The following is a 72,089-nucleotide window of genomic DNA, read 5'->3' as shown; positions in this document are numbered from 1 at the left end:
GACCGAGTGGAGCTTCCTCCACCTCGGTAGAACTCCAATTCCCTCAAAGATGTCGACTCACTATCCGACCATTCATCAACCTTTATCTTCTTCTTTTTAACCCCACGAACCCGTTCAATTTTTCGCTTACCACCACCTCTTTCTCCAACACGCTTCACCATTACCCGAGAACTAGAAACCGCTCGCTCCTTTTTCACACTTGTACTCACCGAACGGGAATCGTCAAGACTAGGGCCCATGCCCAATATAACTGATTCTATCGAGTAAACTGGGTGACATGGATCAATGAGACCGTCTTGACCACTCGGATGTCTCATGGACTTAGCCAAATAAGTGGCACTATCATCACCGGCTCTAAGAGTGATCTTGCCTTCAAACACATCAATAATTTCCCTAGCAGTACGTAAAAACGGACGACCCAAAATGATAGGAACTCTCTCGTCGGCCTCCATATCTAAAACAACAAAATCTGCGGGAAAAACCAAATTATCTACCTTAACGAGTAAATTCTCCACGACACCCCTCGGATACTTAACGGAACGATCGGCTAAAGACAACGTCATACGAGTAGAGGTGAGCTCTCCTAGGCCCAACTTTTCATATAAAGAATATGGCATGAGGTTTATACTAGCTCCAAGATCGGCCAAGGCTTCACATGTCATCTCACTTCTGAAAAAAGCATGGAATAGTAAAAACACCGGGGTCGGGTAATTTTTCGGTACTTTATTAAGAACTACCGCAGAACACTCTCCATTAAGCGGTACAGTCGAAAGCCCCTCCAACTTATCCTTTGTTTTAAGAAGATCTTTTAAAAACTTGGCGTACTTAGGCATATGCTAGAGGACTGTGACGAACGGGAGGTTGACATTTAATTGGCTAAAAATATTAAGAAAATGCCCGTGATCCTTCGTATACTGTTGATGCTTTTGACGAGCGGGATACGGGACATAAGCAGGGTTAATGATGTGCAAAGGTGGCCTGACTCCAACCGGCTTCTTTTCAACTAGTGGCTCAATAATTGGTGTTGTAACTTGTGATTTACCCGGAGCCTCTACCTCTATCTCCTCATCTACCAATTCATCTCCCCCATCTTTCCCAATTTCACTACTAACTACCTCCGGACCAAAAACCCTACCACTACGAGTGGAGATGGCCTTCAATTGAGCAGCCGGATTAGTTTGAGGAATACTCGAAAATTGACCTGTGGGCCTTTCTTCTAGACGACGAGCAATATCACCAACAGTTCTTTGAATATAGAGAATAGAAGATTGTTGATTCCTAAAAAGTTGGTCGTGCTCGGAAAACTTCTTCTGTGTAGCTTGGTCACTCTCCAGGATTTGCTTCATCATCTCTTCCAAACGTCCAATTCCACCGTTCGAATCCTGCACATTATTTTGAACATTAGTATTATTGGTATTATTATCATTAAAATACAGACCTTGTCCTGAAGCATAAGAATTTTGAAATCCGGGTGGTGCGCCGGACGAACGCCAGTTAGAATTATTCTGATTCAGGTTCTTGTAGGTGTTTCAATTCTGATTATTGTTGTTGTAATTGGTGGGAAACCTATTCTTACTAACAACAAAATCGACCTGTTGATTCATCACCGGGCAATCCAATGTACCATGTCCACCTCTACAAAACTCACACCTGTCCACCTTGGCCTTCAGCTCCTTAACCTCTCGAGTTAGTGATTCCAAATCAGCTGCCACACTAGTATCCAGATTAACCTGGTATACACTTCGAGCGGATGAGGATGTACTGCTAACGGGAGTGGAATTCCCGCGATGTGGCACTTTGGCAAGGTCCGATTAAGCGAAGCTCTCAAACATCTCGTTACATTCGGCGACATTCTTCCTAGCCAGTAGACTTCCTCCTGCGGTCGTGTCGAACCAAACTTGGGTTTCGTAGTTCAACCCATTGTAAAATTTCTCCACGAGAGCCCATGGTGTGAGACCATTTTGTGAACAACGGGCAAGTAGGTTCTGAAAACTCTCCCAAGCATGACAATATTGCTTCCCCCGGCTCCATGTGAAACGAGTGAATCTGAACGCGAAGAATAGCCGCTTTAGCCAGTGGGAAGTATCTCTTGATAAATGCAGAAAGTAGTGCTTCCCAAGTGGTGAGCATGCCAGGTGGCTGCGTGTCAAGTCAAGTAGCTGCTTTACCTGCAAGTGAAAACGGAAATAAATGTAAGAAAATAGCATCTTCGGTAGCACCTTGTAAATTAAAAGTTTTAAGAACGCGGTAAAGTCGGTTAATGTGAGCCGGTGTGTCTTCGTCATCACGCCCATTAAACTGATTGATTTGAACGATGTTGTCCATGACGTATGACGGAATTTGCCACGAGTTGGGGTTGTTGATCTCGGGAACGACGATGCATGACTGGTTTCCGGTTAAGCCATCGAAGGCTTGAGCAGCAATCGTCCTATTGTCGGCCATTTGATCTTGACGTCTAGGACTTTCGGGTGGTGAACTGGGTGGTGACGAATTTGGTGTAGATGTGGGTTCTGACGGTTGTTCTTCTGATGATGAGCTAGCCTCGGTCTTCAACGGAGAAAACTCCAGATTCTCCAGCGATGGTCCTTGCGAACGAAGATGGGGCATAAACCTGAAAATTCAAAAGACCAAATGAGTAGACTCGAATACTTAAAAATAAACTAAAATAAACTAAAACTTATATTAGACTCCTACGACTCAAACAAAATTAAAACAAATAGCACGGATATGACAGATAAGTCCAAGTAAAGCTAATAACGCAATCGCCAAGAGTCCCCGGCAACGGCGCCAAAAACTTGATGCGCTAAAAACAGTCAGTTATATATCAACTAAATTAAACAAGTAATAAAAACTAGACCTAAGACTCAACTACACAAAACACCGGCAAGTGAACCGATCGATTGTATTAAAGTTAAGTAAGTCCGGAATATCGAACCCACGGGACTCTATAAATTACGTTAATTAACTAATTAGACTCGACTTACGACACGACTATTTATTATTAATGTTTTAAGGGGGATTTTAAACTAAAATTAAACTAAGAAAATAATAAACAAGTAAACGAGAAACAAGCAACCAAACAAGATCGAAACCAATAAGAGAAGGAATCTACCTAGGTAAGAATCCCATGCATCAACAATCATCAAGTAATGGACAAATAACATGATTATGGAAACTGATTTCTAAACATATTCATCTAACAAACCCCAAGGACCCTTGACTGAATCAAATGAAATCCCAAAGAACAATTATTAGATTATTAAGCAATCAGTATTATTGATTTCCGCAAAGTCATCAATTAGGGTTAATTAATAGTAACTAAAGCAAGCAATAGTACGAAACACTAAACTCTAGATACCTTGATAAGCTAACATGACATCTTGAACATGGATCAACACAATAAGCAAGAATATTGTCACTAACTATCCTAGCATGCAATTGACCAAGACACATGAATAACTCCTCACCTTACAGCTATTGGAATTTAGCAAAACATTCAAAATCCTAATCAACGATTAACAAGCTTCTATGATCTAATGGGCCCATTAAATCACAAAAATCAAAACACCAAGTAATGATTAAACATAAACCCTAAATCTAAATAACACAATCAAAAGATAAAACATCTATGTGAAGCAATAGTTAATAATCAACCAAGATAATAAATACTTATACGCATCATGAAAACAAAACCAAGTCTTTTACTATTAAATTAACGAAACCATAATCAAACAATTGTCCAAAGCAAGAATCAAGTCTTAAACATGTTCATCAAACCTAGGTAGACATGAAGTCTAGCCTAGAATCATTATTGAAAACAATCCTAAACAAGTATTAAAAACAAAGAGAAACATCATGAAAGATAATGAACAAGAACAAAGATAAAGAACGAGATAACCCGTCTTAATCGACCTTTGAACACTTGTACGAAAGCTTGATGATCCTCCTTCTTCCTAGCCTCCAAAACACCTTCAATCTTAGCTTAAACCCTTGGAAAATTGGCTGGAAAAAACATAGAATCGGCTAGGGTGTAAAGATACATATATATATATATATATAGAACGCTTAATGGGCTTGGACTTGCAAAATATGTTGACCAAAAGGCTCTAGGCGCCGCGCGGAGGCATACTGCCTTTTGCCTTAGCGCGCGGCGGCGCCCCATTGGGGAATTTTCAGATTTTTGTTGTTTTTTCTTGATTATTCTTTATTAAATCTTGATTAATCTCTTCTTAAACTCCAAGTAACATTGAGAATCTTCTAGAACTTATTTCCCTTGCTTCTCCACGCCATCATATGTAAGAAAACATAACAAAACATTAGTGAACCAATCACGTAATCATCGACAAGCAAAACGAACAAAACACGAAATTAACCTTTACATGATATGATAGAAAGAATTAAAGCTTAACACTCAAGACACCAAAAGATATAAAACATAATAAATGGATAAAACTTGACTTAAAACCTTAAATAAAAGAAAGATAAACGAAACTCGAACTAAAACGAACTTAAAACATTAAATAGACATAACTTTACAAGGGAATTGAGATGTATAAATAGATGTATATCATATACTTTCCATATAATATATATATATATACACAAACTATTATAATAATAATAAAACAAACATTACAGGCTACAAAAACTAGTCGTCCACCCCTTATCGCCTCTCTTGTTGCCCCAGAGGGCGGTGTTCATGCCCCTTGGCGCCCTCGTCGCCCTTTTTAATCTCCCTAGTACAGGTAGCCTTAGCGTTCAGATATGGAGCTTTTCTCCTAACTTAATAGCTTAATGTCACGGAGTTACCTCTCAGGCTCAATGTGGCACCCGAAGGTCAGCCAATCGTTGCGCTCATGATCAGGGTCTGCTGGTTTCGTCCTGCCTTGGACTCATCAGGCGAGCAGCAACTACTCGCAACTAACGATGCCTTCGTCGTGCAAGAACGAATAGGCATGTACACGTTCCTTCCCGCTGAGGCCTTGCCCAATGAAGTCTAGGGCGAGTCAACAAATCCAAACGTTTAAATGCAAATCAAGCATATTGATCTTCAAATATTTGGCATATGACACTCTCCCACCACCATAACCATACACGTCCTCGTGCATGCACATGTCGTCCCATACCGACGTGCTAGACTTAGACATTGGTATTCCCCTATGCCATGCATGTCTGAAAGGAAAGCTCGTCGTCCTATGCCAGCTCACGTGCCGAAGCCATGCGTTTTGAGAATGATTCACTTTGGTAAATGAGACACCCAATTGTTCATCCAAAATGTGAGTTAGTCGTGTCGGTTAATTATGTCGTCGGAATATGTGACGCCGACGTTCGCCAACCTAGCAGACTTCGAACGGGTTATGGCTCTGCTGCACCATAAAACTTTTAACACGAGCACGGTGGCCTTCACTTCACTAGACTAGGGCGACGCTCACAATCCCATACTCGTGGCGTACAAAGACCTCCCACCACTATTGCATAACTCATTCTCGACATTTTTAAGCTCTTTTGGGTTAAGTGTGCACGTTCCAATGTATCCGAGGTTCAACCTGGCTCTAATACCACTTGTCATGGAATTACCTCTCAGACTCTGTGTGGCGCCCGAAGTCCATCCAATCGTTCCGCTCATGATCAGGGCCTGCTGGTTTTGTCCTGCCTTGGACTCATCAGGCGAGCGGCTACAACTCACAACCAACGATGTGTTCATCGTGCAAGCACGACTAGGCATGTACGCCTTCCTTCCCGTTGAGGCCGTGCCTAATGAAGTCGGGGATGAGCCAACAAACCCAAGCGTTTCAACACAAATCAAGCTTCTCGATCTTCAAATATTTGATCTGTGACATTAAGCTCCTTCAAATAAACAAAAAATTTTATTAAATATGAGTTTTTTTTTTCTTAAATACTTGAAACTAGAAGCTCTTAAAAGCTTCATACCAAACATATCCTGTAACTATGGTACAAAGTGTTGAGTGAGATTATGAGTTCTCTTCAAGTTTTTATTTGCGAGTTCACGGGTGTTTAATTTTACTTATACTATGAAAAGAGTATATCGCCGTATAGTTTTTTTTGTTTTATTATTATTATTATTAAACCTATGTTTTGGTTTCTCATTTTCCTAAATAAGTTTTCACATAAGAATTATTCTAAGAATCAATAAGCAAATGACTTACTTTTATCCTTCGATTTTCACTGCTGTATATGAAATAATTAATTCCTTTTTACAAAATGAATTTTTTCTTTGTTTTGTGAAAATAGAGTGCTCATCCACTTATCCATAATATATATCAAAAACAGAAAAAACAAAAACTACATCATTGAATCCGGTCTAGATATTTTAGAATAGATCGATCCTTTATCCAAAAATCCATACAACTCGCCCATAAAAAAGAGAACAAACCAAAAGATCTCAAAGAACAACATCTATAAATTATTGAAACTACGCAAACTGTGAATGTCAAGATAATCCATTTTGGCTCTACGCTTTATCCATAAAAATCAATTTTTTTCTCCTCAATAATCCTTGTTAGGAAAGGTTTCTTGTTGTTGAAAATAGACATGAGATTTTTTTCCTGAATATTTATATCCGCATCCGTTCTATACCCGTACCTATCTATTGGGTACAAGTACGGGTATTACGTATCAATTTGTATCCGTATCCATTCTGTACCCAAATTTACTTATTTTAGGTACGGGTACTTCTGGGTATAGGTATGGGTATTACGGGTACTGGTAATAGTACCTGTTTAGAATATGTATGGACTTTTATTAGGTTTCCAACACTCATGACTTAACTTTCAAACGGGGTTTTTAAACCCTAATATATTTCAGTTGAATCAGTTCCTTATCGATCTATATGTGTATAATCATATATATTTATTTCATGTATGTATAATTGTGTATATTATTAAATAGCATGTATTAACTTTCTCTCTTGTTTTTCTTTGTACATTGAGAAAGCAATAAACAAAGAAAAGGAAAAGGGAAAATGGAAAAAAAAGACTAAATGACTAAACGAATGTTAACTTTCTTTGTATAAGGTAATTTTGTTTTAAACATTTTGGGAGACTTTGTATGTTTCGGAATTTATTACTTAATTATGAATGGATTTTATATTACGGTTGATTCGTTTCATTTTTAGTTTTAGTATTATGTTTTGGTTGTGTTATAACGGTTTGATTGTGGTATTATAGAAAATTGATTCTCGGTATTTACGGTACCGACCAAGTCTAGTGGATATTATAATTAAAAAAAAGAACAAAGTGGTACTAAAGCGAGCACCGTACCCGAAAATACATGTACATGTACCATAAAATTGGGTACAGGTATAGGTACTCAGATTTACTGATTTTAGGTATGAGTACAAGTTTTGGTATGGTACGGGTACGGGTATGGACGGGCTGGCATATTGTGTATACCCGTACACGATAAGACACGAACACGAAATATGTATAGATGCACGACACGAACACTTATCATGTACATGTATTCCAAACACGAACTTGTTACTAGGGGTGTTCAAAACTGTATATCCGAACTTCGGATATCCGGACCTTTCGGATAGTGGATTTCACTATCTGAATCCGAATCTAAAATTTCGGATATCCAAACTTCGATATCCGAAATTTTAGATATCCGATCGGATAGTGATTCGGATATCCGAAAAATATCTGAAAAAAAACACACAGACACACATACATAATTTATATTAATCCAGCAACCAAGAATTCCATTCCAAAATCCTAAACAAGAATATAACATCGAGGTTTTCCAATCCTAGCAAATAACATCAACATTTGGCTCAAAATACAAACAAACAATGAAATTTCGAACAATCCATTGGAGCCATGGTGGACTAGTGTCCGGTGGTGAAGCCGTGGTGGATTTGGTGCAGATGGAACCATTAAGGCGGCGAACGGAGTTGGTGACTGGTGACGGAAGAGTGCTGGAGGACGGAGATGGCGACGAGAGCCGTGGAGGTAGTTGAGATATGCAGATTGATGGGAAAGAGAGACCAAAGATGGATGGAGATGAGAGAGGATTGGAAGGGAATGATTGTGATTGTGAAAGAATAAAGGGGTGTTTTGAAGTTAGGGTTACCTAATTATATACTCCCTCCGTCCCATTATAAGTGTCATGTTTTGACTTTCCAAGTCTTTCTTTTGCAACTTTGACCGTAAATATTTTTTTTCGTGTCATATAATACTTAATGAAAATTATATCAATGTAAAATACATTTAAAACCCAATCCATTCATATATTTTACATCAAGTATTATATAACACAAACAAAAATATTGGCGGTCAAAGTTAAACAAGAAAGACTTGAAAAATCAAATTAGGACACTTATAATGGGACGGAGGGAGTAATAAAAAAAGAAAATAAAAGTTATATTTCGGATGGTTCGGATATCCGAATGATCCAAAAAATCCCAAAAATGTTATCCGAATCCGAATTTGAATTTTCGGATATCCGAAATTTCGGATAGTTCGGATTGGGATAATCGGATAATTCGGATACGGATATTTTTGAATACCCCTACCTGGTTACTACATGGTATACACGATAATACATGATAAACTATAATGATTTAAAAACTAGATTAATAATAGGTAAGTAGTAAATTGGATTCCAAGTTGAGAGATTACTATACTAAGTAGGGTTAACGATGAAGCAACAAGTTGTGATGAACGAAAGAAGCACCGACGGCTGCGGGGCCAGAGTTCAGAGGCAACGCTGATGGCTGGAGTTCATAAGAGGAGATGACGACCGGAGTGGGAATGACGTAAGTGGTGACGGCTGAGAAACAGAGAGTGAGAATGTTTTAGGAATTTAGGATTTTTGATAACTTTTAATTATATATATATATAATCTCTACTACATTTATAATTGGAAGGGAAAAACATAACTTACCTTCTGTATTTTTTTCTCATCATTCTTTCTTAATTTTTTTTCCTTCTTCTCTTTTAATATTGTATTCTCAATTGAAACGGTGTTTCCATTTCTTAAACTGACACAACTTTTTTTCTTTTTCATTTTTACAAATATTATATTTTAAACATGTAAGTTATGATGGATATTACAATTACAAGGCACCATCTATTATTTTAAACGATTTAATTTACCGTCGTGTCCTTTCTCCGATAACCACTTTATAACCGTAATAACCAGTAACCGTCAACATCCCAAACCTATATATACATCTTCATGTCCATCATTTCTCCTCACGCCCAACTTCCGATGGTATAACTGTTATAGAGATGACACTCTATACAACAAGTATAATGGCCTGGGCATGGAATAGTCAGAGCGTCGGCGACAATCGTGTCAGTTGACGACCATGGGACCGAACGCTACAATGCCCGACCCAACGTTACAAGCCATTATTATTGTTATTAGTATTCATGTTTTCTAATTCTATGGTTAGAATCCAGTTAACCGAAACATTCTTCGCTTTTGAAAATAATATGATAGAAGTTTGTTAGTGAATAAGAACGTATTAGACATAACCTTTATCAACGCCTCCTCTAACATCTGAACCATTCCGTCGCTTCACCGGAAAACCACCGATGTAAATAGGTAAATATCGTTACCAGCCGGTATGATATACAAGTGTAGCGTCTAATAGTTGAAACGTTATGTCGTGTTATCGAGAAACCGCCGCTAACCATTCCCGCAGGGTATAAAATTTGACCCAGAAAGTCGGCATGAGAACGATAACGTAGTGGTTCTAACGATTCCGGTAGTCAGCGGCGGTCCTTCCAGCAAACAACGGCGTGACGGTGGTTCTCACGATTCCGGGAAGGGAAAAACTGGTCGTAGAGTACAGGCGGTGATAGGTTTCCAATCCATGAGAAGAATGTATCTTTGTTGATATTATTTTAAATATTTTAACATGTTTCAAAAGTACTCCAAATAATTTACATATATAAACATAGAATAATTTGTTTTTTAAGAGATAATCTACGAAATATAGTTTATTAAATTTTCTATCATTACTATTATTTTACACATGTAGAATTTACATTTTTGAAAACTTGATTTGTAAGATAGTCCTATCACATATAATGTTATCATCAACTAATTAATTTTGATTGTGGATTATTTTCTTTAACGCTTTGATGTGATTTTTTTCTTGAGATCTTACTTAATATTATTGTAATTGTTGTAAAAAGATGATCAGATATATGTGATATATTTATTTTGTTTTGAGAGTTAACTGATATATCCTTTTATTTTATTTTCTTATCACATATGTTCAATCTTATTTTAATCATTCTCAAAGATCTATCATATTATTATCAAAAGCTGCGGATGATATACTGCACCGCCGCAACGCGCGTGTAACAATGCTAGTATATATATAATTATAAAAATCTAACTATGTACTTAACATGTAAACATGTATTTTACCTTTTTAGACACGAAAATTAATAGGTAAATTCGTGTCTACCTGTTTGTTACACGAAACCTGTTAAGGCCCTACCTGAGTACCTGTTACATGCTAAAGTCGTGTAGGTACGTATCGTGTATTCATGTATAAATTGTCATCCCTAGGTATGGTATCGATCACATCCCTAGTTGAAAACCACCTCGCTACGGATCTTCCACATACACCAACATTCAGCAATAGCAACAGCAAGAATCGCCTCATTTTTAGTAAAAAACCAAATTGAATATAGTGATGAAGAAGAAATATCCTTAACAGAAAAGGCAAAGATATATAGAAGCAATTATACCTTACTGGCTTATGATTTGCCAATTGCCAAACCGAAGCCGCCATTTCACAGAAAACCAAAATATATTCAACCGATTTTTGAAACTTGTTACAAAAAGGGCAAAGGTCCAAATTGAACTTCACATTTCTTTTGGCAAGAGCAACATAGGTCGAAACACGGTTCCTTTCAACTCTCCAAACAAAAATGTTAAATTTGTTTGGAACCCATCTACTTCACTTAAAAAAAATACTCCATGCTTATAGTCTCATATTGTAAAGTTTTTTTTTATGAAGTATTATATAATTTTAATGTTAATCATGAAGATATACGCCACTTATCTTTGAAATTAAACTTCCTTTTAATGAAAACTTATATTACATTTATATCTAAGATAGAGATAGATATACAAGATTCAAATCAACATTAACATGCACTACAAGTTTTGACAATTTCGTCAAGAAATAATCAAAGTTTCATCTAGAAAAAATTATTAAAAAAACGAAAAAATTGAATAACAAAATAACAAGTGACAAATATCATATGTTACATGCTTTTAATTCTTTATTGCTACAAGTATATACAACTTAATTCAATAAATTGGAAAAAAACAAAACAAAAAAAAAGAAAAAAAAAACAAAAAACCATTGACGTTGATTTTGATGTGGACCCGACAAATGTGGCGAAGTGGATCACGACTTTCCAAGTATATTAACCATATTTATATTTTCCACTTGTACACAAACAAACATTGCAAGTAGGAACTCCAACTAAGATTCCGCTACCTAGTAGCCAGCCTCTTTGGAATCACCACCACCAACACCTGCCGGAATAATAATATTATTATTATTTATTATAACGGAGGAGTTACCGGTGATGATGACAATGGATCTAGACCTTGATGGTTCTTGGACTTTCGATCATATATTCTTTTCAGACCCTTCAACCACCTCGTTTTTTATACCGGCAACCGAGCAAACTTATTCTCCTCTCTGGGCTTTTCCAGATAATAATATTAATAATAGTAATAATGATTGCATCGAAGGTGACGGTCAACGGGATGGAGATGTCATGTTGACAACTTGTGAAGGTGGTCAACGGCTTCTTTCAGGTTAGTTTGTGTGTTTAAGGTTAAGATTTGATTCAGTTTAACATTTGTGGAAGATTTAGCGATTAGTACTAAGTTGTTTGTTACTTTAAGATAATAAGATTGAAGAAACATGGATATGTAATCACTGAAAAAAAAAGTTATATCAAGATCTTAGTGAAATATGGATATGTAATAAGATTTGAGTTTATTAGTGAAATATGTGATGATATGATGATGTGGATCTCATAATCTGAATATGATAATTGCTAAGGGATTCTGGCCATTGAATCCACATCCGGCTGGATAGAGAATAAATAATGAAGAAAAAAAAAGCCTTTTGATAAATATATATATTTGAAAATGAATAATAGCTGTCTCATCTACTATTATAATAAACAAAAATAATGGTTCAAATTACATATCCTTTAATTGGTCTAATATTTTGTCAAGTAGCACCCCTATCTTTTTATCTTTAACTCTTAATTATTTTATTAAAATAAATCATTTAAAACCTTCTATAACTTAATAACTTATCCATGTAACACATTAAAGCACTAGAATTCTAACATGTTTTTTTCCTATAATATTTAATTTTAATAAAAAAATGTTTTTTAATGATGTCCTTCTACAATATTTGTTTTAAAAGTCTAATAACAATCCATTGTTTTTTTTTACAATTTAATGACTTATACAAAATATTAGTCTTAATAATTTCTTATTAAAAAGTGAATGTTTTAGATTTTATACGTAATCTTTCTTTTAATTTAAACTATAAACTATTTAACACTTTAATTATTGAAAAGCTTACTTGATTTTTAAAATCTTTCACTTTTAAACTATAATTATAAATTCTATTATATTCCAAAAAAAAAATATAATAATAACATATTCTTAGAAGCTAATTTTATATAATTTTACTATCCTATGTTTTTTTTATTAAAATTGGTTTATTTCACATAAAAAAAACATATGTTTAAATGTTATAAGTTTTGGACAACCATCCAACAACTGTATATTTTCATTGTCGGACATGCGGTGTTACATGGTCATGTGCATCAAATCTTGATAAATATCTTTCAGGAAAAATACATGTGAATATGACCAAAATATCTAACGATCGCTGCTATCCAAACCCTATAATGGTTTCATGTTGTTTGAGATATTTTGTTGCTTTGAAAAAGTGAAGCTGCTTTTTATATTTAAGATAATTTTTTTATGTTTTAAAGTATTTTTCAGTTTATGTGGATTAACATTGTTTTTAAACTCTTGGTATCCGGTGTTTTGCTTATATATATATTTTTGAATGTTAAACACAATTATTAATTTATATTGCTTTATAATATAATATATTATTTTAAACTTTGTGTATTGTTTATTTAAGTATTTGTATGAGTTGTATTAATATTTTTTAAACACTATTTTTCTTAAAAGTATAAATCTCTATATCAAATTAATATTATTATTAAATGATTTATTAGTAACAATCGTGTGCTATTAATAGGAAATTTTACTTAAATAAATTTTAAATATTATATATAAAGAAAGTTTTTAGAGATTTATGTTACACTTTCTAAATTAAAACTAGAGATGGAGTCGATCTTCTAATATTTAATGAGAAGAGCAACTACAAATGTTGTATATGAAGAAATTTTTAGAGATTAATGAAATTTACCATCTAATTTCTTTTTCTTTTTTATTTTACAACAAGTTTATTTTATTCAACTCTATAATATATATTTATATTCATTCATCTAATACCAAATTAGTATAAATATTTCAAACGATTTTGTTCTTTTGTTAATATAATTTACCCAACCCGTGTATACACGGGTATTTAACCTAGTCTAATTATAAGGATACCCACATCATGCACATCAGTTGTGCTCCTTTTTAAGGTGATGTTACCAAATTTGACATGCTAACCATTACATTTACAAAAATGAACATTGACTAAAGTTTATTCATCACAATATTTGATTTTTTCCATTCCAATATTCTTTGATAAATTATTACAAACCAAAATCTCAAAAAATTTTAATGGGTTAACCTTTGACAAATTTCAATCTAGGAAATGTTTATTTGGTACGTTATTTCAAGATGAGTGTCAAAATAACTGAAAAATAAAATGATGAAACATTTTTATTCTTAACTAGATACAGATACCAGAAAACCATCAAACAATGATACGAAAAGGCGGCTGCCAATGCCAAATTTGGAGGTGAATCCACCGCAATATCAAGATGCAACATGTATAATCAAGGAAAGAATGACAATGGCGCTTCGTTACTTTATAGAGTTGGGTGAAAAACATATTCTAGCTCAGGTCTGGGCACCGGTTAAGCACAAGGGCCGTACTGTGCTCACAGCATCCGGTCAACCTTTCGTTCTTGACCCAAACTGCACCGGGCTTCATCAATTCAGAATGGCTTCTTTGATGTACACGTTCTCCCTTGACGACGAAACTAATGGAGTTCTTGGGCTCCCGGGTCGGGTTTTCAAACATAAGCTTCCAGAGTGGACTCCAAATGTGCAATTTTATTCAGATAAAGAATACCAACGGCTTAATTATGCTTTGAGTTATAACGTTCGTGGGACCTTAGCTTTGCCTGTGTTTGAACCCTCCGGCAAATCGTGTGTTGGTGTGATTGAGTTGATATTGACTTCACAGAAGATAAATTATGCTTCTGAGGTTGATAAAGTCTGCAAAGCACTCGAGGTTGGTTGTCACACTTTCTTCTTTATAGAAATAAAAAATTATGAGTATTTTCATAGAACTTAAAAATTAAGAAGTGATTTTATATATTCTGATATAGCCGAGATGATAATTAATACCGAGAACTTTATTATAGGAATAAAGAAAAAGGTAAACCAGAATAAGTATCATATCTAAATCTACAAGTTAGCTAAGGATAATATTATTCAGCAGTTGAGAACAATAAGGGACTATGTGTTAAAGATATGTCATAGCCTAAAGTCAAAGTCAACTTTAGACAAGTGGATTAATTAGTTGAGTTGGTTTGTTTTCAGTTATATCTTTTCTGTTTGAAAAATATGTAATAAAGTTTCAGTTTCGCAGGCGGTAAATTTGAAAAGTTCGAATATATTGGATTCTCCGAATACACAGGCAAGCAGTAAGATAATATAGTGTTTAATTCTTTTGTCCATCATTTCCTGCCTCTACATTTTTCTCAATATGCATTTGGTGTTATCTATAATCCAGATATGTAATGAAGGTCGACAACACGCACAAGCTGAAATCCTGGAAGTAATATCATTGATATGCGAGACTTATAACTTGCCGCTAGCTCAAACGTGGGTCCCGTGCAGACACCAAAGTGTACTAGCCAATGGTGGTGGGTTCAAGAGAAGCTGCAGTAGTTTTGATGGAAGTTGTATGGGCCAAGTAAGCATGTCAACAACCGATGTTGCGTTTTATGTTGTTGATCCTCACATGTGGGGGTTTCGTGAGGCGTGTGCTGAACATCACCTACAAAAGGGTCAAGGGGTAGCTGGACGGGCCTTTGCGACTCGTGGTTCGTGTTTTTGTGACAATGTAACGCGTTTTGGGAAAACAGAATACCCGTTGGTACATTATGCCCGATTGTTCGGGTTAGTTGGGTCGTTCGCTATTTGTTTGAGAAGCAGTCACACGGGTGATGACGATTATGTACTAGAGTTCTTTCTTCCTCCTAATATGGTAGAATATAAAGATCAACAAATAATGGTGACTTCATTGTTGACTTTAATGAAGCAACATTTTCGTAGTCTTAGGGTCGCGTCGGGTGAAGAAATAGAGGAAGATGGTAGATTTGTTGAAATTATTAAAGCGTCTGAGAATGGTTATGTTGTTGATTCAGGCGTTTCAGAATCTGGAATATCAAATGGAGGACCGTTAACTGTGGGCCCGGATGCGATAAATGGAAATTGTGGTAAACCGGGCACCATCGAAACAAACAAGAAACTAGAGAAAAAACGAGGGAAAGCTGAGAAATCGATTAGTTTTGAAGTTCTTCAACAATATTTTGCTGGAAGTCTTAAGGATGCTGCAAAGAGTCTTGGTGGTATGCTTAAGAGTGTATTTTTCTCTTCATTATTATTAGTAAGTTAGAAAACAAAAGTGTATTTATTATTAATGATTTTTCATTTATTAATATTTGCAGTTTGTCCAACTACAATGAAACGAATATGCCGGCAACATGGGATCTCAAGATGGCCTTCTCGTAAGATTAACAAGGTTAACCGCTCGCTTACAAAGCTAAAACGAGTGATTGAGTCAGTTCAAGGTGGAGAAGGAACATTCGCTATTCCTTCTTTGGCAATGCCTCCAAATGGTTCACCAACTAACCAACACGGTTCACCTGGTTCCAAACCATTTGACCCTCCATGTCCAAACAACAATCAAGGTCCAACTGCTCAAACATCAGGCAGCCGAGAAACCAGCACGGGCAGCCCAAATTCTCAAAAGTCTTGCCAAGGCAACCATTTCTATAAAACCGAATATTTGTTAAATAATAATATAATTGTTTCTCATAACCAGAAATATGTTGGAACAACAGAAGAAATTGAAAAACCTTTAATGTTAACCGCGGATGCTGGAAGCTCGCATGATTTAACAAGCTTGTGTCCGGTCACCGAGTCTCTTGAAAAGGCACAACCTTTCACAGCCGGGTCAGAATTGAAAACAATAATGATAAAGGCGAGTTACAAAGAAGATATTATTAGGTTCCGTGTGGCTGCAAACTCCGGTATAGTCACATTGAAAGAAGAAGTTGCAAAGAGGTTTAAGTTGGATGTGGGTGCATTTGATGTAAAGTATCTTGATGATGATCATGAATGGGTTCTAATAGCTTGTGATGCGGATTTACAAGAATGCGTTGAGTTATCCGCGTGTAACATCATTCGGCTCTCTGTTCATGATTTGTCGACTAATTTCGGGAGCTCGTGTGAGAGTTCAGATTCATAGTTAGTGTTGGGATTTTGTGAGCTCATTATTAAGTTGTAGATTTGTGGGTTCATAGGGAGAAAATTTTTCCTTTTTTTGTTGTATAAGATATAATGGAATAGTTAAAACTGTTAATTGTATATTGGATTTTTCTTTGTTTTCTGAATTATGTTTTTCTTAAATTCTTGTGTTTCCAACTTCTATTTCTTCTGGTGATTAAAATTGTATAGAAATAAAGAATACACTGACCACTAGAACCGGATATTGTTTTTGTGGCTGAACTACAATTTCGTATGATTTTTTAGAAGTACATAATAAGTTAAAAGTATATATATTGTTTATTTTAAAACGACATCATCCTCTGTAGATGATTTCCAGAAAATGGCATACGTCCAAAGTTCATGGGCGTTGTCAATCAGTCGCTTAAGGAGGTTCTGCAAATCATCTTGATTAACATCAGTGTTTCCTAACTGATCCGCGTCCATCTGCAACAAATCTGCAGATGAAGAAATGTTATTAGATTTTAAAATGGGCAATATATAAGAACAAGTTTAGATAAAAGATGTAGCTTAATCATTTAGGGTACAAACCATTATCAACTATAATTTAACACACATATGTTTGTATAAATGCTAAAATAAACTGAGGAAACTTTAAGAATGAAATGCAAATTATGCAATCAGTATTTGAAGAAATAAAATATTCAAAGAATCAACATGTTAATTAAACTATAAAAATATATTTATGAACTACTCCATAATCTTATCTTTCAAAATTGGCTTAAAAATCCCAAAAATCTGTTTTCTAGTATTCTTACCTATTTAATATTTTAATAATAATAATAGCCACACAAAGGATTAAACAATAACAAGCAGATGTGAAAAACAGGACAAATACGTTTTGTTATCAACGAAAGTGACAAATCAGAAATTGTGTATCTCAAAAAATTGATTAAACAAATGAATATATATGATTATTAATTTTAGAATGTAACAAGAAAATTTTTTTTAAATAAACATATCAATTTTCTTTATTTAGATGTGTCAAAAATTGGGTTCCAATACGTAGAAACATAGATATTACATCAATATAGCAGGTATGCGGGCAACAAGCTGCGCCGCCACCCCTTTCTGAATTGCAAACCCTAACCTGCTAAAGACATACCTCTGCCCCTTTGGAGTCGACACATTGCTATGCACAACCTGTAGGACCCTGGTTAGAAAACGGATAGCTTCCGGTGCCAAGGAGCCAAATGTATCAAAAGCCAGAGGGACAAAAACATGTTGGTTCTCTTCGCAGGCTTTAGCATGTTTCTCCACCTTCTTCGTTTCAGCCCTTTTCATTGCTTGCCCAGCTACAAACCCATTATCCCTCAAACCAGCTAAGGGAGATACCCCTGTGAGGTCAACACAAGCGTGTTTTCCCCCGGCCCAACCAAAGACGAGCAAATCTGCCGGTCGTAGAGTGGATCTCCCTTCCGTGGGGTCTGTAAGGAAGTCTACGGGGGGCTTCCTTTTTAGCTGATATCCCAGCTCGCCTTAAGATGTCCCAAAGAACGTCCCGCACCCAATCATGTCGGTATTTGAACCCAGGCATCTCCTTGCAATGAACCGCATGCTCCCCGAATTTATCCAGGCAGGCCTTACGGCAGATCGGACATGTTTCGTCTTCTGGGTACATTGGGACCATCAAACGGTACTTAAGAATGACCCTATACTCGACATACAACTACTATTTAATAGCAAAACTAAAACGTGAAACAACAGCGGAATAAAAAACACTCTAAACTAATTAAAGGGTTCAAGTTAGCTGAATGAGTGTATATGCACTTTAGTATGTTTGTTCTTGGCTAGTATCTTACTAGTCGAGTTCTTATATTTTGGTTATTTTGGTTTCTAATAACAATTGGGCATTAAAAAAAATTTAGACTATAAAGATATATTTATGAAATTACTCCATAATCTTATCTTTCAAAACAGAGTTGAAAATCCCAAAAAAAATCTGTTTTCTAGTATTCCTACATATTTAATATTATTATAATAATAGCCACAAAAAAAGGTTTAAAAATAACAAGCAATGTGAAAAACAAGACAAATATATTTTGTTATCAACGAAAGTGACGAATCATATTTTTATACCGTTACTCTTTCAAAAGTCTGATTAAACTACTGAATATGTATGACTAATTCTAAAATGTAACAAGAAAACGACATACAACAACTATTTAATAGCAAAACTGAAACGTGAAATAATAACGGAATAAAAAAACACTCTAAACTAATTAAAGTGTTCAAGTTAGCTTACTGAGTCAAACCCCTATATTATCAAGTAGAAATAGATACGACTAAAACATTAAGCAATGGAAAATACAAAATATCAAGTGACAATGAAACCAAAATGCTAAAAGAAATTATTAACAACTAAACGAGGATTTCGAAGTTGTGTCGGAGAAACTTATATTTTGTAGTAGTCCAAAGTTAGTTGATATATGATAAAAAAAAAAAGAAAAAAAAAGTATTATCGGGTTTCTTTCTTATTTTCAATAGATTTGGATTATATTTGAATTTTCAATGGGCTGCTACAAGTTTATAACAAAAATCTGCAATATTTTCATATGGTGGGCGTGTTCTTATGTTCACATCTTATAGGTCAGCACTCAAAATATATGGGGTCGGTCGAAAATGCTAGTATATACTACATTAAATTAATAAGAAAACTACATAATCGGTTGAATTCATACTCTATGTCCGTCCATATAGAAGAAGGTTGATCAACTTATCAACATGGCAAATGCGAGTCTTTTGAATGGGAGTTGAAGACTGATAAAATTTTGGAACATGACTAAGGGGGTGTTTGGGATTGCTTCTTAAAAGTGCTTATGGCTTTTTGGAGAGGCAAAATATCCAAAATGCTCCAAATCAAATATGCACCTAACAGCTCTAAGAGTTGAAGAATGATAAAATCTAGGATCGAGCCACCATAAAAGGATTCGAACTCGAGTGAGGAGACCTCGCTGAATTTGCAGTAAGCAGGTGAGCCATTGCTTTGGCGCCGCTAAACAATAAAACTAAAATCAAATATGTCTTTTATCCTTTTAGGGCTAATTGGGGCCTCCAAATAATTCCTTTTTAGGGTTTTATCTTGTGTTTAATTGGGCTTCTTAGTATATCTTTTGGGCTTTAGCCTTGTTAGACTTAATACGGGTTAGAAAATGGGTTGTTTGGGTAACAAATTAACAATCACCACGTTAAATTTTATGAGCGCTTTTAACCCGAGTACTATAACTTATTAGCGTGTAACCCAGTATTAAGACACTTGCGTTGTTGGGGGGTGGTAAAACCATGAAAAAAGTAATGTTGAAACGTTTTATCGAACCATGTGTTGAAGGGGGGGGGGGGGGGGGGTTGTGGCGAAACTATTAAATTGAATGAATAACATAAAAATTTTCCACCGTGCATGTCCGTTGCAACATGTTAACACACAAAAAAACCAGCGTAGGGAACACATAAACCCAAATCAACACCTTCAAGTGGAAGTCATAATCTTTTCTTGCACAAAACATTCGAAGTCATTTTATGAAAATTATAAAAACAGATAAAAAGCGTTATTCTAATAATAAGACATGTGAAATAATGTTTAGCACACCAATTAGTTTTAATAATGTTCTCTCTTTAAGCCAGTGGCGAAGCTTGGACAAGTTCCGCGGGGGGCTCATATTTCCATTGTCCAACCCGTCCATTTTTGTCCTCTCTAATAAAACCATACACCTCTATTTTCCTTCTTTCAGCTCGTATGATTCAGCTTTCTAAGATTATTTGATCTTGACCTCTAAACGTCTTTTAGCATTTAAGGATCATGTCTATTATGTTATCCATAACTAGATATTTCCTTTGAATCATTAATCTTACTTTAGTACTACTAAAACCGATTATGCAGCAGTCCTAGTTCAGTTTGGGCAAGGTGCACTGTACATAGTCATTTAGAAATATACGTAATATATAAAAGACTCTTCAACAAGTCCAACAATATCCAGATTGTGAGGTCTCTTAAATAATACTTTGAAATGTTTTATCTTATAAAGAATGCATTTTAAAGTCTTTTACTCTATTCTGATAAGGATATGTAGAAATATGAGACTTAAATATTTATACTTTTGAGTAACATTTCTAACCATGGTACTTGCAACATTGCTTCAAAACAACTAACATAATTACAATAATGCAAAAAAGGACCTATAATTGAGGTTCTAGAATGCTCAAGAATGATTAGCGCCATTTCGACAGTTCAACATTATCATTTTACGGGCCCCGTTTACATAACTGTGTTAGGCGAAAGAAAGATGTGACTGAGGGTATGATTTACATACATAACCAGAACTAAAGATGTAGCACACAAAATGAGAAATTAAAAGGTTTGGATAATTGACAAACCCACTTTGGAAAAGAGTTGAGCTATTAACTTTATTTATGTCACTAAGTTTTTTTGTCTTTACTTCACTACATCAGTAGTAGAGTTCAATTCAAACGTTTATAGATCACCTTTAAGATAGTAAAAACTGATTGATCATTCCATTCAGTAAACGTTACAATATATAGAGATAAATCAGACCCAAAGCTTGATATCAAAACTCTACTATATTCCAAAACTTACAAATTATGTTTTATTGGACCTCACGAAAAGACTTTGCTACTTTGTGTTTTCCATTTTTTAAAGTCATTTTTGTATGCACATGAGTGTTGATCAGTTTCTATAATCGATGATATAATGTAAACAAGGAAATATGTAATACCTGATAATCCAGTGATGTTTGAGATTGACATCTTCTTAATCTGATCGAGTTCCCCTTTAGGGTGTATGGTTAGGATGGAGATTAGGTGTTCTTGATGAACACGATTTGAGAGAGAGAGGTAGGGGATGATTCTTATGGTGTTATTATTCATCATTAGTTATTAACCTCTCTAATAAGCTCTCTATATATACACCCAAGGGGAAACCCTATTAATGTTAGTAAGGGTAATTCCGTCCATCAAGGATTTACCAGTTATAAACATAAGGTTATTTAGGTCAATGATCAATAATAAGATAAATAATTATAAGGGCCATATATAAATATATATAAAATATATTTATTCTAACATTCTCCCACTTGGCCTAGTAATTATTTATTATGAGCATTAGATTAGTCTGATCAGAGGTTAATACTCATTTTAGTTCTAAACCCAAATTGCAGCAGAGAAATACAGTCGTTGAATCAATATTCGACTCAGGACCCCCATTAATCATACTACAACTCAAATTTAAAACCTAACTTTAGGATCAAATTGACAAATAAGCCCTTACCGTTGATTTGTATAATTAGTGTCTATACGTCTTTAGGCATGCATGAACGTATTTAGAGACAAAACAAATTTTCAACGTATGAGGAAAAATTAATAATTAACCATTCATAGTACGATACGCAGTTGCGCTTGGTCATTGGTAAAACCCGTCTCTATTATTGGCCATTTAGGAGACTTATGGGTGACAGACCTTTAATTAGTGGATCCATAAGCATATCATGAATGCATTCGATACAAAAGTTTAGTTTCCTCTATTTGTTCTTAAGTCATAAGCGAACAATAATTTAGACTTGTATCGAATTCTAATGCAGCTCCGCTTGAACTGTTACTGTTCAAGAAATAAGGGTAGCTGACTTTATCACAATAAGTCTTCAATATTGGATTTATATGAAGTTAATAAATTATGAGTCAACTGATAAAGTTTTCCAACAACATTTAGTGACACGTTGCGTTATGATCAGCAACATATTATGTCATTATAACTTAGGTCGTTGTTATCAGTTAGTTAGGACTCCTTCATGAGATAGTAATGTCTGCTGACATAAGGATATACCCAGAAGTTGACAAAGTTAGAATATTAGTAGTCAACCGTTTTTTAGTTCTCACTTCTTCTTCTTTAAATTATTGTGTCTCGTTTCTTAGAGATATTGTGATATTTTATCAGATGCTTCACAATAGAAATAATTAGTCTAGTGTTTAGCAATGTGACCAATATCTAAACGAGTATAGATTTGAACCTTCTTAAGGCATCTAATTAATGATGCATAAGGAAATAATCTCATTTATCCTATTAGCCTCTAAAGGAGAGCAATATTGTATGTTACAAGTGTAAGGACCCGTTTCATGTAAAACATATAAAACTAATGAGTCTATCTCGGTGTATTTTGATAACTATTAAATAAGAGGTATCTCCGAGATTGATTAGGTCAAGATATGCGTTAACAATACTTTGACTCATGTAACATATACTTGTCAAAAGAATGTCATCTATATAAGGACAAGTTTACATTAGTTGCTCCCACTCATCTTGAGGTAGGTAAATCAATCCACTTAGTTCTTGATGAAGAGAGTTGCATTATGATTTCATTATTGATTCTTGCATCAACCCATACATGGATTTTATTGACTTACAAACTAAGTGTTCTTAACCTTCAGTTTAGAACTTACAGGTTATTTTACGAACATGTAGGCCAGTGTTAGGGAAAGTTGTTTTAATGTTCATGTAATGTAGCTCTAAATTATTATAAGCTACTAGAACAGTGATGATCCTCAAAGTAACCTTTTGTAAGACAAGGAACTAGGTTCTTTGATAATTTATTCCCTCTTGAGTATACCTTTATCAATCAATCATACCTTTAGTGTATTAACGTTATTCATTCAGATTTAGTTTAGTAATGACTACCTTTTAGGTAATTCAACCAAATCCCAAACGTTATACTATTTTAGAAGATTGATTGATACTAATGGTTTAATTAGAAGAGGTAGGATCATTAAACCTTCCAAAATCCATTTAATCTTTAGTCAGGTAGGGTACATAATCATCAAAGTTAGTAGGCCTTTGAGACCTAGATGACCTCCTGAGTTGATTATTGGGTTTATAAGGAGTTTCATATTTTCAGGTATATTAGGAGCAATATTAGTTTCTAAGTATGTAAGAGTTGGTGCAGTATGGTGTACAAGAGGTGTAATCGGAGTTAAAGTAAGCGACAATCTCTCCCCCCGCGTCTTGTACTTAGCCAAGTTATGATAAGGACTTTTACTGCTCCTACTGACCTTAGAAATATGTAAGAATTCAGCATGCTTAGGGTCAACATCAGAAGACCAATAAATTCTAATTGAGGATTATATTAATTAGTCTTGGTAAGAAATCTAAGTTTTCCCATATTTAGGTATCCAACAAAATTTGTTAGGAGTAGCATTAAATGTTAAGGAGACAAGATATAATGGAGCAGTGTCTTATACAAGGGATGTTTTATGAGGTAGATTAAGTTGTTTCTCCCCCATCTCTTGCATATAAGGACACTCAGTGCTCCCACTGATCTTTTAGGCCTCTAAAACTCCATACAAGTTTTGGCGATTCATGTCATAGGAAACTTTCATACAGTTTAGACTTGATTTCCTTATTGTCCATATTTCATAAGAAATTTTAAGGACATATTTAGAAGGAATACTGATAAGTATATATGAATTGATTTCTTTAAAGAACTTGTCCAGTAGGAAACAGATTAGATACAAGTTGATATTCTTCTAAGCTCCACTAATAGCAGTGAATTTTAACTTATGGTGGACCTCACTTACTCCCTTTATCCAGTTTATATTTAGGGCATTTAACACATGCTTTCAAATCACTAAGAATGAGATTTAATGGCAATTCATCCTTTGTCAACCGAGTCATGATTTCTCATGAAAATTTTGGTCTTAATGGATGAAGTACGTAAGTCTCATTTATCTTTTGTTAAATTCTCATTTCTATGATAACAAAAGGTTGTGAAATTTGTAGCATCGCTTAGTTTTATCTTATAAGGTTTCTATTCAGATAATAACGACCGATAATATGATAGTTTTAGTTAGTAGTGACTTTGTTTTGGTCATTTAAAACCTTATAACTGTCAAAATGTAGCTTTAGTATTGATACTAAATTCTGAGTAAACTCTAGAATGTTTAAGGTATCATAAAGCTTAATACAAAACAGCTTTTATGGTTCTTACAACCTTAACATTAAATGAGTCACTGACTCTCATCTTAATTATTATCGATTTCTGATAAGGAAACGTATAAAACTAAACTCAACTAACATGTGTTAATAGGGATATTAATATTAGTGGAGTTAAATATCATTAATTGGTAACTACCTTTCTTAGCCAACTGTTCCCTTGAGGTATGGATAGTCTCTTTGCTCGTGCCTAGTCTAATGGCATGATTTTGCAGTGAGACTTTCCCTTTGAGAACTTAGAGCTGGAAGCAGTACTTGTATTTTGTTTCAAGACTTTAGAACTATCCTCTTTTAAGGTTTAGTGGTAATAAGGTGAATAACATTTGATTTTCAATTTTAGGCATTCCTTTTCCTGTACATATATTGCTAGCAACACACTCGGTTTCCTTTAGTACTTCTGAGTGTTATAGTTGATTCTTAAGGCATCTAATTGTACTGGTGGAAAAGTAATACACTGAAAAGACTTCATTAAGTTCCATGTATAAGCTCTCAGTTTATGGGTCATGGAATTAAATATTAGGATGTATTCACAAATGCCAATTAACCTTTTTATTTAGAATTAGAGTGTTTTGCATGCATCTTAGGAATTGTTTTGATTCTATTATTTCCATAGAAAAAAAAAAAACCGTTAGTCTTAGGAATTTTAGAATCCGTAATTGCTCACCTGATAGGAATCATGTAAGGAGTTCTTGATTATCATAAGAGACATATTTATTTATCCCACTGATTATGCTCAAGTGTTTTTCTGTAATACTTTTATCAGAATGAGCAGTAAGAATTTCAAGTCTTTAAGGATAATCAAGACTCAAAAGGGCAAATTTTATAAGACCCTTTTAGAAGCAAAACTCTTCTTAGGTTTTGTAATAAGAGTGGATGATTTAGGTTTGAGATTCAAACTTTATAGAAGAATTTTAGAGTGATTTATGTTATGGGTAATCTAATAAGGCAGACTGAAATTAGGATCATTAATGAAGGATCATTATGTAAGGATCATTATGAAGATGTGATAATTTTAAGTATAACACCAAAATTAATTTTATTATACTTAAATAAAATAGATCACCGTTGGGCAGAAAATGTAATATTTAAGTATAAAATTCTTGTGCGAAAATAATTGTAACAAATCACCGTTGGGCAGAATTGGAACAATCAAGTTGTTATGCACAAGGTAAGTTTGCAATACATAAATGTAACAAATCACCGTTGGGCAGAATTGAGACATTTAAGGTATTTAAGGCAAAGTTAATGTCATTTGAGTATCTAGCAATTTTAGGATACTCATCTTTTAGATGACTATGCTTAGTTAGACTAAAACAACTTTGTTAAGCTACCACATCACCATTGGGCAGAAGTGAACTCATGAAGTGTTGTTTAAGTTAAGCAAAACTAAAGTCATGCGAATGTCTGATAATGTTAGGACATACACTTTTAAGTGACATACTTAATTAGACTTAAATAACAATATTAGGTTACACATCACCGTTGGGCAGAAGTGAACTATAAGTGTTATTTAAGTTAAGTAATTTAACGGAGCAGGGCCCCTTAATCAGTTAGGTTATATATAAGGGTTTCTGATCATTTCGCAACATGTAAGATATAAGTAAAGTTGCGATTTCTTCGAAGTGATGTTGCGAATTTGGTTAGGGGATTTTAGATGTTGCGAACAGTGCAGTCATAAGTCATGTTGCGATTGATGTTTTATAAGAGATGTTGCGAATGATGTTGTTATGAGAGATGTTGCGAATGGAGTTGTTGTGATGTAATCAGCATTGTTGCGATTTAAAGCACTCGCAACATAATTGTTGCGATTAAGAGTACTCGCAACATCCTGTGATTTTATGGGCTGATCGCAACATCAATAGGTAATACTCGCAACATCTTGCAAAATTAGCTCGTCGCAACATCTTAAGTAATACTCGCAACATCTTAAGGTTCGCAACATTAGTGACTTTTCGCAACATATGTCCCTTCGCAACATTCTGTGATGCTAGGTTCTGATCGCAACATAATTAGTGGACATTCGCAACATGTTACTCGCAAGATAATATGTAATTCTCGCAACATCATGCGATTTTGCAACATTTCATTTGTTGCGATTAGAGTCCAGTTGTTGTGAATAGATGCCTTGATTCGCAACATTAGCAGAATTCGAAAAGAATAATCAACCTGATAACCTTTTCCTAATTTTAAGGGATTTGGGAGATTCTGTTATAAAGTTTTAGATTATCTCAAAATTTAATAAGATTTCAAAATTATATCTTTTATCTTATTTAAAAGATTTTGAAATTAAACTTAGAGATAATATTATCTCTTTAAAGTTTTAGATTATCTCTAATTTTAACAAGATTTCAAAATTATATCTTTTATTTTATATTAAAGATTTTGAAATTAAACTTAGAGATAATATTATTTCTTTAAAGTTTTAGATTATCTCTAATTTTAATAAGATTTCAAAATTATATCTTTTATTTTATTTAAAAGATTTTGAAATTAAACTTAGAGATAATATTATCTCTTTAACAGATTTCATTTTCCCAAGTTAATCCTAATTAAGGTTAGTTTTCGAAAATTATGATGTTCTTCAAGAACATCTTCGAAAAAAACAAGAACAGTTTCAAGAATTTTACGAAACTGTTTTCGATTATATTATCAGATTTAATACTGGAATCGAAATCTGAAAGTTTTGTAAAACAGATTTCGAAAATAATCAGGTTTTTATAATGAACAGGTTTTAATCAGACCTAACAATTCGTTAGAAGTAATACGAACATCAGATCCAATCAGTTTTATGATGATGATCAAAACCGTAAACATAAGGGTTTTAATCAAAAACTCGTTTCCTATTTTAATTCCAGTTTTTATGGACATCGAAGAAACTGATTAATCAACATCATGCTCTGATACCACATGTTGATCAGTTTCTATAATCGATGATATAATGTAAACAAGGAAATATGTAATACCTGATAATCCAGTGATGTTTGAGATTGACATCTTCTTAATCTGATCGAGTTCCCCTTTAGGGTGTATGGTTAGGATGGAGATTAGGTGTTCTTGATGAACACGATTTGAGAGAGAGAGGTAGGGGATGATTCTTATGGTGTTATTATTCATCATTAGTTATTAACCTCTCTAATAAGCTCTCTATATATACACCCAAGGGGAAACCCTATTAATGTTAGTAAGGGTAATTCCGTCCATCAAGGATTTACCAGTTATAAACATAAGGTTATTTAGGTCAATGATCAATAATAAGATAAATAATTATAAGGGCCATATATAAATATATACAACATTACTTCAAAACAACTAACATAATTACAATAATGCAAAAAAGGACCTATAATTGAGGTTCTAGAATGCTCAAGAATGATTAGCGCCATTTCGACAGTTCAACATTATCATTTTACGGGCCCCGTTTACATAACTGTGTTAGGCGAAAGAAAGATGTGACTGAGGGTATGATTTACATACATAATCAGAACTAAAGATGTAGCACACAAAATGAGAAATTAAAAGGTTTGGATAATTGACAAACCCACTTTGGAAAAGAGTTGAGCTATTAACTTTATTTATGTCACTAAGTTTTTTTGTCTTTACTTCACTACATCAGTAGTAGAGTTCAATTCAAACGTTTATAGATCACCTTTAAGATAGTAAAAACTGATTGATCATTCCATTCAGTAAACGTTACAATATATAGAGATAAATCAGACCCAAAGCTCGATATCAAAACTCTACTATATTCCAAAACTTACAAATTATGTTTTATTGGACCTCACGAAAAGACTTTGCTACTTTGTGTTTTCCATTTTTTAAAGTCATTTTTGTATGCACATGAGTACATGACATGGAATCCCTTTCATAATCCCCTTGCTTTGTTGGTATTACATACTTTTGAGTCATGAACACAATATGAGGACAATGACTCTATTGACTTCACTTGATTAAGCCATAAACAATAGCTTTAAATAATTATAAACTGAATAGACGTAACATTAAAAGTTGAGTGCTTTTCGATGTATGCCATGAAAAGGGAAGTGGGAATTACAAATCTTGAATTATTAGTTCCATTTAGTGGTTGATTAATTAATTAATTAGTTTACAGCTTTTTACAGTTGCTTGTTGCTAGGGTAGCATGTAGGTGGAGATGTTCTACAGGAGTGTCAACCCACTTGCATACTGCGTTAAGAAGAAAAACAAATATAGTGAGACCAACACCTATTTAGATATATAGAATCCCGTGAATGATCGAGTTTTTTTAATGCAAGTTGTGCTCAGAATCATTTGGTTGAGGGCACGTCTTCTTGGGTTGGGGTGACATGCATGATGCGTGACATTAACACCCAGGCAGACGTGTCTTCAAGCGAATGACTTTTGGTCCAACTTGCGTTCAAAAACTCAGTGATACATAATGTCATTAGATCATCTTTTTTTTTTTAACCAGCATCTCATTAGATCATCTACTTCCATATTAAGGTTACGAAAACCACATTAATCTAGTTTCCTATATAAAAATGATTTAGGATCATACCACTCAAAATGAATTATTTTATCTGGTACTTTTAACTTTCAAATCATACCGTTCAAAATGCTTGTGTTTAATAACATAAAATGGATGAGTAGCTGGATGCTTATTGTTTGATCTAAAATTCAAGATAAAATAGATGCATAATTTTTTCAAAACAGTTTAAAACTGCTTATAGGAAGTCATTAATTTTCTAATCCTTGCCATAGTAATATAAATAGGCAACTATCTCTGATGTATTCAGTTGGATATAAGAAGTTAAAGTTAATAATACTTGGTTTAATTCAGGACGAGTTTGCAAGTTTATGAGTATCTTAGTGCATATTCTTATCTGATACATTCAGTTTGGTAGAGAAGTTGGCCATTTTAGAGGCATTTGACAACAAGACATTTTGATGTTGTTTGTGCAGCTTTTATGGTTTTCATGCGTTTGTTGGAGTTTCGACTCATGTACATATAAATGGGTAATTTAGGCTATGCTTTTTCTATCAAATGGGTCAACTAGGTAAATAAAAAAAATTAAAGTAATGTTTTAGAATGGATCAAAAGTCTCCAAAAGTGCACTTTTTATTGTATAAAACGTTGCTGAATCATTTCAGTCAAGTAAGTTATTATTGAAATAATATTCTATCAGGAGTCATATTTGGCACATAATTATGTGTGTGTTTTCATCTAGTGAAATATGTTTTAGGTCAACCGAACCTATCTCAACTTGTACAAAATCACCGTACGCATTTTTGAGACTATGTTTAGTAGTGTGGTTTCTATTATTAACATTTCAAACACTTGTACTAGCAACTTTGCTTCAAAGCAGCTAACATTATTATAAAAACGCAAAAAAAGGACTCTGGTTGTTATAAAACTGAAAAAAAAAATATCTATAATTGCAGGTCCCATATATATAGTGAGTTAGGTGAAAGAAAGATGTGATTGTGGTCTGATTTAGTGGTTGTTTGGTTCATTCATATCTGAATGAGTCAGGTCTGAATGAGCCTCTGTACCATTCAGCAACAACAACAAGACTGAATGATTCAAGCCTAATTTTAACCATTCAGATGTTTTTTTAAATAGAACCAAACAGTCTGAAGTCTGAATGAATCAGAATGTAAACAAACAGCCACTTACTTGCATAAACCATAACTAAAGATGCAGCTAGCACACAGAATGAGAAATTAAAATGTTTGTATAATTGACACACCCACTTTAGAAAAGAGTTGAGCTATTAATTAAGGTCACTCGGTCTTTGTTTACAACATAAGTGGTACTGTTCAATTCGAACGTTTATAGATCACCTTATAAATTATGTTTTATTGGATCTCACAAAAAGACATTGCTACTTTGTTTCCGCCCTTTCTTTTAAATCATTTTTGTATGCATGCACATGACATGGAATCCCATACATAATCCCTTGCTTTGTTGGCATTACATACTTTTGAGTCAAGAGCACAATATGAGGACAATGACTCTATTGACTTAACTTCGATTAAGCCATAAACCTTAACTTTAGTAATTATAAACCGAATAGACGTGACGTTAGAACCCAGTGCTTTCTTATGTATGCCATGAAAAGTAAAGCGAGGATTACAAATCTTGAATTATTAATTTTGTTTAATGTAATTAACTAAGTTAATAAGTTTACATCTTTTTAAAGAGGCGTATATAATCAGATGGCTTCGAGTGCAACTTATGTTAAAAGTTTTGATGGCAGATATGTCATGAGGTCATCTACCGCCAAAATAAGGAAGTGGGAGTGTTAGTTCTATATTTCTTTTCTAGTCTTAGCCTAGTGAAGCAAATAAGAAGAGTTATGGTCCTCAAATCTTTTTTTTTTAGAGTTCTTGAAAGTTTTAGTCATATATGTCATGTTGTTGTCACATAATGGAATGCTTGTATGGTGCACCCATATTTTTTTGCCTTTGCATACAATATATTAAAATGAGTAATATTTTGGTGTGTTCATAAACACAATTTTTTTAGTTGTTTATAAATTGTTAATGTGTTAAAAATGATTACAAAATCATATAACTACAATGATAATCAAAAATTTTCTTTATATAACAAGGATTTTATGTATTTGAATTCATTTTTTTCGTGAAATCATTTACTTTAGTCTATATAGCGCTATAGCAATAAAAGAATCCGGATCAATCCATTTGTCGGAAATGTTGAGAATTTGTCGCCTTTGATCTCTGTGAACAAGAAGAGTCTAGTAGTGATTCGAAGATGGTGTAGAAAATCTACGGTTTTAGACCGCACCTAGTTTTGATATAGTCCTAGGTCCATGGCATGGGTCTAGCTTGTTGATAATGTTTAATTAATATAGAGTAAAGTGTCATTTTTGTCCTTGTGGTTTGGCAATTAATACGAATTTAGTCTAAAAAGTTTATTTTTTGCATATGGACCCTCCACGTTTCCCAGTTCTTGCCAATTACATCAAAATTACTAACACCGTTAAATTTAATCGTTAAGTCAGGGGTAGACATGTCTTTTCACCCTTTCTTTATTATAATACTTATTTTAACTGCAATTTTCGTCCCTCTAGTTTGTCCAAATTTGCAGTTTTAGCCCAGTAGTTTCCAATTTGCAATTTCTTTCCAATGGCTTCATTTCACTTGCAATTAAACCCGAATTCCCTAATATCGTTAAGTCTGGTCGTTATTTTAGTGCGCCCTTCACGTAAGGGGCAGTTTTGTTCCTTGTTTTTTCCTTTATCCCCAAATACACCTCAGCCCCTCACGTTAGGGAGCTTGCGAATTAGGACTGAAGTTTATTTAGGGAGAGAAACGACAAAACTGGTCGTCACATGAGGGGCACGCGAATGGATTAACAACCAAAATTAATAAGGTTAATAAATTCGGGTTTGATTGCAAGTTAAATGAAACTAGAAGTACGAAAATTGCAAACTTGAAACTATTGGACTAAAGCCGCATATTTGGACAAACCACAAGGACGAAAACCGCAGTTCACTAAAATAAGTATTATAATAAAGAAATAGTGAAAAGTCATGTCTACCCCTTACTTAACGATTTAATTTAACGGAGTTAGTAATTTGGATGTAATTGGCAAGAACTGGGAAACGTGGAGGGTCCATATGCAAAAAATAAACTTTTTAGACTAAATTCGCATTATTTGTCAAACCACAAGGACGAAAATGGCACTTTACTCATTAATATATTATATATTTTCTAAAACATAGCTTGTTAGGTAAGAAAACTTCACCTTTTGTGTCAAGCAGCACACGCTACTCATAACCTAATCATACACTAAAATCAATATAAAATAAAAAAAATAAAAAAAGGTGGCCCATGGTCCCATGCCATTGATGCTAAGACAAGTTCCGAATCACTTTATGCCAGCTAAAAGCTTGATTTGTAACCATACAATGTTGTTGGAGTTTATAATTCGTTTTGCTTTTTTATATAGACCAACCAATTACCTTACCACGCTTTTTTCTACCTACATGTCTTGTGTTCATTAAATAGTTGTAACATTAAACAATAGCAAAAGATAATTTTCATATTTAATACTTGATGGTTTTAAGGTTCTCTATTTTAAAGTAATTTTGCCCATGGTTCAAATGAAGATAGCTATAATATATCATTTTGTGGAGACATAATAATTTTTTGACGGAAGGTGCTTATACCATATTTTACTAAAAGGATATCTGTTTTATCATACAAACGTAAAAAAAATAGATGATATTTTGTGCCATCGGCTAATGTTTTGGGTTTGTGGCTTCCCTAGACACACAACAAACGTATGACCGGTTATAACTTATAAGTCTATTTGACTTGCTATGTTTTCAATGATTTCATGTAACTAGAAATTATGTATGGTACCAACTACAACATAATAATCTAGTATCTAGTAATCTCTTGTGAAAATAAACAAAGTTTTTAGTGTGTTCAAAACCCAACGACCTATCCGGACAGCATGTATTCGGGCTCACTTTTACTGGCACTTTGTCAAAATAAACACTTATATGAAGAGTTAACGGTTGTTGATCACTATTATATATAGACAATTTGTGATTCTTAGAATGTACATGGACCCTACGGAATAGACACCTCTATGTAGAGTTATATAGGTTCGTTGGTACCCGCTAATCGAAAAGTCATAAACCTTTGATCTGTCACCTTCTTTGCAACTTTCAATAGGAATGAGGACCGGCGTGTTCCATGGAATCAACCGATGTGAAACGTAGATACCTTTACGACCATATTGATCACACCACGTTGCGAGTCGTAAAACCACCAAACTATTACAAACATTTAAGGTTTCTATTTTCTTTACCAAAAAATAAATAATCTGTTTTATTAATTTTATAATATTCCCAAATCCCAACAACACGTTTTACACAAACATACTTATTAACTTGAATTATTAAAGCAATGAAATTTAGGAATAGAAATGTAGAGAATCTTTAATTGGTGGCCCATTTTGATACCACGTCTCAAGAGGAATATCTAAAGTCTAAAGTTAAAGAATAGTTGCGTAATTGTGAATTAAAATTAGAGTTTATAATGGTATTTATACGTTTGCATATTTACATAAACTGTCCTTGATTATTGTCTGACTGATCACATGTTCGGGTATGTGTGGAGAGTCTGTTGATCACATGCATCGGCGGAACCAGGGGGGTCACCTGACCCTCCGGCCGGCTAAACCGTATGTTAATGCAACCGGGAATCATTCGTTCGGTTTGACCCTCTGTTTTATCCTTCTTTGAGTTTCTTAAGTGGAAAAAGAGAAGCCTGAATCCGATTTGTGGCTTTTCCGGCAGCCGGGAAAACTCTTTGTTACTGAAGCTTGAAGGGGAAGAAGAGAAGACGGCGAAAAAGTAATTTTACATGGGAATAAAATACACCCTAATATATTGTATTCTTTTCGATACAAGAGTTGACAGGCGCTAAATAGCAGTCTTTTCTCCTATGTTTACTATTAGGCTGAGGGGTGTGGGGGGCGCGAGAGGGGGCGTGAGTGGGGGCGCCATCCAATAATATTGTGACGTGTGGCAGAGAGAGAAACTTGATAAGATGGGTATTGGTAGTGGTGATAGCGCCCCGGGGCATGGTGTGGAGGGGCGCGAGAGGGGGCGCGAGCGGTTTTTTTTTTTTTTTTATAAATGTATTACCCAACGAATCCGGAATTTCTCAAAAACTCAATCGGAATCCGGTCAAAACCTCAACGAATCCGGTCTTCAAAAACTCAATCGGAATCCGGTCAAAACCGGAATTTCTCAACCCGGAATCCGGTCAAAACCATGGCACCTTCACTCTCTCTCCTCCTCCTCACCACCACCGTAACCTCCACCGGAATCCGGTCAAAACCATGGCACCTTCACTCTCTCTCCTCCTCCTCACCACCACCGTAACCTCCACCGGAATCCGGTCAAAACCATGGCACCTTCACTCTCTCTCCTCCTCCTCACCACCACCGTAACCTCCACCACCATCGGCGTCACCTACACTCGGTGGTTGAATTGAAGCTTTTCTGCACGAATATATATATATATATATATATATATATATATATATATATATATATATGCTGAAACATTCCCAAGACACCCAGCTTAAACCCCAACGGCTCTATTTTGCATCCCAAGACACCCCTCACGCTCAACCTGTCCCGCGAGCCTCCTGGCGCCAGCCTCGTTTTCCGCTCTCGCGCCCCTCTCGCGCCCCTCTAGCGCCCCGGTGGTGTGGCTCTCGCGCCCCGGGGCGCGAGCGAACTCCCTCTCGCGTCCTGACTAGCGCTCCGCACCCCTCAGCCTTAGGCTGAGGGGTGTGTGGGGCGCGAGAGGGAGCGCGAGTGGGGGCGCCAGCCAATAATATTGTGACGTGTGGCAGAGAGAGAAACTTGATAAGATGAGTGTTGGTAGTGGTGCTCGCGCCCCGGGACATGGTGTGGAGGGACGCGAGAGGGGGCGCGAGCGGTTTTTTTTTTATTTTTTTATAAATGTATTAAAAAAACGTATTATTAAAAAAACTCAAAAATTATTTAAAAAAACACACATTAATTAAAAAAACACATTAATATCTAAAAAAAAATTAAAGTACTAAAAAAAACATTATTCTTATTCTTCGGCTTGGTCTTCTTCGATCAACCTCTTCCGGATACGTTCCTTTTGTTTTTCCATCAGCATTTGGTCGACCGGATTTAGGTTACTGAAGTCTCTTGTAAGGAATTCCAAATCTCTCATTCTTTTTTTTTCCTTTTTGTCATTAGAGACCACCTCCATGGTTTTGTTGAATTTATTGAGGGATTCAACAAGATCGTTGATGTTTACGGCTTCCCCCTCAGCCGGTTTTTTGCCCCTGGCGTCCCTTCCCAATGGCCGCCTCCTCGGCGGTGAAGACGTTTTCTCCACCGCAACGTTTAGGTCGAATCCAACCCGGCAATCCGACCCGGCGGAAGTGCTGTACGCTCCAGACGAACTAGTTTTAGTCCGTTTCGGCCCTACTTCCGCATCAACGTCCGGCGCCACCAGCTCAACCCACTTAGAACACCTTCTCAACCTCTCCCACACCTTTACATCGTCCCACGTCTTCACCGTCCCATACCTCCGCAGGCACTCCTGCTTCCACTCTTCGACAGTGAAATTATAAACCGCCAAATCATCACTGCCACTTGGTCTCATACGACCGGCGTTCCTGTTGAACAGATTAGTAAACAAGCCGACAAATTTTCTGATTTCGGTCCACCGACCCGAAATCACCTTCTGGTTCTTGTGTCTCCGGAACTACAAAGTTAGGAGACGGTTGTATGTTGGATGGTTGAAAGCCGGATGGTTGTTGCGACCCCGAATAAAACATCGCTTGGTCCGGTGCCGACCATAAATCGTCGTAACTGTAATCTGAATCTAGGTTTGGGTACCAATTTCCAGCCATGTTTTTAAAAAAAGGTTTGGAAGATGGGGTGATTTTGGGTTTTGGGTGTGGTATGTGATATTGGTATGTGATATTGGTGTTGGTTTGGGTTTGATATAGGTTTAATAGAGAGAAAATTGTATGTTTTATATTGGTGTTGGTTTGTATTTGATATAGATATATATAGAGAAAAAAAAAATTTTTTTTTTATTAAATAAAGAGCCAACGGCTCATTTTTAAGACTCCAACGGCTCTTTTCACCATTCCCAAGCCCATTTACGCCGCACAGGTCCCGCGAACCCCCTTGCGCCTGCCTCTTTTTCCGCGCTCGCGCCCCTCTCGCGCCTCGGTGGTGTGGTGCTCGCGCCCCGGGGCGCGAGCGACTGGCCTCTTGCGCCCTTTCTAGCGCTCCACACCCCTCAGCCTTACATTTGGTTTAGATATATCGAATTTTTTACCAAATGGGTGTAGTTAGAATAAATATTTATCAATTTGGTGTAGTTTGAAAACTATTTATCAAAATGGGTATATTCTTGGAAGTTGTTTGTCTCTCTTCTATTATAATTGGATAAACCAAATTCACTATATTTAAACTAAAATAATGTTAAAATAATAATTTTATTCACAAAAATATTATATAATAATATGAAACTAACAACCTTGCCTTTTGTAATTTCGAACTAAAATGATTTTCTTTTTGTTGTTCGTGCATTTATTAACTCAATTCAATGTTATTTTTCTATTAATATTTTAACTATTAGGATATGTTTAATATTAGAAATATGATGGTTTTACGTTACTCGAGCATTATGAAAGCTAAAGGTATCGATTCGGTTATTTGCGGTGCTTAAAAAACGAAAATGCAAAAAACATTTGAAAATTATTAAAAGACATTTGGTTAAATGTTAATTATATGATATGAAAGTAGTATAATTTTCGATTTCGATACACCCGCTACAACAAACGAAAGAGAAAACCAAAAAAAAAATATAGTCGTAGTGTAAGCAAAAATTTATCAAAACGTATACATTTCATTATTATTTTTAATATGTAACGTCAAACTTACATCACAAAACTCGCACACTAGCACATACACCAAATGATAGACAAAACTCAAAAGATATTTATTCAAAAAAGAGAGTTAATTAAAAATTGAAAAATATTTTTCAGGTGTGGCCACGTCCACTATATTAAAAATAAGAATAAGATAACTTGAAAAATATAAAAGAAAAAAACTTAACAGACCCTAATCTTCACCCAGCTTCTGGTTGTTATGATAATATTAATTAGGATAACAAACAGACTTTCATATATAAGAAAACAATACTAATACGTTAAATTGTTTTTTTAATACGGTAGATTATTTATTTTAAAAGAAAATAACTTGTTAGGATGATTAAAATAATCTTAAGAAAGAATAATTGTGGGTTTTTTTGGGTCAATTAAAATGAGTATATTATTTTTTAATCATGATTTTTCGTATGATAATATTTAAATAAATGATTAAATGACAGCTAAACTAATTACAATAAATAATTAAAAAAATAGCAGTATTCTATATTATTTAATTTTATTTAAGCATTATTTTAGTTTAAATATAGTGAATTTGGTTTATCCAATTATAATAGGAGAGAGACAAACAAGTTTCAAGAATATACCTATTTTGGTAAATAGTTTTCAAAATACACTAAATTGGTAAATATTTATTTCAACTACACCCATTTTGGTAAAAAACTCTAGATATATCTTTCATTATTTTGCTTACTTTATATTAACCAAAAATATATATATTTTGTTTCTAATTTTATCGGATCTTTTATTAAGTTAATTTATATTATATAACTTATCCATCATAAACCTTAAACCTCCAAAATAAGGCTAAAAACTTGACTTTACTAACCAAAGTAAAAAAATTGCTCTTTATCTTCTTAGTCAAGCGTGCTAGCTACAATCAAACTAAAAATGCACTAGAAAAGAAAGGGCTTAGGTTTCGAAAGGTATCGACTACCTTCTTTGACAGGAGTTGTTCTTTAGTTATACTTTTCATATTTTTTTGTTACTATTTTCATGTTTAAAAATAATTAAAAATACCTATAAGTTGTTGAATTATTAAAAATAAATTTTATGTGATCCCACTTTACATAAACCAATTAACTATTACTCTATCAATACTAAAGAACAAAAATTGAGACAATGATTAATGAAGGCACCGTTTACTTAAGCCATGATGTTCACTAATGTATGCAAAACGTTTTTATTTTGACCCTCTAGCGGTAAATTCCTGGTTCCGCCACTGATCACATGTTCACTTTGTGTTATGTTGCCTTGGTCGTTTGGCAAAGCACTAATTCGTGGTGTAACATTCCTTCCATTTTCACCTTCTCAATTCAAGACATATCCGATGTCCATTGACATGTTCTGGAAATTGAGAAAAAGAGATAGAAAGTTCAATCCATCATTATGGTTGCATGTTGATGCATTTAAAAGTCCTTGAATAATTGGATTTTCTCCAATAAACGTATAAAGATCCGAGATATTCTCAGTTATATTAAAGTTTTGAGCTTTTTATGGATTAAGAGCATATCTAAATACATGGATATAGATTGGAACAAGCGGAAGTTGCCTATGATGTAATTGTGGGTTCTGTCTGTGTTGCTAGCTTCTTGTCAGCAGGAGTTCGGTGGCATTGTTTTTTTCTAATAGAAAGTTGCAATTCACAAAATAAGTAAATAAAAATTGTTTGATACTCTAATTGCATGATCTTAATTACGATCGCATTCATTCGTGTCCTACTTCCTCTACAAGGCTACAAATAGAGTCTCTTAAAATTCCTAGATTGATGATACAACTAATTAACTAATAACATTTATCTATATCAATGCACATTCTATTTATCTGCAAATGCATACATGCATACATATATGTTAAATATACTTTCGTACAATTGAGCTTCAATAAGTCAATAAAGATTAAACAAGTCACATAATTATATTCGTGTAATTGATATGCTATGAAAAGAAGAGCATAAAATCTATGTCCAACGAGAACAAGGTATGCCCACAAGAGATTGCATTCTCTATTGTATATGTTAATTTAATGCCAACCCAAGATCAACTAGTGAATAAGCATCATATAAGATAGTGCACCAAACATGATTATTCTACATGGGTTTTTGGTGCTACATTAACACCATGATGTGATGTTTCATATACATACACATAGAGATATAATACAATATTTCCAAACAAGTGTGAGAATAATTAGGATAATTATCAAAATCTTGTAGTGATTAGTATCTAGAAATTGACAAATTCGTAAATAATGAGTTAAACGAAGGTAAAAGAGTAACACCCCTCGTCTTTTCATTTAAATTCAGTCCACCTATTTTTTGAATTTTTGATAATAATAATAATAATAATCTTTATATATTGTTCTATTTTCTTAAATAGTTGTAGCATAAAATTAAAAATTCTTAACATTTAATTTGAGTTTAATATTCCCCCCCCCCCCCCCCCCACCCCCGTTCCCATTTTAAATGTCATGGGACCCAAAACACACAAATTAATAAATGTTTAATCATTTTATTTTATGAGTTGTAAAATGACAATAATATCCTTTAAGTTATTATGGCTAAAAACCATTTTTCTTCCTTGCCTAAAAAATCCACTACTTTTTTGCTTAAGTATAGGGCACAATTGGAAATTGAATTTATATGTATAGAAATGACATTTAAATTATAACAAACAAAAATGAAAAAATAAACATTTAAAATGGGACAAAGAGAGTATTATGTTTGAAAAGACAATCTTTTCTAGAAAATGTTGATGGACCATGATTATAACGACGTGTCTAAAATAGTCACATGATTATATCAAAACCAATTATAGGGATGGTAATGGGTCGGGTTTAGGTATTCCGAAACCCATACCCGGTAATTAAAGTCCGTTCCAAACCCGTCGGGTTTTAATCGGGTAATTACCTGTCGGGTTTCGGGTTTTCCCATCGAGTTTCGGGTTTCTTATCGGGTTTTGATAAAATACCCGTCGGGTATACACGGCTCAAAACCCGCCGGGTTTTGACAAAATATAACTAATTGATTACAAACATGGTTACCATAAAGATAAAATATTTCAAATAATTAACATAAACAAGTTTCAACAAATAATATATTTGGAATATAGTATATATATATAATATGATAAAGGATCCAATACAATAATGATTTATCATACAATACGTACGCGACTTGTATACCCGTCGATCTTCAATTTAACGTGATGGCAGTTTTGTAATTTTCGTCAAATCTGATCCACTGCTCCCATCGATTCCGTCCACCTTCATCGTCACCATTCAGCAATCTTCATCGTACAACGATTTCGCCCATTGTCGAAGCCACCATCCACAATCATCATACATCGTCGTCTATTATTTGTTCACAGGTTTGTTAATATTTTGATAAAATTGAAATTGAAATTGAAATTGATGAACCTAATTCATCAATTAACCTTTAAATTGATCAAATTAATCATCAATTTGAAGATTCGGTCGATTAATTTTTTCAATTTTTAGTGGGTTATGCCTGAACGTTTAAACTCTTTTGCCTGAACGTTTAAACTCTTTTGCTTGAACGTTTAAACTTTTTTGCCTGAACGTTTAAAGGTTTAACATTTGAAAAAACACAACATTTAACATTTGTTAGTTTAGAAGTTCTGTTTAGAAGTTCTGAACTTCAGGTGTTTAATTTTTTTTTGTTAGTTTAGAAGTTCAGAACTTCTAAACTTTTTTCAACACCCAAAACTTCTTAGAACGTTTAAAGATCTTCGTGATTTTTGAACACCCAGAATTTCATTGAAAGTATTAGAACGTTTAAAGATGTTCATTTTTTTAACACCCAGAACTTCATTGAACGTATCAGAACGTTTATAGGTCTTCAGTTTTGTTTCAGAACGTTTAAACATAACATTTTGAACCCTAATAAGAGCTCGATTGAGTGCGTTATTTCTGCAATCCCATAATCGTTTGATGATTCTAAATACTTCTACACATCAATTCGATTGATTAAAATCATCATTTTGGTGTTTATTTTGGTCAGAACGTATAAACTTTGAGTAGAACGTTTAAACATGAACCCTAATAATAGCTCAATTAAGTGTGTTAATCTGTATTTTCATAATCGATTGATGATTCTAAAGTCTCTTACACATCAATTCGGTTGATTAAATCATCTATTTTTGATCAATTTGAAGATTTTTAATGTTCAGTGCCGTTCTATTTCAATTTTGGTTTTTGACTTTTGAGATTTCATACTATAAGCTGTGATTAGAGTTTAGAAATTGGATTAGATTGAGCGACAAGTTCCGAATTTGGATCAGAGTTGATTTGTAATCGACGAATTTTGATCGTGAACTACTGTTGGGTTATTTACGAAATTGCCACCGCGCGTTTTTTAATCAAACGTTCTGGAATGTCGCGTACCTAAAGTCATTATTGTACGTTAACACACCCCTATATAATATAATAAGCTATATCAGGTACATCGGGTATATAATCGGGTAAATGAGTTTGTGTTATCGGGTAATCGGGTCGGGTATCGAGTATATTAGAAATCCTAAACCCGTCCCAAACCCGCGAGAAATTTTAAAACCAATCCCAAACCCGTCCGGGCCATCCCAAACCCTAATGGGTCCGGTATTACACATCCCATTTATGTCGGGTTTCGGGTATTCCTATCTGGTTCGGGTTTCATTGTCATCCCTAACCAATTATGATGGTGCGTCTAACAGCAAAAGACCGTGTCTACGTTTTCTCATGACCAACACCTGAACAAATGAAACCAGGGGCGGATTTAAAGGGGGGTCAGGAGGGTCACCTGACCCTCCGGCCGGCGAAATCTCTAGCCTACTGAGTAGTCAATCAATGGGGAAAAACACTGTTTGACCCTTTAGATTAAGATGAAGACAGGACTTAAAAGTTGAAAATGAGAAGAAGAGTTGCTATACTCAAAGATATTCCGGCCTGTGGCGGCGACGCAACACTCCGGCGACGTGTTCATGACCCAGGACAGTAAAGAGTTAACGGAGAAGACAATTGTTATGGACTTAATATTTACATAATATTTGTCTTTGATGGGCTTTTTTAAACAACTTTCTTTATTTACCAAAGCCCAGTTCAAAAACTTATTATTTTTTTTCTTTTAACCTAACCCTTTTGCCGACAAGTCATTTTGATGCTTGCTCCGTTGCATGGCTAGTCTGCTGCATTTGTCCCTCTTGAATCTTGATTAACCTTACCTCGATTTTTGTTATGAGGTATGTTGGTCAAACTTATGTTTTCCTTTGGTGTTATACTTTTATTCACAAGTATTTATCTCATAGATTATTTTTCTGGGTTAATATATTATCTAAAAGTTTGTCATAGTTCTATTATTATTGTTATATTGTAAAAATTGCTTATTTGAATATTCTTTGTTAAACAAACCCAAATCCCAATATCAAGACTTCGTAAAATCGTTAACTGCCAATGAAAATAATAGTGATACAATAAGTTGAGAATAGTTAAATAATTGAAAGATTAAACTATTGTTGCCCATGCCTTACGTAAACCAGTTAATTACCACTACTATCCGAAGTTCTCTTTTCCGATAGAGTTAATTAAGACTAATTTAGACAACAAGAGGCGAGACATCAAATGCTACAATTACTAATTATTATTAGTAAAAGAAGTAACTGATGTGCGGTTACTAATAAGGGATTAAGAATGCATAACAATTCTATTATGACCCCCCAGTCAAAAAGTTCTGGTTCCGCCACTGAATGAAACAATTACAATGAATGCATGTATTCTTATCATAATCTCACCAATGCGCAAAAGTCGTTTTTACATTGTCCGACTCATGTATAAATACATATAAAAGATATAAATTAGAAAATGAAAATATTTTTTGAAAGAAGTTACAAAACAATAACTTAAATATGGTGTAAGGGTATACATAAAATAAAAAAAACACGTATCTGTTTGCCCTTTTCATTATATATGTTTTCATCAATTTTTTAATTTCAACTAATTTTTATATAGTTATTTTATTTAATACTAATTAATAGCACTGTAAATTCCAAATTTTACCATCTTCAATTTGATAACACTCTTGCTGTATTGAAATTTTAAAAGATCGAAAAACAACATTTTTGATAGGGGTTGTTCATTATTGATTATAATAATAGTAAGTTTAACTCTACTATAGGAATGATGTTTCTAAAGAAGTTGTAATGTTAATTATAACGGTGTGTCTGGCCTCCTATATAACGATGCGTGTAGCACATTACAACGGGCGGGGCGTCTAATCTGTACAAAGGTGCACCCAATTTTCCTCGCCAAATTTGCTATATTTGTAATGAGTTATGGTTACAAAAATTTAGTTTTCTCATAATAACGGTGTCTACACATTCAACTTACATATATAACTGTGTATCTAAATGGATGTAAATACTTATCACACTTAAATACACACACTTCTCATGTTAGCACTTCCTATATTCTATGCTTTTGATATTAAAATAAAAGGTGTTTTTTTACAATTAATAAGCATTGTTTGTCTATATATATACATAATACATATATAATGGTGCAGTGTTGGAGGGTCCCTTGGTACCTAGTGCCTGTTATACAAGCTTGTCATGAGAGGGAATAATAATCATGTTTCCTTTGATGAATTCTTGCTTGATTTCAAAAGCCATTTCTTATAGTGATCATATTCCACACCTTTGTTGTGCTTTTCTCTTTTGTCCTTTTCATATGATCTAATTCAGCCATAATTACCTTATCAAACATATATAACCCACCAATACCTGAATCCATCATATCCCTTGGTTACCCACCCAACTAAGGAATCCACTTGCTTTTTTGTAACTTATCTCATGTATAAAATCAAACCATGTCTTTGAACCCTTGACATATGATTTCATTTGGTTACTATAAACAGTCAAACATTACCACCTTCTCTTCTTCTCTCAAAAGATTCCAATTTCCACTGTTTCATATAACTGTACATCACTCAATCAAGAAACTTGACATACCCTAGGGTTTCATCAAGTTTCATATGTAAAAACCAAACAAGCGTCTCTTTCTATTCTTTGATAAAATTGATGTTTAGAAACACATCCCATATAATACCCAACATTTGTCCACCAAAAGATTCTAACTTTCACTTGCATTCAAACACTCAGGTTCTAAATCAAGAAACAGGCAATCCACTAGGGTGTCTTTAGTTAAGTATCTTTTCTCATTGCTTATATATCTTTGAAGCACAAGCCATACTACACTCATTTTCTCTTTCTTTCAATACTTTCTAACTTGATTTGTGCTCAATCAAGAAAACTACCTATAAAAATAGAAACCAAAGTATGATCTCTTTTGTTTTATATAGATCTTAGGTTAGTTATTTGAAGCAAAGGCAATGGGGTACCTTCAATCTTCAAGTACAAGTAGTGGTGTTAGTTCTCACCTGTATTCTCAAGCACTTCAAATGAAGTTATACCAAGCTTTCATATTTTCCATCCCTATACTCTTCTCCATAATACTATTTCTCTTGTTTTACTTGTTCTATCTCAAGAGGACTTTTAGCAGAAGCAATCCTTCGTCTTCGTCTATATTCCATCTAAGAACCTCAAGGGCTCAAGACTCTTCAACTCCCTCTCAATGTGTAAGTATAAACATCCTCTCTCTCTCTCTCTCTCTCTCTCTCTCTCTCTCTCTCTCTCTCTCTCTCTCTCTCTCTCTCTCCAGGATATAAAATATTGATGGCTATATATTCGTATAGGGCGAAATGGGACCAAAGGTAAACCTTGAAGATAAGCTTACTGTGATCTCGTTCGACGAAGATTTATACGCAAAGGAATTAATGTAAGCATACAACTTCATATTAGTGTGACAAACTTCTTGAACCATTATACCTGGCTTACTATCTTCACTGAAAATGTGGAAAGCACACAATTATGTAAATATTAATAGTTTATCTAAAGTCACACATTTTTACAATGATTTTCCACAAGAATGATGGTTTGAAAAAAGAAAAGCCAAATATGATTGATGAAACATGTCAATCATCCATGGACTAGGGAAAGTTAACGTGCAAATAAAATTAACGTGCTAACTGTGAGAATCAAATAGTGTAATTATATAAACAAGTAGTGTAATTATATAATTACATCGTAGTGTAATTCTACTATGTTGTAATTACACTCTGCTGTATATATATCTACACTACCTGATTCTCACAGTTAACACGTTAATTTAATTTGTATTTGATTCAAACCCCCATGGACTATTTATCTCTTAGCATTTAGAAGACTTGATGAAACTAGTCACAAAATCTAATGGAATTCCATGAAAATTTGATGTGAAGGTGCTGTGTTTGTTTGGGCGAATTTGAGATGAACGAAAAGCTACATCAAATACCATCCTGCCAACACATGTTTCATGCCGAATGCATACGAAACTGGCTCCATTCAAACACCACATGTCCACTTTGCAGATGTTCGGTCGTCAACACATCCAAAGGCGGCCATCACGAGCCGTTGGGAGCTCCTGAATCATCCACCGTGATCAACATGGGTTCGAACTCACAAGGGGTTACTTCAGAAAATAGTGTGGTCATATTTGAAGGGTCATCTAGTTCAAGCATGGACAATAAGTTATCTCAACCCAATGAAGAATTTGTTGTTGTCAATGTTCAAATCCATGATTCTTGAGTTTGCTTGAAAGGAAATTTTTCTAGGAGGGTAGAATTGTCTTTGGACTAGATGAATGCGTGCATCAATGTACAAGTACGTTGACTCGTGACATTGTAAGACATCTTTTTGGCAAGTGAACAAAATGGTTCATTGCTATTTATAAATATTTAATGTCAAGTGTTTAAATATTTGCTATTTTTTATATAATTATACGAAATGTATTCATATGTTTCTTTCAAATGTTTATATATTTCTTTCATAGTTTACAAATCAACCCGTGCTTAGTTCAGTTGTTTACAAGTTAAGCTAGCTCGGCTCAACTCGTTTACAAACCAATCTGAGCTCGACGGATCTTGGCTTCCTTGGACGGAAATGGTTTGAAGATCACACTCCCTATTTCTGTTTAATATTGCAAGGTTTTGCCTCCTTGGACTGAAACGGTTAAATGTCCAAAACACAGAAAACGAATTTGGTTCTATATTTTATTGTGAACTTTGCTATTGCAAGTGTTTGAATGCATCAAATATATATTATAAAAGTTCCCAAATATATATTATACAAGTTCCTCTTAGGCACATTACATTTTGTGGCACATGTTGTATCGACATGTGATTCTAACTAAGAACACACATTCTACCTTTTACTTTCGTACAAGGTACATATACAACAAACTTAAAGCACCTCCAAAGGCACATCGCTGGAAGATTTGCTCTTGGCGACCCCCGGGGGGGAGTCTGATTTATTATGTTCCGGGATTTCAAACCTAGTCCGAACAAAGTGGTGGGCGCAATTAAAAAAGATTAATTCACCCTTTAATTAAACAAAGGTTTCAAAAAAGATATTATATATTTTAATATATTACCGTTTTCAAACGGTTAAAACAAAAAAATGTATAATTTTTTAACCTTATTAATTACTCAATGTCGGGACAAGAAGGATTCAGGCCGGACAAATAACAGTTACCGTTGGAAGTAATCAACCGTTTAGTTTATATATATTATTTTATTTATGTAAAGTTTTATTTTTATGTACAAAATGTTTCAGTTTTTATTATGCGCGTTCTACTTTTATTATGTAATGTTTTATTTCTATTATTTAATTTTAGATTTCAAATTTAAATTATGTTATACTATTTATATATATAAAAAAATAAAAAATAACAATATATTATAATGGTAATTTGATTTATAGAAATTAATTGTAAAAAAATGTACAATCTGATGTGAAGCTGATGAAAAGATTTGTAAAAAATTATTGTTTTGGGTGCTTCTAGCCCCTAAACTATCAAAATAAAACCCTGTGTTGCTAAGTTTATATGTTAGTGAAGGGGTTATGGGAGTTGGAAATTTGTGGTCAGCTTGACCATCTGCCCCCTAAAATTCTTTGACTTCTTAGAAAGTCAAGGAATGCATATTTCTCAGTAACAAGTTACACAGTTGCTTTATGAAATTGATATATTCATGTTTGAGAATGTCGCCGTAGAAAATGTAACATATTTTTAACTATTTCACAAAATATAAGTCCACTCTCCTATATTTCTCCGGCTTCCTAAAGGCGTACTCATGCATTCTTCGGAAATCTTTTACAAACGCAATTTGACCTTTTCATCAGCTCAATGATATTTTATCATATGCATCCTTCAAAAATTCCAAAACCTGAATACGGCTTTTGGGTGGCCTCGGCTACTTCTTTAGCATGACTTAACGATATAAACAATTCGAAAAAACTCTTATGCCTTTTGTTTGCTATTTTCTAGATTTTGAGCAGATTCTACATACTGTTCAGCAAGTTTCTTAACCTTTTCCCCTTCCTTAATGAGGAAATTGGCACTAGTATCTTTGGAATGGTACTTCATGATTTTGTCGGTTGTTTTTGCAACAGCCCATCTGTACTGTTCTACTGTGATCACCCCACTCTTGCACAACGGTCTGATGTGCTCTTTTATGTATGCTTCAACCTGCAAATAATTCCATAATAAGCTTAACTAGAACCATGAAAATATGAGAATTACTAATTTGTTGTCATAGTGTGCCATTGTTTTATAATGATACAGCCACAAACATTCCAAATAGATCGTATCTTGCTAAAAGCGTAAAAGAACCCATATTTTGCAAAAATCAACAATTTTAAGCAATGTTATCTTATTTGAAAGAATGTTAATCAATGAATGCTAATCACCTGATTGCTTATATAAACTGTCTTCAGAATATTAATTTTATACTACGTGTATAATAACTGACTTTTCTTTGCATGAATATAATAAATTCTATGAGATTTTTGGTTGTAAATTCTTTAATTTAACAATCTAAATGTCAAATGTGGATTTTCTTGAAACGGAGATCGTAAGATAGAGAGACCAACTGCATCAGGAATTCAGGAGGATTAACCGGACGCTTACTACTTTAACCCAGAGATCAAACAAAAACTCCAAAATGCCTTTTACAAACTCACATATCAACTTAGAGCCAAGCATCACCCTAATATAATATTGTTGGATTCTGTGCTACAATGCAACACATCAATTTAAGTGTCAATGTCATACGAACCTAAAGTGGTAGAACAAGCAGCCACCGATAACCTTACTAAAGATGCTTGCTATAAAACTCACTAATGTTGCTTGCTATGTTTTACAACATGGAATGATCAATCCCTAGTACATATGTTAAATTACACAAGTAATCAGTGTGGAACAAATAGGGTCAGAAGTGACACCTAGGCTTGGCAAAAAAACAAATAGATCCATAATGAGAAATAGACTGTGAAGATCCATAATGGTAGTGTGTTAGATTCATCTGATAACGAATTATATGAAACTTTGTGAATCATATTTGCTCGGCAAGATAACAAAACAACCCTTCATGGGACAAAGTGAAATGGCTGCTAATTTACTAGAACTCATACATACTGATGTATGTGGACGAATCCGTACAGACTCTAGAGGCGATTAGAGCAAACTTATGAGAGTTGTGAGATTGTTTCTAGGCAGTGGTGAAAGTGGCAATTAAAGCCTTGGTGAATGGTGATGATGATAGGAAACGGTTATATCTTTAATTGATTGTGAAATAGAATATGGAAAATAAAGGTAAACAGGGGAAAGATTTTATTATAGATGGATGATGATGATGATGAAACTAAAAGGAAATTACATAGAAGGTTCCAGGGACATGCCCTCTCTCACTGCACATGCAGGAGCCTAACAAACTAACAACTCAATTCCTGACCTCTATTACGTTTCATTACTATTTATATTAATACTCCTAACCTTTTGTAGACTTTGCCCTTTTTACCCCCTATAGAATTAACATATAACTATTGAAGTAAATCTTTTGAGATGGAACCGTAACAGATGACAAGTTGCGCTGCAACAAGGTCTGACTTGATAACTACATCTGAGTATACATCTAGTCATTCGAATCAGCCGGATCTAATTAGGTTTTCCATCAAAATAGGTTTGATTGTTCTTATTTTGTTGTATTTTGGTCTTTTAACTATTGTAAGATCATCATGCTATGTAACCCCAATAAATACCCATGTTGTAACGGAGTGACTTGCAGGCTTATATTGAGTTGTACATTTTTGTAACAAACACTATTATCGTATCCAAGTAACACTACCTCCTTCAAAAAAATGTCAAGGGACTCATTATGGAACGAAGTACCACAATGAATATAGGTGACAACTTTGACCCATTTGGGTATAAATGGGTTTTTTTTGGGTTGTATTGGATCAAATGGGATTAAAAAAATACTAGACAAAAAGGAAACGAATCGAATGGGTTCAAGTTTCGCAAAGTATATACAACCTCCTAAATCTCGTAAATTTTAAAAACATATTGTTTCTATAATCATAATTAATGCATTTGCTATTTATATAAAATTATGTAACTAAGTAACGGACAACAAAGTGTGTTGGAGCCAATCCAACTTAATTGCTTCCACCCGAATCCCTTTAGACCCATTTCCCAACCCACCTATTTTGATGTATCTAACAATGAGCAAATGTAATACTAACCTTCTTGAACACAGAACTGCGCTTGTCAGACTGCTGCTTCTTGTCAACGTGAGCTTTCTCCTTCGTTTCTACCTTGTCGAGAGGCTTTCCATTAGGTGGATCACATGCCTTGGATGCTAGGTCTGGTTCACCTTTTACTTCTATGTTATTATTTTCAGTTACTAAATCAGGCAGCTTTATTTCAGGATACTTCTTAATAAGAGGTTCTTTATCAGGACCATATAATTCTTCACATTCATCTTCACCTCCTACATTTATTGAACTTTTCTCCTTTTTACCATCTTCATTTGCATTTTCCTCTTCAACTGGTTTTTCATGATCCTCAAGACGCCAACCACTATTTGACTTATCAAAGTCAAGTGTAGAAAAAACCATTTTTATCTTCATGTCATCTTGTTGAACAGCCTTAGAGGTTGTAACTGCACTAGCACCGATAAACTCATCATCCTCCAAATCATACTCAAAATCTCCATATATATCAAGCTCAGGTTGTGAAACCATTTCAAACACATTATCAGGACCATCTTCATTTGTATCCTCAGTTTCATGCTGGCGTGGACTATCTGGAGGAGAATCAGACAAAAGACCAACATTTCTAAGTGCTTCATCAACATCCACATCAGAACTAGTAGGATGATCATCATTGGTTGCAGTTTTTGGGTCTGTATTAGGTTCCGAGTCTGAGCCAGTAGTAGAATCCACAGTATCTGATCTATGTAATAACTCTTGGGAACACAAATTGACATATACTAATTTACTATTTGATCTATCGGCAACTGCCTTTTCAATGTTAATGGCATCTGCAACAGCCAACTCTATTTCTGCAGATGGCCGAGTGACCGGCATGTTTGTTTTTTTCAGAAAATGCTCTGTGAGACGGTAAAGTTGAGCCTATAAAACAATTTGTGAGGTTATTTCCGACATTCTATATATATGCACATTGAAAACACATATTACCTGCCTAACTGAAATTGGGATTTTATTATGGCGACTAGCTGCCAAACTTGGTCGCATATCCGCTGGTAGTTTAGCCTGTCCAAACAAACAAATTGGCCACTTTAGAGTAGAGCCATCTTAGCAAAAATGTAGAGCACTTGAAGCGGTTTGCCTAGGTCAAACTGAACAAAAAGGCTATCAAGGTTAATTATATATTTTATAGAATCCAAAAAGCTTAAAGCCTTCTAAATCGTTAACAGTTTTTATAATCTTATATATTTTAATTATATATTTAATAGAATCCAAAAAGAATAGACACAAAAAGTGTCAAAGGGTCACCCCAACCGACATGAATGTAATCAGGTTTTGTGTTGACATACCTAACCCGTTTAAAAACCGAGGTGTGTTCAGGTTTATCTGTATAATTTAACAGGTTGTATTTGGGTGGACCTGCTTAACCCGTTTAGATCAGGTCGACCCGCCAGCCTGTGTTGTTAAACAGGCTGACCCACTAACCCATGTATGACCCGTTTAACCCATTTTTTTACAATCCAGCAACTCGCATAACACGTTCCCAACGCGGTTGTTACCCGCAACCCGTTTGACATGTTTAGATAAATGGGTTAGACTGGTTGTGTTTGGGTTAAACAATTTAAGTGGGTGCGGGTTAGGGCTAATATTTTTGACACATAAAAATACGGGCTGTGTTCAGCCCGAACATTTCAATCTGCAACCTGTCAACCGGCCAGCCCGACACAGTTAACACCCCTAAATTCAAAGTTATCTGCAAGAAGCGATAACAAAATCTTGGCATACCAGTAGAGGATAATTCCCTTTAAGCACCGCATTATCCTGTCCCTGTGAAGAATTGCTTCCGGAAACAGCAGTCTTTCGAGCAAGCACCTCCAAAGCCCATTTCTTTTTATCAACTTTAATATCACCGGATCCACTACCCGTTTCCTTCTGGGCATTCATAGGGGACCCACCAGTAGATCTGGATGATCGCTCCAAGCTTTTATTAGGGTTTACTTTCCTAGTAGCAAGTTCACCCTTTTTGCATGGAATAGCAGCCTTGGTCTCCTTACTATCAATCAAGGAACCAGTTATTTCTGGGGTTTTATCGGTTAGGGAGGAAAGTGGTTTAATATCAGCTTTTCTTGGAAAAACAGATGTATCTGCAACATACAATCTTGAGAGAATTAAATTAGGGGCCTCTACGTTATTTTCTTTTTTGATTTCCGTGACCTCGGGACCCTTTCTTAGTAGATCAAGAACAGATTTTAAAGTTTCAATTTTTTCAGGTTTTGATACTTTTGAGCACCGGTGCTTCCAAAACTCAATCTCACAATCACGGGTCCATGCTCGTTTCCGTTTTCCACCAATCCCGTAAATTTTCTTGGTTAGATTCTCACGTACAGTTCCCTTCTGTAGCAAGGCCTTCTTTGCTTTCACATCTAATGGTGGTGGTCTTTTTGTTTCAGGTGTTTGACCAGTCAAAGCAGTTCTGAATGCAGCCAAAAGCTTTGGATCAAAGAGGTTATTTCCAACCTCTTTAGATGATCTGTTACGTATTGCATCTCTAATTTCTTTCCTTAAATTTTGAACTTCCACTAAAGATTCTTTATTTTGACTTGACCTCATAATCTTTTTTATCCTCAGCCCAGATGAGGTTTCTTCAGATCCAACTCGCGTGTGGTATGTTCCTTGAACTATATCCCTTATATCCGTCTCAGCCTTTCGCTTTTTCACAATTCTACCTCCAGAACCATTGGCTTCATTTATAGATCGAGCAACTCGACTTTGGTCGGTTTTAACAATCTTCGAAGGTGTACTATTCTGCATCTTTGTTTTGATTTCACATTCCGCAACACTTCAAAAGGTATTATCAAATAGCATATCAGATAGAAGAAAAAAATACACAAAAGAGCCACAAAGATTGCCATAACCATCAATATTTGAATTTTGATGCTAATGTAAAAAACATTCGGTGTCCCTTTTTCATGAATTTTACAATTAGTTATGAGTATATAATAATATTATAACTATATTATTGAAAATACTAATCTTTTGTTTTCAAAAGGAAGTGATTTAATGTGTCATAAGCTACACTTTGGGTAAATGTCAAACTATTCAGCCTATTCCATATTTAGCTATGGTTTTAAAAGTCACCCATTTGAGTCGTTAGGGTAAAATATAACCGAATGAACCCATTTCCAGGTAAAAAGGTGGAACTTGCATATTTATCTACATTGGAACGCAATACTAAATCAAAGGGGATGTAAACATGTGTAGGGCATGTTATGATACACCATAGTGTTTTGTTATACGGATATACAATACTAATGCTAAAAATGCATGCCTTAGCAATAGAACAAAATATGTCTCCAGATTGTAGTATCCATTAAGGTATCTTCACAATTATTTATTCCATCACCAATTTATTTCCCTTTGGGCAGAGACTAATTATGAAAACCTCAAGTTCAAATAGACATTCTCCATTATGGCCACTAAAATCCCCTTGTCATATAAGTAGGAAATTAAAGAAGTAGCAGGCGAGAAAAATAACCTGTGGTCTCTTTGCTTTCTCTTTGCACCTGTGGCTGTGACTCCACTAGCTTTGTCCGTCTTGTCAGGATTTTTGTTAGCTAAAAGTAATTAAGAGGTAAAGTAAGGAACAGCTGACTGATGAATTATTTGAAAGCCAAAGGCCCGTTAAGGAACAAGTGTTCCTAATAATGCTCTTTCAGGAAAAGGAGCCTGGAAGGAGTTCATACCTGGTTGCCTACACACTTTAGAAACTTTCTTCTTTTTCACTTCTCCACTTGTTTCGCTTTTCTCTAGGTAATCATAAAAATTGAAGCCATAAGCATATTACAAAACACTTTTTGCCCAAAATTTATAATTTTTCTATGAACTAGAGTGTCATATACGATAACAGAAATGTATTTATCAGACAAGTTATTGCTACTTTTGCGTGAGAAATTTAATTAAAAACTATTTAGGAGGTTTTATGCATGAGAAATACACTGAGAGATTTTCAACCCGTCTAATCCCTTCTCGTATAAACATTTAAAATTTTACACATTAGATATAAAAATAGCCTGAACCCGGCCTATTTGAGAATAAATGGGTCCAATCTTGACACCTCTAGACTTTAGTTATCAATGCCTGCTAATATTAGGATAGACGCTCAATGCCGCAAACATAGCATGGATAAAGAAGCAGGTATGCATATTTACCAGGCATGTTATTGCTGTTCTTGTCATACAACTCTGAACTTCTTAATCCATCAGGGGCACTTGGTTCACTTGTTTCTGAAACAAACGTAGAGGTCCCTCCTTGAGGTAAACAGACATCTAGCTCCACTGCCTCTATCTTAGGTTTCTTGATAACATCATCTAACTGTTTTTCTGATTTGGAAATATCTTCACAAACATTTGAAGCTGACAAAAACATTTGACTCGTTTCTTCATCTCAGGCAATACAACCAACGGAATCTTTAGCCACAACAACAAAATATAGACAACATGTCCCAAAATATTATATGATCATACCAATTTCCATATCCATGCTTGTATATGTACTTGACAACATGGTTTGATTGGTCTGTTGATTCCCATTAATATTTGAGACACCAACAGCTGTCTCTCCTGCATCAGCAACAGATACCGACACGTTCATAGGAAAAGTGGACCCTGCTAAATGCTCATATTGGTTCATTGGCCCTGGTTCTGATTGTTTTGATGTCTCATCAACTATACACCTGTGTAAACAACATATTAATGATGTTTTAATTTGATATTCAAATAGAAACATATCTCATACAAAGCTTGTTAACAGTACCTTGGGCACAACCATGAATTCTCACAATTCGCATCAGTATCAAATCCAACACATATTGCATGATACCTATTTCAAGAAAGGATATTGTAAAGTGAAAAATGATATTTCATATGTACAAACAAATATGATCAATTTAGAATTAAAAACTATACCACAAATCACATGAATCACAAGCAATTGAAGTATCGAGATCTGGATCTTCTTCAATATTTACTGACTGGCCTCGAATTTTGCAGTTATCTCCTTCCAAGCAACTAACCGCCTACATCATAACAGTATTATAGACAATATCAACATAAATAAAAGAATCGGCTTCTTTATAAAATGTCAAACAAGCATCAAATAAGAAACTTCAATCAGCTTGGCTAATATTTTTGGATGTTTGCTATGTTTAACTTGCAAATTACTGTATAATCAACACATCTTTGTTATAATAAAACTTACATTTTCATCAATATAGTAGGATGGAAAAGAAAGAGTGTTATTATTCCCTTCAACACTCCAAACTTCATCATTGTCATCATTACTGTGTTTGAGAGGAAAAGTTAGATACTGCTGCAAACCTAAACCACTTGTTTATGCATATCAAAATCACCAGTCCAATAAGTGGTTCTAAATTAACCAATGAAAAAGGAGTACCTTAAATATGATGAACCATCATCAGGCTGGATGCCACCGATAGTATCATAAACCTTCATTACAATCAAATTTGAGGATTCTTTTAGAACCAAAATATTTGTAAAAAAAATGCACGCCAATAATTACAAACACAGAGAGTGCACAACTCACAGGAACACAAGTGATTGTTTGAAACTCATTCTGGCAAAGTGGACATAGGTTCGTGATACTTGCCCAGTTGTCGATACATGTAAAACAGAACCTGAAATAAAACAGCAATGTCAACAATTATATACAATGATGATATATCAACGAAAAAGATCAATGGTTTAGTATGAGAAACTATACCAGTGCTGACAGCAATCCAAGACGCCTCTATCAACAACAACATCCATGCAAATCCCACATCTTTGACCTTCATCACCCTCAAACACTACTTGTTCCTACATTTTTACAATTGTTTTTTTCGTTAGTCTCATTGGCTTCGTTTCTAACTTAAAAGATACAATTTAGTTTGTGAGAGTTGATGTAAGTCCACAAGTTAACCTGAATGGGTGATACTAAAAGGTGAAAATATGTGTTAGCCTAGTTGACTCTGAAATATTGACTGGTCAAAGCGAACTAAAGGAACACATTTCAGATTCATATGTGTCATGTGTTAGTTTAGCAACATGTCATGTGTAACGTGCTATTTATTTACACTATTATGTATAAAAACATAAGTCAACTCTTATGCCTATCGCGACATCTTTATAATTGGTGCAACTTCTGATTTAAATTGTGACCGACATTAAAATTATGTTCAACAATGATTTAAGTGTTGACTGAAATTCTTTAGAATATGGTTTCTTATTTTTACATTTATCTGCAATAATTACCTCATATGATAAAAATAAAAAGTTTTCCCATCATGGTAATTCATATACGATCCCAACTAATGCATTTCACTGCGATAAGATTTGATTAGAATTATGAATAGAACCACTATTGATGAAGCACCGATATCAGCAATGTAAGTTTTTTTTTTTTTGGGGGGGGGCACTATTAATTATCATTTGTATTTTTTCCTATCTGTGACAAACAACTCAATTTGAATTTGTTAATCCGACTAAATGAAGGAATTTTAAGTCATTTTGGATTATTATGAAATATCAAAACAGTTATAAATACAAAGAACATAATGTATATAAGTTTAAACATATGTTAAAGAAAGAACCTTGGTTTCTAAATCTATCGTCATGTAACCTACAACAAAAACAGATTATCACGAATCATGAAAATCATTTTGATCTTAATTAGAGTTTGTAATTGTAAAATTTAAGCTTAACCTATGTCTGCAAGTTTAACTTAGGTCAGTGACAGGTAATAAACAAAACGACTCGGTTTTCTCAAACAACTGTTCTTAATCACATTATCGATTTGTGCTGATGATTCCATGGTTTCAAAAGCCAAAGTTGATGTACTGATCTAGCATGCATATAATATAACCATTTGTATTGACGGATTCCTATAGCAATTATACCAATTTTGAAGTTGAACAAGTAATTATATCAAATTCTAGTTATCAATATAACAAAAAAACTGAATCAAACATAACAGATACTGACATTATTAATATCTTCAGCTCCAAAGGCGTAATCATCCTGTACTGCGTCATTAAAAAACTCGAAATCCATCTGTTTGCGTAAAATTAACTGCAAATTAGAGCAATTAGAACCGAAACGAAGTCGAATTTCATGATTGTTAAAAGAAATTAAATCACAAACTTTGGAGTTTATTCATCTGTCAGCATACCTACCTAGGGTTTAAATGAGATCAACGGAGATACTTGTGCTCCAGATTCAACATGAAGAAGTTGATTTGATTGTGTGTATTTCATTAGCGTGTATGATTAATGAATCGTGAGACGCCACCGAACCAACATTTGGCAAATTTGCAATGGCCTTTAAACGGGCTTCTTATAACCTAACCCAACTATGTTATACAGAGACCCGGTTTTATTTGTAAGTGCTAAAAATAAAGGGTTACGGACCGGTAAACTGGTTTATAAGCCGACGAGTTATTTTTGTTTCGTTTTGTGTTTAATAAAAGAACAGGTTTGAAGGGATTGGTTTTGTGCCCGAACCGGTTTCAGCCCGACCCAAACCCATGCGTATAGGTTTGATTTTTACACAAGCAAAACCGGTTTGGGACAATCTGGTTTTAACGAGTCGTTGACTAAGCTGGTCTGGTTTATAACCTGAACCGATTTGAGCCCATTAACTAGTTTGTACACGTTATTTTAACATATGTATTACTAATTTCATAATATATTTTTTAGGATTCTTACCACTCTCAAGTAAGGATTTGACTAACTATTAATGAAAAGCCACAACTACAATTATATTTAAAGGAGCTTAGGCGTAGTGACATCAACATGAGATTGAGAAAAAATGTGTAGGTTTAGAAGTCGTATTAGTGAGTGTGTTTGTAGGTTCAAAATTGTATTCGAATAAATCAAGATTTGATAAGAACTCGAAAGAAAGCGAACGAGTTTAGATTTCTAGAACTTGTGGTTAAAGACTTTTTCACAATTCCAATATCTATGAAGCCATAGCCGTTTATATTCACTGCTAGCGCACGAGTTGTGGATGCTCTTATTTGCATAATGTTTGTAAGGTTGTTTTTCCTTTGCTTTCCATTAGTTTTTCTTTTACTCTTTTTTAAATTAATTATATGTTTGTTTTCCTGCCAAATTCAGTTTTAGTATTTTGTGTGTGCTTCAATCTACACATGCTGAAATATTTAGCTTGATTAGAACATGTTACAGTTACTCCCTAGGTCACAAGACAAAATTAAAATAACTAATTTGCTTGTCATCAAAGTGCCATTTTTACAAAGATATAATATAACCACACCATGCCAATGTCTCCTAAAAATGTAAAAGAACTTATAATTTGCTAGAATGAAGAAATTTAAACAATGTTATCTTCATATATGATGGTTATTTAAGCAATCGGATTTTCGAGTTTCAATAAATCATTTCATTTAACATGAAACCTGTTAATGATCCTAAGCTCCTAACAACCGTACAAATAGCGATAAGTAGTTACAAAGTCAAACAAATAATCAGACTTTTAATTACTAAAGCTTAACAATGTTTGACCTCAGAAGTCAAAAAGACAAAGAAGTCAACACAAATGTAGCAATTTTAACCATCCGGTCAACTATAGACTCTAGTCTCCAAATGCTGATCACACCTCCACCATTGATGAAGTCCATGAGCATCCTTAAAGTCAACTGCAGGAGTCAAATTAACGGTCAAATTCGCAGAAGGAAGAAGATGCAGCGGTTCATGAGATTCTTTCCCAATTGCACTCAAGAAAACACCCGAAATCGAATGCTGTGTTGCCAAGCGTTCAATCCCGCCCGCTCCAATCTCATCCATCTTTTTCCGGTGTTCAAAATACCCGATATACTCCGAACAAATATGATCCATCGGGTTCACGCATAAACACGGGACCCACCCAGCCAATGCAAGAAACGAATCTTCCGCCATGTTTCGTTGCTGGTTTGCATTCTTGAGCTTTGCAGCAACAGCAAGTCCCGCAGTGAGAAAACTGCTAGCGATCCGGATCCCGTGTTTGATATTCGGGTCTTTAATATTTTCAAGCGGTGCGGAGAAAAACGGTGGGTTAAAAAGATACGAGTCTAAAAAGATCCCGGTTTTTGCCATTCTTTTTCCTGCAAGTAATGCCATGGCCGATCCTAACGAATGACCTGTCAACCAAATGTTTGACTTTGAATTTGATGTTTGACTTGCAACCAGGTTTTTAACAGCTTGCATCGCGATCTCAAACCGTGTAGTTTGATGCAGCCCATTTTTAATAATGTGGATGTCGAGTTCTAGGTCCCGAGTGAATGCATTGCCTCTTATCAATGTGCCACGGAAAGCAATGACATAAGATGGGGTGTGTTGTGAAGGCGGGTGCTTGGATTTGTAGATAGCACCGAAGATACATGAATCGGCGTCGTCTATGAGTTGACTATGTAAGTCAAACTGGAAGAAGTTCCACCATGGAGGAGCAAGTGCTTCTGATGCTTGGCGGTTTTCTTGGCGGTCCCGCTCTAAGATGTATACCCCTTGAACCAAACATGCTGCAACGGACCTTCGGTGGTCTGGATTGGTCCTATTGTCATTTGAAATTTAGACTACTTTGATTTGTTTAAAATCTGTAAATTATGGTGGGTTCATAAACATGTCAAAATGAAAACTTTCTGAGGGTCGAAATAAGTTACTGAGTGTGCATGAGTCGTTTTTGGGCTCAAACCAAATATATATGGTTTTTGGGTTTTTCAAAACCATTCAGTTTCGGTTTTACCCTTTAGGCTTGAAAACTCTGATCCGGGGAAAAAACAAATATAATCATTTGGACTGGAAACTTCAAGCGGTAACTTTTTTGTAAATTGAAAATTAATTGATAAAAGAACTACACATTTGGGATGAAACTTTTGGGCTACACAAATTTCTTATAATTTACTTAAAATCGGTTATTACGGTTACGGTTTGGTTAATTTGGTTCGATTCGGTTTTTTGTGTTTTTGATTAATTTGGTTCGATTCGGTTTTTTGTGTTTCTGGTTAATTGGTTGACAAAAAACAAAAACCGATCTAAAAAAACACATAAAACCAAACCACCAGTGTTTCATTGGGTTCGGTTTTTCAGTTTTCGGTCGAAACCGAAAATCAGTTTTTTAAAAAAACATAAAGCCAAATCGTCAGATTATTATTGGGTTCGGTTATTTCGGTTCAATTACGTCGGCTATTCCGTTAAAGGTAAAACTATGTTATTACAATAATAATCTGTTTTCTTGAAGTTTAGGAAGTTGTATGCATTAAAAGTACACTGTGGTGACCAATCCGCTTCGTTGATGGCTTAGTTTTGTTATGTTACCAATTTGACCCGTTATAGACTCATAGATAAAAACATGACTAACAACGAAACAGATGGAAAACAACATTTTTTTATTAGCAACATGCATAGCATACCAAAAAAGGCTATGCAAATGGTAAAAACTGTATCATGATTTGAACAATGATCTATTAATATACAGAAGGCAAAAGGCATTACCAGTCAATGCTAGTCAGATGTGTGGGCCCTGAAAGTTCAAAACTTTCCCTTTCTGAATATATGTCATTCTGATTCTCAATCTTACTGAAAGTTAACAAGAAGTACAAAACAAATAAACATATGTTAACCAAATCAAAAATTCAAAATGCATTTTCGTTAAAGTCAGATCACAATCAAGCAGCTAATAATGATTAATAAATCTATCTAATTCTACAATATAAAAACAAATCAGCAGCACACAAAGACATCTATCAAAGATCTATTTCCCGCAAATGGAAACAATTTGAACTCCAAACATTGTAAACAGTGTTGCAAAAATCGTTATTAATCGGAGACTTGTCGGTAGTCGGGGAGTTTCGTATTGACGTTTTACTAATCAATGATATTAGTCGGTAGTTGGTCAAACTCAGTCAAAAATCGGCTCAAATCCGTCAAAAATCGGGCCTTTTTGTACTTTTTTTTATTATTGAAAGACAATCACACGTTGATTTTCTCATGGATTTGTTATGTTATGTTTAAAGTATTTATGTGAACATTAATATTTAATTTTTCAAAAGTGTATATATAAAAAATCCAATCCGATTTAATTGCTATTGAGTACCCCACCGCCCAACTAGCGAGTTGTACAACAAGGATTGTAATGTACAGCACAGAAATGCATTGGACCAAACCAATTTTGAAACCATAACATAAAAATTTTTCAATTTGACAAACAAATTATAATTGCGTAATTTGTAATAACTGCAAAATTGAGATCGTTCAGAAAAGTATTCAATTTGTCATCAAATTTCGGTCTGAGAAGTGAGAATCCAACAATATATAGCAACCAAAACAAGTAATTCGTGTTTATATATAATATAAAAGAGATCAAATAAAAATCAAAATGTACCTGAGACTCATCGGGAAGAAGATCTGGATGCCGTATGGATCTCCGATCGGTGAAAACTAGAAGACGGTTTTTGAAATCAATAATATTATTATTAATATTATTGGTGAAAGAATAACTCCCTCCTGGCTTTTTTTGTTGGGACTTTCTACAAGCAACATGATGGTGTGTTACGTCATCTATGGTTCCTTTTTTCTAAACATTTAGGTGCTGTTTGTTTTTTCAGAGGTAAAACATCTGCAGTCTGCGGACCATATCTGCAGGCATCTGCAACAGAAGAGGTGGACCAAATATCTGCAGTCTGTAAGAAGAAGACTGTTTGTTTTGTAATGTCTACCTAAAATAAACTAAAATTTATTATAATTAATGGATGGCAATGAGCAAATCATGGAGACTTTTTCAAAAAGTATTACTCCTTGATCTACTTGCTCCTATATCATCATCATTAACAATACAATGAGATCTACTTGCTCCTATATCATCATCATTAACAATACAATGAAAACTTTTTCACAGATTAATCACCAAAACAATGGAAATAAATCAATAATAAAGCCAGATTTCATCAGATCTTCCAATAATACCCTTAATCAATAGTCCCATCTTCTTCAATTCAACAAACCAACAACTGGTACCGTCAATCAGCTAACCGAATTCACCTATCTTAATAGAATCTGTTACGATCACATCTAACATAATGAGAGGGAGAGAGAGAGAGAGCGGTGGTGGAGGAATGGAGGCGCCAGCGGTGGAGGAGTGGAGGCGGCAGCGGTGGAAGAGTGGAGGCGGAGGCGGAGGCGGAAGTTAGGGTTGGAGATGGAGAGAGAAGGAGCGGTGGTGGCGTGATGACGGTTGGGACAGCGGCGGTGGCGTGACCGGCGCGGTGGCGGTGGTTCGGGAGGTGCGGGTGGCAGTGGTTATGGAGGAAGAGAGGTTGATGGTTGGAGGGGGAAGAAGAGACTAGGGTTAGAGGTTTAAGTGTCTGATGTAAAAGAAAGAAGGATAGAAGAGGTTAGAAGTTAATGGTCCATCACTTCTAGGAAAAGAGGACGTGCAGATGTTTTTTAATGAAAGGTCTTCCGAAAAACAAACGCACTGCAAAGCCCAATGTCTGCGCGCCCTCTTCTCAGTGCAGACAAAAGATGTGGAAAAGTGCTTTTGAAGAAAAACAAACACCACCTTAGTTATTTATATTTAACTAGGTTTAGTAGTTGGAAGTTTTAAGATATGTTTGGCAAAGAGCTTTTAGAAGCTTTTAAAAGTTTCAAGCTTTAAGATTTTAAGAAAAAACTCATATTTAATAAAAAACTTTGTTTGTTTGAAGTAGCTTTAAGCTTTTAGATTGGTAGAAAAAGCTCCATGTTTGAACGCTAGTATTGGTAGCGTTTGGGAAAAAGCTAGCTGCAAGCTTTTACATTTGAATTTACATGTTTGGTACTTGAATTTATATCAACTTTTGTTAATTTATATAAAAGTTACACAATCAACCCCTATTCAAAACTAACTACCCCACGACTTTTTTAGGAGCCATAACTTTTTCATACGTTAATTATTTTTTAAACAAATTACATCATAAAAACGAGAATTTTATTCTCTTTAATCTGAGTATGATATTATTATACTTCTTTACCTTTAAAAAATGAGCATACTACGTGATTATCGGTTAGGATCGGTAAAAAGTCGAGTCAGGTGAGCTCGAGTCATGTGTAAGACCAAATTAGGAGTTGAGTAAGATGAACTTGAGTCATGTGTAAGACCAAATTAAGGTCAGAACGAGTCGATACAAAAAGGATTAAATTAGTTCAATTCGTGTCGGTACGCTTTTGAGTCGAAAGGGATTAGGTCAGAACATGTTTCAAATTAGAACAGTGCATGTTCAGAAAGGGATTCATATCAAAATATGTTGGTTTAAAAAATTATCTATTTGAAATTATTGTATATTTTAGCTTTGTTCCTTGATTTTCGACATCATTTACAAGCTTACTGCTTTTCCATGAATCACACGTCTACATTCAGGTTATGTATGCACCGTCATTAGGTGAATCATGTACCGACACTGATTATGCGGTTGATGTTAGGTTGTGCGCCCATTCTGCAGCATCACGCGGGCACCCAACTAGTTTTATTAAAAGCTTCTGCTACTCTGCCAAACACTTTAAAAAGCTACAGCTAACAGCTACCAGCTTCCAGCTTTCAGCTTCCAACCTTCAGCTATCAGCTAGTTTTGCCAAACATACCCTAAGTGTAAATGAAGGAAGTGGTAATGGTTTGTCCCACATAGGTTTAGGAACAAAAGGATGAATGGTTTATAAGGTGGAATCCTTACACCCATTTGAATTCTTTGTGACATGTTTTACCACAAGTTCTACGCGCGCGCAGGGGGGCAAATTTGGGTTTCTGGACTAGAAATTCATCGAACTCGTGCATGTCCGCGGGACACGAATGCAATAATCATTAAGAGAATGATTATGATTTGCAGTTTTATAATCTGCACTAATGGCCATTATGGCTTTTGTATGGCTATATAAACAGGACCAGTCTTCCTATTGCAGCAACGATATTATTTCCGACTTCGTTTCAGGCAAGTGTCCGAGTTCGGCAGAGCACCGATTCTGTTTCGAACTGGAGTACCCTGGGAACAGACCGAGAATCTGTTTAAGGGAATTGTGTTAAACACAAGCCCGGTTACTGTGTTGATTGTTTCGTTTATTTCTGTTGATTATTAATACAAGATTTCCAACAAACTTAAACAGATTACTTATTATTATTCTTGTATTTTCGTTTCAGAATGGAATCCCAACCCATGAACGCTGTTGTTTCTGCCATCGTGACTACCGCTGTTGCTGTCACAACCGGTTTGGTTGCTCCGCTGTCGAGTGCAGTCACGTCTCATGCTGAGAAACCGGAGAAGTTCACCGGTGTGAATTTCAAACAGTAGCAACAAAAGATGTTCTTTTATTTGACCACTTTGAACCTCGCGAGGTTCTTGCCTGAAACCGTTCCTCATGTTGATGAAGGGGCAACGGATGCGCTGTTGGTGAGCGCGGTTCACGCTTGGAATCATTCGGATTTCTTGTGCCGGAACTATGTCTTGAATGGCATGGTTGATGCACTTTATAATGTGTATTGTAAGGCCAAGACTGCCAAAGAATAATGGGAGTCATTGGACCGCAAATACAAAACCGAAGATGCCGGGTACTAAGAAATTTGTGGTGGCTAAATTCTTGGACTTTAAACTGATAGACTCAAAAACTGTTATGAGTCAAGTCCAATATTTACAAGTTGTTCTTCATGATATTCATGCGGAAGGGATGTCTCTTAGTGAGACATTCCAAGTTGCTTGTATCATCGAAAAGCTACCACCAAGTTGGGTCGATTTCAAGAACTATCTCAAGCATAAGCGAAAGGAGATGACCATTGAAGATCTTGTTGTTCGTCTTCGTATTGAAGAAGACAATAAAATTGCTCTAAAAAGAATTGACGGTCCCGGAACAACAAAGGCCAATGTTGTTGAACATGGCCAATCTTCAAAGGGTAAAAATGGTGGAAAGAAAAATCATGGGAAAGGCTTCAACCTTGGTCCTAAGGGGGGAGTTGGGAAAAAAAAGAAGTTCCAAGGAACTTGCTACAATTGTGGAAAGCAAGGCCATAGGGCCAATGAGTGCAAGCTTCCGAAGAAAGAAAATGCTCGACAAGTTAACATGGTTCGTGAGGTTGAGAACCTTGTTGCGGTGGTCACGGACCTCTCGATTATGGTCACCGAAGTTAACTTGGTTGGGCAAAATAACAAATATTGGTGGGTTGATAAGGGGGCTACCCGTCATGTGTGTTTTGACAAAGGTCTCTTTAGCACTTTCAAAGAGGTGACTAATGGAGAAAAGATGTTTATGGGAAACTCCGCTACGGCCGAAGTCAAAGGTGAGGGGAATGTGGTTTTGAAGATGACTTCGGGAAAGAAACTTACTTTGTCAAATGTGTTGTATGTTCCCGAAATTCGTAAGAATCTTGTGTCGGGGTGGCAGTTGAACAAGTTTGGGTTCAAAATGGTGATTGAGTGTGATAAGGTCGTGTTGACCAAAAATGGTGTGTATGTTGGTAAGGGCTATGCCCTTAATGGTATGTTCAAGTTGAATGTAACCGTGTTTAACAATATGAATGAGAATGCTACTAGTTCTGCTTATATGCTTGAGTTTTCTAATGTTTGGCATGGTAGACTAGGTCATGTTAATTTTAATTCCATTTGACATTTGATTAAACTTAAATGCATACCAACATTCGATATCGACTCAAATAATAAATGTGAAACTTGCGTCGAAGCAAAACAAACGAGATCGTCTTTCAAAAAGATTGAACGATTTACCGAACCCCTCGAGATGATTCACACTGATGTGTGTAATCTAAAAGCAATTCCTACTCGTGGTGGGAACAAGTACTTCACAGCGTTCATTGATGATAGTACAAGATATTGCTATGTTTACTTACTTATGAGTAAGGACGAGGCTATTGATAAGTTTATCTTATATAAAGCCGAAGTTGAGAATCAACTAAATCGAAAAATTAAAAGAGTGAGGAGTGACCGAGGAGGTGAATATGTTTCACCTTTTATTGACTTGTGTGAAAAAGAAGGAATCATACATGAAGTCACGCCTCCTTACTCCCCTCAATCAAATGGCATAGCGGAACGTAAGAACCGAACCTTGAAAGAAATGATGAATGCCATGATGATAAGTTCTGGGGTAAGCCCGGACATGTGGGGGGGAAGCAATCTTATCGGCTAATTATATCTTAAACATGATACCGAATAAGAAGAAAGATTTAACTCCATATGAGTTGTGGACGAGAATTAAACCACCATATAAATACTTGCAAGTGTGGGGGTGCCTAGCCAAGGTAGTGGTGACTCCACCAAAACGCCTACTAATAGGACCCAAAACCGTGGATTGTGTATTTATAGGATATACCCTTCCCGGTGGTGCATATCGATTTCTTGTGCATGATTCCAAGAATCCCGGAATAAACAATGGCACTATAATAGAATCAAAGGATTCATCATGGTTTGAATATAAGTTCTCATGTTTGGATAAAGGAAAACCGAGCTATTCTAGACCGGTTGAGGAAAGTATTCAAAACGAAAGTACTTGAGATGAACCTCGGGAACAATCTGAGATAGAGGAGGTTGAAATCAGAAAAAATAAACGGCAAAGGACTGAAAAAACCTTTGGCCCTGATTTCCTTACCTACATGGTAGAAGAGGAACCTCAAACGTATCAACAAGCGGTGAATTCCGCTGAAGGATCTTAGTGGAGGGAGGCCATTAAATGTGAGATAGATTCTATTTTACAAAATCATACTTGGGAACTAGTGGATCTTCCTCAATGGTGTAAACCACTAGGATATCGATGGATCTTCAAGAAGAAGATGAAACCTGATGGCACCATTGATAAGTATAAGGCAAGGTTGGTGATCAAAGGATATAAACAACGAGAAGGTTTAGATTACTTTGATACATATTCTCCGGTTACGCGAATAACATCTATAAGGTTGGTGCTTGCCATTACCGCCATTAGAAACTTGGAAGTTCACCAAATGGATGTAAAAACGGCTTTCTTGAATGGAAATCTAGATGAAGAGATTTACATGGAACAACCCGAAGGCTTCATAGCCGTTGGGCAAGAAAAGAAAGTATGTAAACTTGTGAAATCCTTGTATGGATTGAAACAAGTTCCTAAACAATGCCACCAAAAGTTTGATCATGTCATGCTTGATGTTGGGTTCAAAATCAATGAATGTGACAAATGTGTATACGTGAAAGACACATATGATGGATATGTCATTTTGTGTTTATACGTAGATGATATGCTCATTGCTGGAAGTGATGACAAAATCATAATGTCCACAAAGAACATGCTAAAAGCAAGATTTAACATGAAGGACATGGGTTTGACGGATGTGATTTTGGGAGTTAAAATCATACGAACCCATAATGGACTTGTTTTAAGTCAATCACATTACGTGAGCAAAATTCTTGCGAAGTTTAATGCTAATGACTCTAATGTAGCTAGAACTCCCATTGACACGAGTCAACATCTAGCTAAGAATAGAGGTGAACCCGTTAACCAGTTGGAATACTCAAGAATTATTGGCAGCTTGATGTATCTTATGAGTTGCACTAGACCCGACTTAGCATATTCTGTGAGCAAGCTAAGTAGATACACAAGCAACCCAAGTTCAAGTCATTGGAACTGTGTGATTTGGTTGCTTCGGTACCTAAGATACACTAGAGAATACGGGTTACATTATAACAGATATCCTGCAGTTGTCGAAGGACATTGTGATGCAAATTGGATATCTGACACGAATGATTCCAGAGCAACAAGTGGGTATGTATTCACGCTTGGAGGTGCTGCTATATCGTGGAAATCGTCTAAACAAACAGTTATAGCTAGATCCACGATGGAATCAGAATTCATCGCCCTAGATAAAGCGGGCGAAGAGGCAGAATGGTTACATCAATTTGTTGAGGATATACCAAGATGGCCTAAGCCGGCATCGGCCATCTGTATACATTGTGATAGCCAATCGGTAATTGGCAGAGCTCATAGCACAATGTATAATGGTAAGAATAGACATATTAGACGTCGACATAATACGGTATGACAACTAATATCTACTGGAATTATCACTGTTGACTACGTGAAGTCAAAGGATAATATTGCAGATCCGCTAACAAAAGGCCTAAGTAGAGAGTTAGTTCAGAAGTCGTCCATGGGAATGGGACTGAAGCCCTTGAAAAATTAAAGTTCATGCGAAGGAAACCTAACTCAACAGACTGGAGATCCCAAGAGTTGAGTTCAATAGGAAAACCTACTTGTATGAATTAGTGCGGTCACTGTGGGGGGTGGGGGGGATAACCCTACAATTTTTAAGAGGGAGTTTACCACATGGCAAGGTAACCTTCCTAGTCCATTCCTAAAAGTGACAAGTGTGAGGCTAAGCATATGGTTTTTAATGATTCGACCAAGGTAGTCATACATGGTGAATCACCTATGTGAGAGAGAAGTGGGGTCGCTTCGAAGGGTGTTGTTGGGCACAACACTTAATAGCTCTTGCAGAACCAAGCACATGTTCATGACCATAACGAACATAACTATGATGACTTGACTTTGTCAGGGAGAGTCTTGTGTGAAGTGTATTTTCGTCTACACAAACGGTAGACGAGTTCAAAGACATCACTGTCTACTCAGAGCCAGTGGGCTAAGTATGCTTCATAAGCAAAGGTTCAAATGATAATACCTACCTATTGTATGCAAGATTCAACTGTTGAAATCTAATCGGAATAATGTTGTTGTTTCGACCTCCATTCATGTGGGGGATTGTTGGAAGTTTTAAGTGTGAATGAAGGATGTGGTAATGGTTTGTCCCACATCGGTTTGGGAACAAAAGGATGAATGGTTTATAAGGTGGAATCCTTACACCCATTTGAATTCTTTGTGACATGTTTTACCACAAGTACTACGCGCGCGCAGGGGGGGTGCAAATTTGGGTTTCTGGACTAGAAATTCATCGAACTCGTGCGTGCCCGCACGTCACGCGGACACGAATGCAACTTCGAAAACCCGAGCCCGCGTGAGATGATTTTTTGAATTTATTTTTGAAATTCAAAACTGGTCTAGTCAATATAATTAATAATCATTAAGAGAATGATTATGATTTGCAGTTTTATAATCTGCACTAATGGCCATTATTTGATATTATTATTTAATGGTCATTAACAAATATTGATTGCTTAGTGTAATTGTATGGCTTTTGTATGGTTGTATAAACAGGACCAGTCTTCATTTGTAAACACACCAAAATTCACAACACACTTCATCTTCTTCCTATTGCAGCAACGATATTATTTCCGACTTCATTTCAGGCAAGTGTCCGAGTCTGGCAGAGCACCGATTCTGTTTCGAACCGGAGTACCCTGGGAACAGACCGAGAATCTGTTTAAGGGAATTGTGTTAAACACAAGCCCGGTTACTGTGTTGATTGTTTCGTTTATTTTCGTTTATTTCTGTTGATTATTAATACAAGATTTCCAACAATTTTGTACCCGTTGAGTTGTAATGGTGTATTGACATGCATTCGGTTGGTATGTGCGATAAAACCCGACTGTTACGGCAGTGGATTAATCGAATTTCTTTGAAGACGGTTACGTTTGTTACGGTATTATGGTCGGTCATTCCGAACGTAATGGCGGCGAGTCAACACGATCTCGCTCGGTGTTTGTAACATTTCTTACGGTACCAGAATCAAAACAAAAGGTTTACATATTTACAAAATAAATAAGAAGACATTAAAATAATTAAAAATAACTATCCAACGACGGGCCCTGATATTTATCTTGTGTTATAGTTATTTTCCACTAATAATACACGGTCATGTCATTTACACTCTAAACTATCACAAAACACCTTGAACCAAGGTATCACTCCTCTTAAATACTCTTTAACCCATTTTTTACAAATAATTTACAAAAGGTTATTGATGATTAGGCATGATATACTGAGGGCCCACAAACCACTAGAATTTCCAACTCAAATACGTACATTTCATCAGGCGCTGGTACCCAATTTTGGGTACCACAATTGTGGTTAAACAACATGTGGCAGTGTTCCCTCTTTAGGGTGTCATACCCATAAGAGGGTATTTGAAGTTTATGGGTGTTGCTAAATAGAATGCTGACTATTCTTAAGCACTTGAAAAGGTGATCTTCTTTGATCTTTCTACTAGTAGTATATATGTTCTTGGGTTTTAAGCTCTAGGTTCTCTTCATGTTTAAATGGGTTTTGGAGACATGGATATGGTAGTATATGTCCTTGGGACCAATTTGGGGCATCCATTGGTTTACATCACTATAATTGATGTTTCTTATGTTAGGGTTGATTAATTTGGTTTTCAAATAAGAAAGATAATTGCATGTAAGTGTTTAGGTCGAGTTTAGGAATAACTTTTATGCTTAGAACTATAAAATGTGATTACACGGCGTACGTCTATATTTTTAACTAGTAAAAATTATATAAAACTAGCCATGGTCAATGTTTTTTGTGTACATTTTTACAAATTTAGAATCAAATGGGCTGTATTGTATGAAAATTTGTGAATATAACTTCAAAAATTAACAAAGAGATTTTTAATATAAATGTTGTTTTAAGCATTAACTAATTGGTCAGGTTGGTTCATAATCACCATTAAAACTTAAAAGTGTTTTTAACATCTAGCTAAATTGCCTTTAAATTGACCAAATTCCAACAAATTAGTTTTTACTATCCAATGATAGTAACAAACTCCCATAAGTTAATCTGATTATTGAACTTCGATTGGGAGGTGATCAAACTTAAATTGGTTATTCATATAACAGTGAGTCGTAATCATGTTAATATGATCAAACAAAGGTCATAACAAGACTAAAATAGATACCATTATAAGAGTTTTAAGTTATTAGAATGTATATTGTTAAGTTTTTTATTACATCTTGATATCACTAGGCTAAAAGCCATTCCGTTATTGTTAAATTAAAAAGTTCATATGGACCAACTATTTGTGAAACTTTGATATAAGAAGCATAATCATGAGGAATTCTAGGTCCAAATCTATGATGAGGATGTCAGGGGAGGAAAGTTAAAGCTTGTAATCTTCGTATATGGCTAATGCAATTACACAGTTTGTGAAAAATGTTACTGTTGATCAGTTCTTCATGTAAGTAATATAAAACAAGATATATATATATATATATTAAACCTATAAACCTGCTAGAGCATGGAAAATAGTAAACGCAACAGAGTATGAGATAGTTGACATGTTTGTCATCTTGGTCGAGTTCCCCTTTAGGATATATAGTTAATATTTATCTCTCTATATATACACCCAAGGGGAAACCCTTTATTAGTTAATTATAGGTAATATGGCTCATCAACAATTACCAGACTAATATATAATAAGATATATTATAATATAAATGATTATAATGGTCAAAATCTATGATGAGTATGTCGGGGGAGGAAAGTTAAGGCGTGTAATCTTCGTATATGGCGAAGGCAATTACACAGTTTGTGAAAAGGGTTACACGTCAAAATGTGGTTTGTATTAAAGTTTTTGAAAATAATAAAAAGTTTTTGATAATAATGTATAGTAGCTACAAGCTAAGCTATATTAACATGCAACATCAATTTATGGGAAAAATAACACAAGAATATGACTTTATGAGGGCGTATAGGTTGAGTAGGTTACAAAGGCAATGAATAGTAGAGTCTTTATCTACGACTACATTATACTAAACCCCCAACCACCCACCCCACCCCACCCCAAGAAGTCATGAATGCATGATGCATGCGTCTTGTATTTATTGGTACACGTGTTAAGGTGTTGGATTCATAAACATAAACAATATAAACTAAAGAAAATGAATGGAAATTACAAATGTATTTGGTCAGCTAAAGATTGGAAAAGATGGAAAGTTTTTCATATCCCATCAATTAAGGATTCCAACTTTTAACGATTTCTTAGTATCCCAATGGATAGTTTAAAAAAGAGTCATGCTAAACGTATCCCTACTGGTTGCTTGTTATATTTCTTTTTGGAAAAATCAACTTTCATATTTACCCCTTAAAATTATATAATTACCAAATTAGCACAAAATTAAGGATTTCATATTTTTTTTACAAGTCGCGTGTTTTTTTATGATTTCGGGTTTAGGGTTTAGTGTTCGGGCTTAGGGTT

At 34.9% G+C, this 72,089-nt stretch overlaps 5 protein-coding genes across 5 annotated transcripts; 3 read left to right on the top strand and 2 right to left on the bottom strand.

Annotated features, from left to right (window-relative positions):
• Positions 1-11,342: 11,342 nt before the first annotated feature.
• LOC143585543 (protein NLP7-like) lies at positions 11,343-16,923 on the top strand. The gene is made up of 6 exons (XM_077067303.1): positions 11,343-11,820; positions 13,953-14,515; positions 14,876-14,923; positions 15,020-15,860; positions 15,960-16,274; positions 16,356-16,923. The coding sequence occupies exons 1-6, from the start codon at positions 11,586-11,588 to the stop codon at positions 16,760-16,762; spliced, it is 2,409 nt and encodes an 802-aa protein (XP_076923418.1). The 5' UTR covers positions 11,343-11,585; the 3' UTR covers positions 16,763-16,923.
• A 26,852-nt stretch (positions 16,924-43,775) lies between these two features.
• On the top strand, positions 43,776-46,035 carry LOC143585542 (putative E3 ubiquitin-protein ligase RHA4A). Its single transcript, XM_077067302.1, has 3 exons — positions 43,776-44,891; positions 45,009-45,091; positions 45,594-46,035. The coding sequence occupies exons 1-3, from the start codon at positions 44,646-44,648 to the stop codon at positions 45,937-45,939; spliced, it is 675 nt and encodes a 224-aa protein (XP_076923417.1). The 5' UTR covers positions 43,776-44,645; the 3' UTR covers positions 45,940-46,035.
• Positions 46,036-47,455: 1,420 nt separating this feature from the next.
• Positions 47,456-57,196, bottom strand: LOC143585541 (uncharacterized protein At4g10930-like). Its single transcript, XM_077067301.1, has 16 exons — positions 57,128-57,196; positions 56,937-57,023; positions 55,678-55,772; positions 55,501-55,591; positions 55,351-55,403; positions 55,156-55,237; positions 54,864-54,973; positions 54,712-54,777; positions 54,423-54,631; positions 54,108-54,341; positions 53,643-53,705; positions 53,435-53,513; positions 51,685-52,738; positions 50,890-50,964; positions 49,933-50,823; positions 47,456-47,878 (listed from the first exon to the last, which is right to left on the bottom strand). The coding sequence occupies exons 2-16, from the start codon at positions 57,003-57,005 to the stop codon at positions 47,651-47,653; spliced, it is 3,399 nt and encodes a 1,132-aa protein (XP_076923416.1). The 5' UTR covers positions 57,006-57,023; positions 57,128-57,196; the 3' UTR covers positions 47,456-47,650.
• Positions 57,197-58,357: 1,161 nt separating this feature from the next.
• On the bottom strand, positions 58,358-61,346 carry LOC143585545 (GDSL esterase/lipase At4g10955-like). Its single transcript, XM_077067304.1, has 3 exons — positions 61,329-61,346; positions 60,440-60,523; positions 58,358-59,498 (listed from the first exon to the last, which is right to left on the bottom strand). Exons 1-3 carry the CDS (start codon positions 61,337-61,339, stop codon positions 58,532-58,534), a joined length of 1,062 nt encoding a protein of 353 aa, XP_076923419.1. The 5' UTR covers positions 61,340-61,346; the 3' UTR covers positions 58,358-58,531.
• A 3,167-nt stretch (positions 61,347-64,513) lies between these two features.
• LOC143585546 (uncharacterized) lies at positions 64,514-65,304 on the top strand (the record flags this gene model as incomplete). The annotated part of the gene is made up of 2 exons (XM_077067305.1): positions 64,514-64,756; positions 64,859-65,304. Coding segments are annotated over exons 1-2 (689 nt in total), but the record flags the coding sequence as incomplete, so codon positions are not given.
• Positions 65,305-72,089: the final 6,785 nt, after the last annotated feature.

The sequence above is a fragment of the Bidens hawaiensis genome, unplaced genomic scaffold (assembly GCF_021521415.1).
Source record: "Bidens hawaiensis isolate Kalapana, Puna unplaced genomic scaffold, B.hawaiensis_p1.1 tig00033879_1, whole genome shotgun sequence".
Taxonomy (NCBI): domain Eukaryota; kingdom Viridiplantae; phylum Streptophyta; class Magnoliopsida; order Asterales; family Asteraceae; genus Bidens; species Bidens hawaiensis.
Note: the sequence above shows the minus strand (reverse complement) of the source record. Positions and strands in the feature narration are given on the sequence as shown.

What these genes read in the sequence shown, in the direction of transcription:
- LOC143585543 (XM_077067303.1), top strand. Translation starts at nt 11,586, where the DNA reads ATGATGACAATGGATCTAGACCTTGATGGTTCTTGGACTTTCGATCAT. An exon ending in TGGATTCTCCGAATACACAG is followed by an intron (nt 14,924 to 15,019) that starts GCAAGCAGTAAG and finishes TCTATAATCCAG; the next exon opens with ATATGTAATGAAGGTCGACA. An exon ending in TGCTGCAAAGAGTCTTGGTG is followed by an intron (nt 15,861 to 15,959) that starts GTATGCTTAAGA and finishes TAATATTTGCAG; the next exon opens with TTTGTCCAACTACAATGAAA.
- LOC143585542 (XM_077067302.1), top strand. Translation starts at nt 44,646, where the DNA reads ATGGGGTACCTTCAATCTTCAAGTACAAGTAGTGGTGTTAGTTCTCAC. An exon ending in CTTCAACTCCCTCTCAATGT is followed by an intron (nt 44,892 to 45,008) that starts GTAAGTATAAAC and finishes ATATTCGTATAG; the next exon opens with GGCGAAATGGGACCAAAGGT. An exon ending in TTATACGCAAAGGAATTAAT is followed by an intron (nt 45,092 to 45,593) that starts GTAAGCATACAA and finishes TTTGATGTGAAG; the next exon opens with GTGCTGTGTTTGTTTGGGCG.
- LOC143585541 (XM_077067301.1), bottom strand. Translation starts at nt 57,005, where the DNA reads ATGGATTTCGAGTTTTTTAATGACGCAGTACAGGATGATTACGCCTTT. An exon ending in AAACAATCACTTGTGTTCCT is followed by an intron (nt 55,404 to 55,500) that starts GTGAGTTGTGCA and finishes ATTGTAATGAAG; the next exon opens with GTTTATGATACTATCGGTGG. An exon ending in CCTACTATATTGATGAAAAT is followed by an intron (nt 54,974 to 55,155) that starts GTAAGTTTTATT and finishes GTTATGATGTAG; the next exon opens with GCGGTTAGTTGCTTGGAAGG.
- LOC143585545 (XM_077067304.1), bottom strand. An exon ending in CATCTGACTAGCATTGACTG is followed by an intron (nt 59,499 to 60,439) that starts GTAATGCCTTTT and finishes AAATGACAATAG; the next exon opens with GACCAATCCAGACCACCGAA.